The sequence below is a fragment of the Falco rusticolus genome, chromosome 8 (assembly GCF_015220075.1).
Source record: "Falco rusticolus isolate bFalRus1 chromosome 8, bFalRus1.pri, whole genome shotgun sequence".
In the NCBI taxonomy this organism is placed as follows: Eukaryota; Metazoa; Chordata; class Aves; order Falconiformes; family Falconidae; genus Falco; species Falco rusticolus.
The window spans coordinates 39,789,213-39,858,418 of NC_051194.1; the positions used below are offsets into that span (position 1 = coordinate 39,789,213).

At 53.6% G+C, this 69,206-nt stretch overlaps 3 protein-coding genes across 5 annotated transcripts in view; all 3 read right to left on the minus strand.

Moving 5' to 3' along the window:
* Positions 1-5,577: 5,577 nt before the first annotated feature.
* On the minus strand, positions 5,578-39,355 carry CFAP65 (cilia and flagella associated protein 65). 3 transcript variants are annotated; one of them, XM_037398685.1, is made up of 32 exons: positions 38,640-39,355; positions 38,173-38,327; positions 37,376-37,478; positions 35,817-35,983; positions 34,164-34,363; positions 33,358-33,503; positions 32,034-32,256; positions 31,422-31,687; positions 30,038-30,238; positions 29,249-29,611; positions 28,093-28,230; positions 26,925-27,170; positions 26,285-26,509; positions 25,473-25,625; positions 24,377-24,542; positions 23,675-23,803; positions 22,566-22,785; positions 21,620-21,748; positions 21,123-21,299; positions 20,377-20,443; positions 16,057-16,167; positions 15,088-15,276; positions 14,194-14,352; positions 12,728-12,871; positions 12,138-12,254; positions 11,388-11,525; positions 10,825-10,881; positions 8,979-9,193; positions 8,455-8,601; positions 7,637-7,915; positions 6,823-6,960; positions 5,578-6,160 (listed from the first exon to the last, which is right to left on the minus strand). In XM_037398685.1, the coding sequence occupies exons 1-32, from the start codon at positions 38,712-38,714 to the stop codon at positions 6,124-6,126; spliced, it is 5,280 nt and encodes a 1,759-aa protein (XP_037254582.1). In that variant the 5' UTR covers positions 38,715-39,355; the 3' UTR covers positions 5,578-6,123. The 3 variants fall into 3 exon arrangements, 2 of the variants coding, with proteins under 2 accessions (XP_037254582.1, XP_037254583.1); XR_005105971.1 differs by lacking the exon at positions 5,578-6,160 and having other exon boundaries at positions 6,848-6,960; positions 7,637-7,839; XM_037398686.1 differs by lacking the exons at positions 5,578-6,160; positions 6,823-6,960; positions 7,637-7,915; positions 8,455-8,601; positions 8,979-9,193 and adding an exon at positions 9,204-9,587.
* Positions 39,356-42,685: 3,330 nt separating this feature from the next.
* LOC119151934 (motor neuron and pancreas homeobox protein 1-like) lies at positions 42,686-51,740 on the minus strand. Its single transcript, XM_037396288.1, has 3 exons — positions 51,305-51,740; positions 43,543-43,703; positions 42,686-43,003 (listed from the first exon to the last, which is right to left on the minus strand). Exons 1-3 carry the CDS (start codon positions 51,738-51,740, stop codon positions 42,686-42,688), a joined length of 915 nt encoding a protein of 304 aa, XP_037252185.1.
* Positions 51,741-63,194: 11,454 nt separating this feature from the next.
* IHH (Indian hedgehog signaling molecule) overlaps positions 63,195-69,206 on the minus strand; it is a 12,255-nt gene continuing 6,243 nt past the window's right edge. The window contains exons 2-3 of the mRNA XM_037398374.1: positions 68,446-68,707; positions 63,195-65,386 (exon numbers count right to left, since the gene is read on the minus strand). Coding sequence (XP_037254271.1) covers positions 64,725-65,386; positions 68,446-68,707 — 924 coding nt within the window. The 3' untranslated portion in view covers positions 63,195-64,724. The remainder of the gene's footprint in view (positions 65,387-68,445; positions 68,708-69,206) is intronic.

Here is a 69,206-nt window from a genome sequence, read left to right on the forward strand (position 1 = left end):
GAACAGCCAGGACAGTGTCCTCCAAGCCCATGCCCTTCCCTCCCAGGAGTTCAGGGGTGCTACTGGACTCCTAGTGCTTGTCCCACAGGAGTCCCCAGAGCGTTATCCAAGCCCAGCACCCTGCTCCCCGCCAGGCTGGCAGGACCCTGGCCCAGGTGTGCTGGGCTACAGCAGCTCACCTGGCTCCGGTGACACGCTGGCAGCTGGCAGGTGAGCAGCTTCACCTTCCCCCGCTGGCTCACGAGCAGAAAATGAGGGTGACGCTGGCTGGATGGGGCTTTTATAGCCCTGATAAAAATAGCGCTGGCTGGCCGGTGATCGGGGGGCCGGAGAGATGTGACTGAGCAGAGACAGGCGAGAGGGCTGGGCTGGCGGCGGCGAGCCTTCTCCCCAGCACACCTGTCACAGCTCTGTGTTTGCTCAGAGCAAATATTGACCCAGGGAAGGCAGGCTGGGCAAGGGAGGCGATTAGCCCACCTAGATTAGAGGCAGAGCAGGTCTCTATGCAAACTCTCCAGGGCTGCCTTTGATAATGGGAGCCTGATGGGCTGATAGGAGCCAGGAGCCTGGGTGCTGGGGTGTGGAGAGGGGGGGTAGTGGTGGTGGTGGTGGTGGTGGTGTAGGAGGAGACATTCATTAACCTGCACTGGAACAACACCAGCTGTCACTTTTCCACCCACCTGCCTGGCTCACTTTGCAGCTGGGGGTGAGGGGAGAGCAGGGGGCCAGGGGAGGCAGGTGTGGGGGTATCCTGCCTGGGTAGCTCAGGGGTGGGGGCTGCTTGCTTGCAATGCTTTGGGCTGCTGAAAGGTGAGGGAGCGGTAAGGTCCCAGGGCAGGAAAGCAAAGCTTATGCCTACCCCAAGCAGCCTGATGCTGAGTGCCAGTGATGGCAAGGACTCCCTTACCCTCACGCCAATGCCCTTGCTCATGCTGAACCCGCCCTGGGTACACCAAGGCAATGCACACTTTGTTTAGAGGAGCCCACCAACCTCTGAGCCAGGCAGCAAAACAGAGCTCGACAAAACCACCACTGCTTGCTCTTTTTGGGACCATTCCCAGCATGGCCACATGGGCCAGAAGCCAGCTGTCCTAACGCAGCCGCAAGAACAGGATGTGTTTCACTTCATGTGCACGCACCTCCCGTGGGGTCACTGCATCCCAGAGTCCCAGCACTCTCCTGCATCCTGTCTGTGTCGCTACCCAGCAGGGTAACTGGTGCAGATACCTCCATGGTCGCTCTGGGGGCAGCCTGCAGAGCCCATGGGGGCCAGGAGAAATTAAGACAGGCTCCCACAGCACGGAGCCGCAGTACTCAGCCCTGACAGTCCTCAGCTGATCTCAGCTGGAGCCAGCAGGAGCTGGGCTATCTCTCCGGGTTACTCTGGCACCCACAGCTCCCTGGATAACAGAGCATGAAGTGCAGCTGCGGTGCCAGGAGAAGCTCCTTTGTGCAAGTGCACTGGCCTGTTCGTTTGTGTAGATGGGTGTGTTTGTGGGTGGGAAAGCGGGTAACGCTGCCTTAACTCCCACAGCAGATACCTGCAGGTGTCATGGTCCTGGGAATGCTCTAGAAACCACCGCCATCACTCTCTCCAGAGCTGGAGTGTACTTACAGGTTGCAGTAAATGGATTCCCAAATGTAAGTAGATAGCGGCAGATTCTTATCAGTCATTGCCACCCAAGTCTTCTTCCTTGGAGATTTGGCCCTCTCAGGGTCAGGACTTCGAAAGGCAGGTTCCATCTCTCCTGCCTGCTGCTGCCTCTGCAGGCTGGGGTCCCCCAAGCCTGGCACAGGGAGGAGCTGGAGTGATGCCAACCTGCTGTCTTTGGCCATTCTGATCCTCTTTTCCAGTAGTTCTGCCAGCAAAGGAAAGGCAGAACCACTGTTGCCCTGGGTTGTGGTGCTAAGAAGCAATGTGATATTCCTCCTCTATTTGATGCTATACAAGCCATTTCACTTGGGCTTGCACACTTCTTTCCTGATGTGGGAAATGCACCGGGCAGGACTCTCACCTCTCCCAGCTGGGATGAGAGGGGCAGCAACTCCTGGTGTAAGCTGCCTGGCTGCCCCTCCTTCTGGAGAAGCCAGAAAAACCCCAAACACCACAATGGGGCCACTGTAGTTCCAGCAGACGTCTCCAGGCCTATGTGCTGTGTCAAAATCCTTTCTCTTCTGCAAGGGCAGGGCTGCACCATGCACACAATGACAGCAAAGACTGCCCTTGTAGGGCTGTCCTACAGAAAACGGGAGAAAAGCAGGTCTCAAGCTTGCAGAGTACCCTGAACCAGGCAACTATCCCAGGGAACATCTTCCACCTGCCCCGGCATCTCCAGAGCAGCTACCGGCATGTGCTCTTCCCTGGCATGCAGGCAGGGCTGGGACTAAGCCCCAGTTCACGCACTGGGCAAGGCTGGCCCCAGCACAGGCAGGCGCAGCCCTTCGCAGCAGCCAAGGGGTTGTGCTGCCTTGCTGTCCCATGAGGACTGACTAGCTCACATCAGAGCACCTCTCACAGCCACCATCGTGCCCTGGCCTGACCCCGAGCACGGACTAAAAAGTCCCCATTCCCAAATACCACGGTAGCACAGCTGAGCCAGCACAGCCTGCTATTTCAGACATGGGAGGCCAAGGGTGAAGGGTCTTTGCCCAGCTCTGCCAAGGGTTTTGGGAGGATCACCGTCATGTTTTTGCTCTCCAGACTTTGCCCTGCCTGTGCAGACACTGCAGGCTGGTCAGGGCAGGACCTTTCCAGGTTCCCATCGAATACTCAGTACAGGGGGGAGGAGAGGGAGAAGGGACTGATTCCAACCAGGGGCTGTGCACACCTGCAGCAGGGGTCCCAAGGGACTGTCCCCTAACGCTGCCATCTTCCCATCATGAACACAGAGCCACACCAAGTGGGTCTTTGCTGGGGATCCAGGCTCCCCAGCTGCAATGGGACTGCAGAGCCGTGCAGGCTGCCTGTTAGGGAAGACCAAGAGCAGCTTTGTTCCCTTTCCTTTATCTCCCAGACAATGGCGCGATTCAGCAGGTGTTAAATGTTTTAATGGGATTCAGGATGGCTTCTGTTGCCCTCCTGCCCCAAGGCCATTACACCCCTCCCTAGGTGCCAGGACTATCAGCCCAAGAAGAAAAGGCCTGTTCCGTGTTGCACCAACTGCCTGATGACGGAGCACTCCGGATAACCAGCACTAGGAGGAGGGGAAGCCCCCTGAGCTTGCCAGGCTCACACCAGCCATCCTCACGCTGGCCGTCTACCTGCTGGCAGCCTGACCTGGCCACCAACCCCAGCCCCATCGAAACATCACCCCGCCAACACCAGTGGGAAGGAGCAGGACCTGGATCAACAATATCTCCATTTGGGAGATGTGCTTTAGAAACGTGGCTGGGGATAAATCCAGCCCTGGAAGTCTGTACAGCAGGATGAGACCTCCTCCTGCCTGCGACCCAGCCGCGGTTAGCAGGCAGGGCTCCTCCTCCCCCTTCTGCGAGCGGGGCTGTGGGTCAGGCTCTGCTACAGCTCCATGGTTCGTTGCCTTCACCCTTGGCAGAGGGTAGCAACAAAGCCTCTTGCTGAGCCTCTCCACCAGCGCCGCACATCTGTGCCCACCCTCCACCTCACCGCTGCACCCAAGACCCGAGCGTGGGCAGGAGCAGCAGGGAAGCACTGAAGCCCCCGGGTGAGGGCATTGCTGTAGGCTCCCCGCTCTGCAGAGCTTGCCCTGAGCGGTGCCTGGGGGTGCTGCTGTCTCCCACTCCCTTTGCCAAAGGGACAGGGTTGTGGCTCAGCCACTCTAGCGTTTTCCAAAACCAGGGCCAAGGTCTAGTTCCCAGCTTGAAAAGAGGAAGCTGGAATTTCCCCAGCCTGGGAAAGGGGCTGTCCCTGGTGTATTTTTAACTTAGGATGAGGATAAAAGAAGACAAGAGTGTGACAGCTGCTAATGGCTTTGCTTAGTGCACTCTGGGGTGGTTCTGGTTGACAGGCAACAGAGAAGACCTAGAACAGAGGTGACACACCACCATCTCACATCCCCTGCAAGGAGCTGAGGGAAGAAAGACTTATTTCCCAAAGGTTTAGGTAGCTCTCAAACCTCTTGTTCCCTAACTCACCTGTTGCTGAAGACACTATCTCAGGTCTCTCGTAGTCCTACTAGAGAGACGCTAATCAGAGAAGTGGATTTACCTCTTGAGAGCATTTCAACAGGCAAGTACAGTGTGAGTTCCATTTTCTTCAGGTCCAGGCTGTGTTCAGCACAGGAGAGTGGGGAGCATAGGAGCTTTAATGACAAAAAAATCATCCCCTACACGTATCTGCACTCATGCTCCATCCATTCATTCTTGGGTGTTACACCAGCCTAACACACAGCATTTCCCATGTCGATCCATCTGTCCCACAAGGCAGAGGAGTTAACGCTGATGCAGTCTGGAAAGCGTCAGATCATACAGCAGATCTGAGGATGTACAAACTCGCTGACCTGTCTCCACTGCTCCTGGCTGCCCTTGGGCTCCAGCAGGCAGCTGGATTCAGCCTGCTTTGGGACAGTGGCAAGGCTCCTGCCCCTGCCTGTTACCCATTTGGGAAGCCTGTCACAGGACTACAGAACATCTGTAGTGAGCAAATCCTAGCGAGGAGCCTGGGCCAGGCAGAGTCATCCCAACTGGACCGGACAGCCTGGCCCCACAGCTGCCTTGAGCTGGGGAAGATGGAGGTGGTACCCATTGCCTGTTCAGCACCAGCCAAAGCCCAGAGGAAGACAGAAAAGCTGCCATGACATAGGAGACCTGGCACTCGGAGTGCTGGGGATAGAGGAGCGGGTCTGCGCTTATCATGAGAAGGATCCAGGACCCACGTGAAGGCCCCAGGCACCCAGGCTGAGCTCAGGAGCTGGCAGTGCCTTTGCTGTATCTCTGACAACAGGAACAGCTCAGCCCTGGGGCTTAGCAAGGGTTATGCACGCAGGGCTCCTGCACAGAGTGGAGAGCTGGAGTGGTGCTGGGTGAGCTGCAGCAGCCCCAGGCACAGCAGGCACCTGCCTCCTGCCAAGCAGGTCCAACACCCTCCGCAGCTCCTTGTGCATGGTCTTCTCTTGTGCTGCAAGGGGCAAAGGTGCAGCTGTGGTCTTGGCTGTGCACTGGCACTGGGAACAGAGGGCAGGAGGGTTTGGAGGGGGACAGCAGCTGCATCCCCACCAGAGCAGGGTGGCTGGTGAGCACCACGTCTCGACCCTGTAGGATGGCAGCAGAAGGGAGATGCTGCAAACCCAGCCCCCCAGCCCCGCTGCCTGGCACGGCCAGCCTGCAGCCCCTGCCAGGGAGCAGGCAGCCGGTGCCCAGCCCCAGCCCCGGCTCTGCGCTGGCACCCAGGATTTCTTACAACTAACACTGCCACCTCCCGGCTGTGACAAACCCCGCTCCTTCACAGTGACACCCTCCTGCAGCCTGCCGGACCCCTATGCCAGGCCAAGGCTCAAAGCATCCCCTTGCCCAGGTGACAGCCTTGCAGTTTGAAATAGGAAGAGCTTGTCCAGGATGCTCCCAAATCCAGATGCATAGATCACGTACGTCACACACCAGTGCCTGTGTGCCCAGAGGCCAAGCTGCTTTTATTGGGCTGCCAAGTGTGCTAGACGGCGCTCCAGCTGCTCGCTAGGTCTGGGTCACTGTATGTGGGACCTGCGGCAGCCACTGGAGCAAGGAGAGGAGGTGGATTCAGTACCTGTGTCCTACCGCTGTCGGCAGGGGCTCACCACCTCAGTGCCCAGCTGTCAGTCCTTCCTCAGCTACATTTCAAAGCGGATTCCACTCCTCTCCCAGCCAGTACAGACTGGGGGCAGGGGGAACAGCCACAGAGGTTGGCCATGTGCTCTCTGTAGCATAGGGAGGCTCTTCTTGGATGATGTGGCCAGCCACAAAGAGGAGAGATCTCATGAAATCTGCTGTGGAGTTGGCAGAGGATTCAAACTGGAGCTGAGGATATGATCAGGACATACCTCCTCAGAGGCAGCCAGCATGCTGGTCATGGTGTGGAGGATCAGAGCTGCTCTGGACATCACAGGGATGGGATGAAGAGTGGAGACAGTTGATGTGTTTGAAGAGGTCAAGCAGCACAGTGCACAGCAGTTACGCTCTTGAGGGTGGGGGTGCTGGATTGATGATTCTGAAGAAGAAGAGATTGCTTTTGGCATGGGGAGAGTGCTGCCTGCTTCCAGCTCCCCACAGGCAACCATCCCTCCCTGAGGAATCGCAGGAAACAGCCATCACCTATCTAGACAAGACTCCTGCAGCTCTGGTTCAAACAACTCTTCCCCATCCTCCCTCAGTCCCACCTCCCTGCACATCTCCCCAGGCTGAGGCAAATCCTCATGCTTTGCCCTCAGCCCCAAACCTATGCCCCCACCAATGGCTACTGCCTCAACCTAACTAGATCCCACATCATTTTGGACTGTGAAAGCTTTGCCCCCTGCTGCTGTCAGAGGCTGTGCTGCCTGCTCCTTGACCCTTTTCCCCCAGGAGACCCTCTTTGTGCTGGGCTCTCCAGTGCCTCGGATCAGCCTCTTCTTCCAGCTGTTCACTCGTAGGGCCCTGCCCCAGAGCTGTGTGATGGTCTTGGGTGTTGTTACCACCTCTGCTCTGTGATTCGGGACAAACCAAGAAGGGGCCGAGGCTTTGCGACTGGATTCCCCCTTTTGCACAAGCAGCCTTGGCATTGATAGGCAGGGATCCAGCTAATCCACGTGGTCTAGAAAATGGGCTGTACTTCAGCCGGACATACTAAGGACAGGTCCTGTCCCTGGCCACAACACAGATAGGCTCTGCTACCTTCGGGAAGGGCTGGGGGGTAGAGCAATGACCCTGGGCCGGGCTGTCAGCACCACCTCCCCACGGCTGGCTTCGATCAGGATATTCTGCAGTGTGTTTTCCAGCACCAACTCCACAAGGGTCTCAAAGGCCGCCTGCCTGGAGGGGCAAAAGTACAGGCAGAGAACAGCTATCAGCAAGCAGATAAGGCAGGCTGCTTGCTGTGACTCCCCCAGGACACATCAGGCACAGCAATGGAGCACACACTTTTTCCTACACACTGAGGCCAATGAACCAAAAGACTTGAGCAATGGGGTGCTGACCCTTCTCCCAGAACTGCCACCAGCTTGTATCAGGCCCTGACCTCTGACAGAGCTGAGTGACTCTGGTTTTACTGGTTTCTCTTTCCAAGCTGTGCTGTAGCTAGTATTTGTGTACATGCTTGTGGCCTGCAGAAGTGTGCAAGGGAGCAGCCACAGCACATGCAAGGTGATGAAATAACTTCAGTGAAAATAAAAGGTAAGGTAAACACACATCACACTCCAATGTCTAATACAGCCAGGACTGTCCAAGCACAAAGCAGACTTCACTCACTAGCCGCATCCTGGCACTGCCCATGGCTCAACTTCAAGACACAGCAAACCTGCACTCTTCACAAATCACGCTCGGGAGCGGGTGGCTAGGTGGGCTAGCATTGATTTCCACTCGGAGCACACAGAACACCCCAGCAGAAATGCCACAGGGCTGAAGGACAGATGGGTTTCTGGCCAGGCAGTGTGCTACCATGGCTCTCCTGCCTGTACAGCTCTTGCCTTTTGCGTGAGCATTTCCTCACCGGCTCAGCATCTCCTTCTGCTCTCTCAGCTGGTGAAAAATCTCCCAGGACTCCAGCAAATCTTTGTTGGGAGAGGTTTCCTGCCTCATTTCTTTCCTCTCTCCATCCTTCTCAGGGCAAAGATCTTGTGAAGCAGAGACGCTGGAAGGGACCGTGGAGCATTGTCTCCTGTCTTGGCGCTCTGCTGATTCTGCACACCGGAACTGGGAGAAATATGGAATGGGTTCATTGAGGATTCTTCTCACTGCATCATGGAACTGGGTGTCTTCCAAGAGGCCTCTGGGAGGAGGAAAATAAGGGATGAGTCCCAGCAAATCAGATATCTGTATGATTGCAGAGGATCATTACCAGACAGTACAAATCAGAGGAAAACCCCAACTGATATCAATGTTTAGTCTGTCCCTTCTTGATTTCTGGGCCTAAGAGAGGCAGCAAGATGGCTTAAACTAAGGAAAATACCTTTGCCTCCCCAGCACTAGTTCTTTACATTTCTGCAGCTGGCAGACAAAATAGATGAATCCCAATGCAGCCTGTTCCCAAGATCATGGCAGGCAGTGTCCTGGTTCCTGGGCAGTGACACTCTTTAGTATGCAGAGATGGGACCAGCCCCTAGCTGAGGAGCAAGACCCTGCCTTTGGCTGTCACACCAGGACTCCTGAGCTTCTAGTCCCCAGGGCAGCCTCCGGAAGGCTGGATCCCCCATTCTGGTGCAGCAGGAGTGCACAAACTTCTTGGAATTAGCAGAAGGCTGGCCATGCTGCACACACTCCCCTAGAGGACAGGGGCTCCAAACTGGGTAAGGGTAAAGGGGCACGCACCTGATCACACCTGTAAGCATGTCACTCACTGTCTGCCACTCCTGTTTGGAAGCAGCAGCCAGGGACAGCCATGTGGCCTCCATGTCCATCTTGTCTCTGTCCCTACTCCCATCCACCTTGCTCTCCAAGGGCTGGTCGCTGAAGGGGCTGGGAAAGAAGGAGTTGTTCCATCAGTGGCAGCACTACTCAACCAAACTACCAAAGACCTGCATCATCCTGGCTGAGCAGCAGCACTGCAAGCAAGCAGGGAGCAAGGCAGGGGACCAGAGGAAGGAGAGTGGGAAGTGCTGCATTTCTGACAGCAGCAGGGACACTGTCATAAGAGAGGAGCACTGAGTTCTGGCAGTATCTCCCTTTTGAGAGAAACAGGTCACGTCAGCTAATGCTGGGGAAAGCAAGGCACTTCTGGCCTACTACTGAGGCACTGGAGAGGAGCAGAGCAGAGCTCCAAGTTCAGTGTGTATCGCAGCACGGGCAGCCCTGGCTCAGATGAAGATGCCAATCCAAAAAGACGGATCTCTTACCGGGACAAGAAGTATTTAGGGGACTCTGAGGTAAAGTTACTGAAGAAGTCCTCAGTAGAGTAGGACCTAGCTGTCACACCAAGGTGTAAGAGGATGGGCTTGGGAGGTTCTGGTTTGACCCACACCCGGCTGGCTTCTTTTTCCAACAGCAGCCTCCTCTGACAATGTCCAGCTGGCAGATTTGGCGTAGGGTGGTTTTTAATAGGGGGTAATGTCTGTTGGAGAGAAAGAAATGGCAGGTACTTAGTTGCTCCTTTGGCTGCAGGTAGGCTGGTGTAGGTGTGAGCACAGGCATGAGAACTGGAAAGCCCAGCAGCCAGAGCCTCCAGGTCCTGGAGTGAGGACCACATCAGAATGATCTTGGCACTGCAGTACTGCTGTCAGGCACAAGCAACCATGCTGGAAATCAGGTCTGCTCCCTCCTCACTGCCTAGTGTGCCAGCCCCAAGTGTCAGCAGGGCTTCAGGGTCTCCCCAAGACATTCAGGGCTGATGTACTCCAGTCCATCCCTGTAGAACTCCAGGAGATCATCTCTGCTCTTTCGAGCACACCAGGAGTGCTGTGGAAGAAGTTATGTGCAGGAATGCATGTGGAAATTGTCTTCCAAGCCTGGAAGGAAACCAGAAACTGAGTCCAACCACACTACATGGGCATGTTTGGGGCTGCAGTACCAGCAGCCAGTTTGGGGGACACTTCTTAGGGCAGGAGTAGTTCAGAAGCCTGGCCCAGAAGGAGACCACCCAGCTCTGGAGAAGCCCTCAGACATCACAGGACCTCAATGACCTCTGAAACAGAGTTGTCCAGCCTCTGGGAATGAGGCCAGAGGCCTTCACCGTTCCTGAGACAGACACAGCAGGTGACTGCAGTCTCCGAATTATCACTAGGAGCTAAAACCCTAGAGGACTAAACAAAACTGTTTTTACTTTTCCCCAGCCTCCTTATGTTCATCCCTTGACCTTCATTACTGATAACACCTAACAGCACAGGGCAGACAGTCCAAGCTGATACCTTCGCCCAGGACAGCACAGGGCACTCTGTGGGGTCTCACGAGCACTGCTACAGCCTTACTATGGTGGCAGTCCTAAGGTAAAAAGCTGTGTCTCCTAGCTGAGTCGCAGCTTCCCTTAACCCTTCCACATCTTACGTTAGCTGGTCCTCCACAAGCCCTGTCATTCCCGCAGCACATCCTGCTGATGGCTGTAGATGCAGAGTGGCTCTGCCTTTGGGCCCAGGCTGTTCTGCAGAGCATTTGCTGGGACCTTGTCTCATATCTTGCCACTACTGCTGGAAAAGCTGTCCTTTCCAGCAGTGCACAGAGTTGCGCAAGCTTGAGGGGAAACAGAGATGAACCAGGCAAACTGAGCTTTAAAATTTTCTGCATATTTAAATCAAGGCAGTTCCTACCTGCAGCTTCTCCAGAGGCACAGAACACAGCTCTTTTAGCAGTGAGGACAAAGTCTGTACCATGTCACACCAAGGTCCTACTGCTTTCTGTTGTGGCACACATTCCTTCATGGCCCCAGCATGAAATCAGTCCAGGTACCGACTGCCCTGCCTGTGCCCATCTTTTCTGCTTATTCAAAACCTTTCCCTCTTTCTCCAGTCATGGCTGCACATTTGGTTCCAATTTCACTTCCCTTTCACCTCAGCTGGAAAGTTACTGCCCACAGGACACAGCCAGACAGTCTGATTCTTCTGGCTCCTCCAAACAGTCTGCCTCCCAAAGCCTTGAAGCTACAAATCTGGCTGTGCTCTCTGTGCAGGCTCCCACGCTGTGATATCCAGCATCTGCCTCTTCTCTAAAGCAGTCAGTTTGATTCTACTACGGGTGAGAGGCCTGACTTACCTTGTATTTCCTGATCACAGCTGAGGATTCAGGAAGATTTTCAGAATCTGATGACCTCTGAAAAGAAAAAGAGAGAAAGAAAGAAAGAAAAAAAAAGAGAAGGAAGAGAAACTGCTATATAGGAGAGGTATGGAGCAGAACAAGACTCCAAGATTCTAGGACTTTGTTTTATTTTGTCCCAGCTAAGAGTCAATGATATCCTCCCATTCTTCACTTGGGCTACATTCTCACTGGTAGTTACAGATTTCTCTCCAGTGTTTACTCATGGTTAAAAATCCAACCGTCAGCTTCCAGAGCCACTGGCTTTGTTTTTCCTAAGACTTCTCACGCACTTCTAAATTTCAAATGATCATTAGCAATTTCAGAGTTTGTAAGGTGATTCTTGGCTAGAAACCAAGATCTCATTTTCCACTATCCACAGACCAACCATGAGATCTTGAGTAGATCAGAGCCTCATATCCTTTTGCCAACTTGCCTAGATTTTCTTAAAGAATGTTTCTTGTTGACACTGGTTGCTGTTTCTGAACTGAGCTAAGTTGGTGTGAAGTTCTGGAAGCACTTACCCCTGCATGTGACTTTGGCTTCTTCTTAGTTCCAAGGTCCTTCTCTGTGATGGTGAATTCCACAGCCTGCCGTTCTTTCTCCTTTTCCCACTCCTGCAGGTCCCTCTCATACTGAACCAGGGACTCCTGGATGTATACCTATGAAGCAAACCATGACTGGAGAGAGCAGAGCTACAAAGGAGCTGCACATAACACAGTTTCTGGCTAGAGTCCACACCTGTCACTAATTCCTCCCTCCCAGAAGGTCCCAGCCAGAAGCCCACTCCCTTTCTGTGTATCCCAGTGGCAGGCAGGGGAGAGGACAGTGCTATTATGAGACTACTTGGCAAGAGAAGACACAGTCTCTTGCCAAAGGACACCTGGAAAATGGCCAGAGGGGCACTACTGCAAGTCTATGCCCCCACTAATACTGCAGAAGCAAGACTTGCTTTTTACATATATTTAAGTCTCTGACATCCACTGAAAGCCACGCCCATTCAAACTGTGATTTCTAATAGCTGAGATCAACTCAAAGCCATGTGTTGCACAATTGCACCTCATCCAGTGAGCCACAGAGAGAGAGACACTTAAAACATCAGGAGAGATGAAGCTTAGTATCTTTAAGAATGAGAAGTGCTGGCCAGCATCATGGAACAAAGAAGGATTTCTTCAACAGGAAGCAGCAGGCAGCTGACTTCTGGGGCTAGTCATTTGGGAACTGCAGTGACATGCCCAAGTGGTGGTGATACACAGGTACTTCTTGGGTCTCACCTCACACACCAGATCTGTGCTGCAGAAGGAAGCACTCCATGAAGGTTGCAGCGTGATGAAGCAGGGGATGCTCTCTCCAGGCTGCACAACCCCTGACTCTGGAGCAATCTGCAACACCTGGGGGGGAAAACCCCCCAAAAAAACAAAAAGCCAAGCCATAGAGGAGCTGTTTCGCTGTCCTAGGACCTTCCTATGTACCTTCTTTTTGCAGTAAACACAGGACTGTAGGATTCTCCCCCCTCCTCTTCTCAAAGGTATGTGGCATGAGAGAGAAGAAGCTGATACATTCAAAGAACAACTGTGGACTTTGCTGGTAGACAGGGTCCTGATGTTCATTATTGCATCCTGTAGTTCCAGGATGTGATAATGTATCCTCACTGAAGTCTTCACATTCCCCTTCTGTATTTCTGTCTCCCCACCCCATCCTAATCCTTGCCTTCACTTTTCTCTGCCCTTTCCAGTCTCTAGCTAGTACAAAAGCCAATTCCCTAGGATCGTTTCTGAGTGTCTGGTTAAAAAGGAGTTGTAAGGTCTTTTCGTGGCACAACAGAGATGGGCAAGAAGGCTGTAGAGGAAAGAGAAGGACTCACCCTTTTGTCTTTACAAGTGTTTATTCGCCAGGCAAACACAACAGCCTTGCTTTCAGAGATATTGTTGAGAAAGACAAGTCTACTGGCTTTGGTGGAGTTGGGGATATTTCCAAAGCAAATCATGTGGTGTGACAAGGTGGCTGCCTGCAGGAAGAAAGGTGAAACCAGGAGGAACAGCAGGGAAGGAAGACAGGATGTCGTCGCTGGGGAAGGACAGTCACACAGCTATCTTTAATTGATTCAGCAATTCATAGATAATATTTGCAGTTACCTTTATCATAAGAACTTGAAGGAGTGTTACATTTCTCTCATTTTTGCTCTGTTTACAATGACTCTTTACAGCAAGAGGACAACCCTGTTCCAGTGGGATTGAGTGAGCAGTGAATAGAACATAATGCTGGTGCTGAGCAGGAGAGGATCTCAGGAGCACGGAGGACCAATAGCACTCAGATTCTCCCTGCAGTACTTGCAATTCAGGCCTTTTCCTACTTCAGCTGGCAAACATGTGAGCAGTTGCTTGTGCAAAATCCTCATCAATCTGAATGCAAGTTAGGGAAACTGCTCCCTACTGCACCTTGCTACTAGTATGCTACTAGTCTGTCCATTCTCCAGGCACAGTGCAAATTCTAATTAATTACACTGATCATCAGAGATGCTAATGACTTTTGGTTACAGACAACAGAGCCTTGTGGAATGGTATCTTTGTTGGCAGCCTGAGACAGGTTTTTAATCATCTTTGCTGTGTCCAGGAATGCAATTGCCCTGCTGGAAGCTAAAGAGCATATGTAGCTGTGGCTGGGCTCCAAGCTATGCATGCTAATGTCACACAGGATGAATCTTTTACCTGCCTGGAGTATGCCTTTGCTGATGTTGTTTAATGCTGATTCAGTACACTGGGATCTGTGGGTGGGTTTAACAACAGATTGTCCAGGCTGGCAGGCCAGCTCTAGCCAGGCCAAACAAGTTCCTGCTGAGCCAGCGACAGGTCAAACAAGTACGTGTCTTGGGATGTCCCTGATTTAGTGACCATCCTGCAGTCTGTGTTCAGGTTATGAATCGTCTGCATTTGGCTGTGAAATGGTGGCAGCCGAGCCGTGACAGGGTCAGAAGGATACTGCTCTTTTTGTGAATGAGTTACCAAAGAAAAAGGTGGTGTAGCTGCAAATGAGAAAGGTAGCTATGATGGGGGCAACTTGTAATAGAAAATTCAGAATGTGAACAAACCCTAAAGCCTTTTTGGTTCTAATAGCAGTGGAACCAGCAAGCTGGAAGGCATCTCTCAGAACAACAGCTTTTATAAGTTAAGCTCTAGATGACCTCCTGGAAGGGAAATATCTTGCTCTATCTCATGGCAAAAGAACTCTCCTGCAACACAGGCTACTGCTAGATAAGGCCACTTGCATATTTCAGTCTCTCACACATTTCTAGACTGATCACATTCCTCATATCAGCCTACTTGGACTTACCTGCCCAGGCACAGTTAGCTTGGTAGAACCTGGAAAGATTGAAGGACACAAGACTTCTCTGGATGTGGCAGTCTCTTGTGTGGTATTCGGATCATAGCCTACTCCCTGAAAGGTGATCAGAGCTGATTCACCCCCCAGGATGTGGATGGGAACATCAACCTGCCTTGGACAAGATAAGAGTTATAAGTCCAGAGTCATACTTGGAAGAGATGTGCAATAAGCCAGTATGCTTGCTAATGAACTGGTCTAAATATGTATGCCACATGCATGGATGAAGAGAAATCCAGTCTCTTTTGCTCTTTCAGGCCTTGACCTTCCCTGCTAACCAGGAAAGCTGGTTAAGTAGTTAATCAGCCAGTTACTGTATGAGATGGGCACGGACTCCCTCATGGAGGAAAAGCTGGAGTTTAAAATTTATTTATTTTTTTAACATGCATCCACCACAGAGTGGGGTAATGAGTAGAGCTCCAGCTCTACAGAGGTCTTTGGGAAGGCTGTTTCCAGAGATCTGCAGCAGCATACACTGCAATGATGAAAGACACTGACTTCAGTCTCATTGGTGGGAGTTATTGGAGGCAAACAATGAATGACAAATCTGATCAGATACTGTTGATATCCCCAGTCACTGCTTGATCTTTGAAAAAATGTATACTGGGATGACTCTGGTTGTGGAAGAATTCTGTTCTTTGGGAATAAGAAACTTATGAAATAATTTATCTGCTCCATTTCCTGACCAGACCAGCCATTCCTTTGCTCTCGCTACTCTTGGCTTCTTGGAGGAATGGAATTCAGCTGTAGCATGACAAGGACCAACCATCATTAAGAGGTTTAAAGAATTTTAGGCACGTAACAACAGAAAGAAACTGTTTCTGGCAGTCATGAGGAGGGTCTTACCAAGTATGTTCTAGCTTCCAGTGGTGAGAAGATCCACTCAGTGTGGCCTGTTGTGCCCGGGGGGATTTCTCCTCTAGGAGTTAGGCAGACAAACACAGGATGCTGAAAATTCTTCTCCTGGATTCTCACGTTGTCCAGCTGAACCTCAAACATCACAGGCGTGGAGCCACCATTGTAGAGTTCATAAATCTGAAGTGAGTCAGAGAGCAGTGCTTATTATACCATACACAAGTTAAACTAGTTAACACTTCCCCAGAGGACTCTGATAAGCATTAATAATTAATTAGTCCGCTTGTCTCCTAAGAATGAGGAAACCTCATAGTTTCAAGATTTATCACTGAGGCTCTGATAGGAGACTGCTGAAGGTTTATCACCACACTTGTACATTGATAACAACAGCGCCTCTCAAAGTGGTGCCCTGCAAATTCAGTCTAAGAGAAAATTAATACAAATTAGTTGAAGGGATCACTGTAAAGCGGATTACTTGAAATGCAAAAGCACTCATATTAAAGTGTTCTTAATTCAATTCAGACTTATTCATTTCCCAAATAAATTAGGCAGAGCAGAATCAAAGCTGCCTTTTTGCTGAATAAGTGTTTAAGGAAGTTTAATTAATTTACTAAAAAACTAATTAGGATTTATTTCCAGAATTCCTGGAGCAGCTAGACAAGTTTTCACTCAAAGTCAATGCAAGAGAGTAAGGGAACAGCCCAAAGAACACTTCATAAGCATTCTGGCTAGAGTGAAAGCCAAATCTTGTCAAACTGGAGGCAGCAAAAGGTACTTTCCCTGCTGCCATCCCAGAAGCCATTTCCAGGCTTTGCCTAGTACTAGCCTCAAAGTTCTGCTGTGATGCTTTCCTGTGGAGCTATTTCTTGGGAAACGCCTCAGACAATGCCTGTCCTTGAGACACAGTAACACTAGCTCCTTCCCTCCACTTCCTGCTGGGTTTGGTCCCGGGATACCCACCTGTATGGGTGGGTGGGAGGTCCCAATGGCAATGGGTGCGAAGCGGTGCTTAGTGGATGCAAAATGAATGTACCGCTGGTCCTGTTCCACCGTCACACCACTGAAGTTCAGCTACGGTAGAATGAAATACAGTCACTTTCTCGCAGGGCCTTGGTTCCATCCCTAAAAACTGCACAAAGACTTTGCAAACTGAAGGACTTTGCAAGCTGAGGGCAACACAGTTACAGATTTAAGTTGATAATACCAGGACAATGAGTCCTAAGAAAAAAACCAGGAGATGGGGAGCCTACTTAACTGTTGGCTCTTCTCTGAAAGGTTTGCATCTTGTTCCAGAGAGAAGGTACTTTTCTCTCTGCTATGTCACAACAACAGCCCCAGTGCTTCTCTTTGCAAGTATATGGTAGAAATTCTACATGAATGAATGTGTCTGGACTGTACATAGGACAGTGTAGCTGTGACAGCCAAATCCTTTGGAAAGACAGGATTTTAGGTAAGTAATAGCCTTCTGTTGGGAAGGACCACTCTGTCCTCCAGAGTGAGGACATCCTGCTCCGAGAATATGTCTAACAGTCCAAAAGCTGCAAAAAGATCCCAGCTGAATTTTAAGTGATCAAGTAATAATCAACAGTATCCTGTTAGCAAAGCAGCTGCCAGGCACTTCAAGCAAAGCAGAGAGATTTATAGAGCCATTTCATGGAAAGGAAGAGACAGAGGATTCTGCATTTTGAGAAATCTGCAATTAGGCTGGAGATGAGTCATGATGCACAGTTTCCTGCAAGATCACCCCAAAGCACCCCTGAGCTGTCTCCTTTGAGGCAGAGGCTGCAAAGTGGTCACAGAGCTAGTAATGCCTCTGCATGGGCCAAAGGGAGCTAAGTTGCTGCAATTCACAATTAACTAAGCCTAAAGCATGGCTGTTCTTCAAGTGCATACGCAGAAGATGGAGAGGATGTTTGTGAAGGCAGGTGGATGCCTTCACAAACATCTGCAGGAGATACTGTATCCACTGCTTAACAAAGAGCAGAGAATGCCAATTCCTCCAAAACAAACCGTACCGGTTCAGGTCTGTGGATAACTGGCTAGCTGAAAAGGGTCACATAGACATAGTCCAGCTGGCTGGACAAAAATGCACATCGCTCTCAGCTTATCTGAAGTAAAGCAAAATACACTGTCTTTGGCTGTCCTTGTTACACAGTAACAGGAAGATTTTGGTGGGAAAAGAATGTTGCAGGTGGGAACAGAAAACTACAGAAGAGAAACTAGGGGCGGGCTTGGTATTTAGGCAACTAACCAATAATGAGCTTAACTTTTGTAATATGTATGAGCTAATTATAAGAAGGCATAAAAGGTGACTGTAAGAGACAATAAACGAAGTCTGCTGATCACTCATATTGAGTGACTGTGTCTTCCCTCCGTCGCAACACAGGTCCATAAAGTGAGGAGGGAGAGAGGACTAGAAATACAATGCTAACAAGGTCCCACACGGGATCTATCTTTTTAAAGCATTACATGAGCATTCAGCCTCTTGAGGGCCTCAATAAGTCAGATGAAGTGCAAATTGGAGGACAAAAACTGACACTTTCAAACTGCAAGAGAAAAAGGGACAGGAACCTTCCTGAGCTTTGGGAGTGAAACACCCATTTATATTACTTGAGTCAAAATGCTGACTTGGATTCCACAAGACAACTGCTAAGGAAAAACTGTAATCAGTTTCCATAGACACAGGATGTGACATTTAGAGGACTATCAGTTAAAGGTAGAGAAATGGAGAAAACTGAAGACCTGTGGCAATCAGTTCTCCTTCCAGAGTACATGGACTTAGTCTCACAGCAATGACTTAGAGCATGAGAGGACAGGGATGCCAAATTCCCCAGGGAAGAGAGCTGCCTGGAGAACACATGCTGCAAGTGACATCATCTCACAATACCTAATTAACAGCTATGAAGTGCAACCACTTCCAGTTTATGATCCTGTGTGCTTGGGGATTCTCCATGGGATCCAGCCCTTCTCTCCAGTGAGTTCTGGGAACCAGCCTATCTCACCCTGCAACACCTGCAGCTGGCTGGGCTTTTCCTACTAGAACTGCTGAAGGCTGCAGATTCTGCTTGGCCAAACGATCCCAGAGCTCTGAGAAGGTGGTCACAGCTGCACAGGCAGGCTGTGGTGATCAGTGGGAGGCCATTTCCTTACTGCACAAGGAATTGGGTAACACGAGTCCCACAGAAGTTTCATCCTGCAGCCAGAAGAAACTGCCAATGGGAAATCAGTTTGGATCCTTCAGAGCACCTATAAATCCAGTTACCGCAGAAGTGAACACTGGCCACTGAGTGGGGAAGGAGTAATGGAGAAGGAGCGGCTCCTGAAGATGAATCAGACAGGCTCTGTTGGGAAAGCAGGGGAGTGGGAGTTCAAAATCCATCCATATGGGTAGAACCATCACAGAGGTCAATTTGACACCCCCCCAAAAAAAAATCAGGCATTAGCTTGCAGCTGACTGACATCACCACCTAAAAGCCGGGAAATTTGGAATTTGGCAGAATGACCAAGCAATACCGCAGCCTGATGGTCTCTACCTCTCCTTATTGTTGTTTTCTCAGATTTCCAAAGCTTAACTTTGGGGGTGACATGACAGCATTTGCTTCCCTTAAGGTTAGCTATGTATTCTGCACATTCCAACAGATTCTCAGGTGAGGATCTGCTCAACCCTGGCATACGATCATGCTTAGGACAGTCTGCCACAGGGTCTGGCAGCTCTGTGCTCTTCATGCCATGACTGAAAGGAAAGAAGGCACACCGTGTTCAGCTCCTCAGCTGCCCTCTCTGCAGAAGGAGAAGCCTCTTCCACTCCTACTTTCTGATATTAGAAGTTCAGCACTGGCACAGTACATTCCTGCAAGTTGCGACTGCTGGATTGGCCTCTGCAGCTCCTATTGCCAGAGCTCCAATGCACCCAGGAATCTTTTATCATCTCCAGGGCCTCCCATGGTTTTTCAGCCCCTTCTGCAATAACAGTATGAGGTAGGGTAGTGGCCTCTGATAGCCGCCAAAGCCACTGGCTATGTGGCAAGGGAGGACATGTGCCCTATAGGCTTCTGGTGCTCCGAAATCTATTGCCTCACTGGCCAGCTGGTGAAATGCTCACAGCTGCTCTCAGGATTGTGCCAGGCAGGCAGAGCACAGGGAGCCTGTCCAAGGGCTTTGAGGGAAGGCACAGTTAAGCCACTGTTTGAACAGCTTGGTCAAAGGGTTGGATTTTCAGCTGACAACAGTCCTGAAAGAAAAGAAAAATAAAAGAGATGTGTGAACACAATGGTCTCATAGGAAACTTCAGAGACAGACAGGAAGGCTCAGCCGGGCATGAGCTGTGCCCGGCAGAGCACAAGGTGACTTTGACTCTAACTGACAGTTTGAAAGAGGGGGAGAGAGAGAATTTATTTCCAAGCCTGAGGAAATGCTCAGGGAAAACACACCACAGATCAGCTCTGGGATGCTTTAGCAAGCTGTGAAGCAGGAAGAATGAGTAGGAAGCTCCTCCATCATTGGCAGGAGAAATAAGCGGGTGGACAAAGGCATCAGGGCTGCAGTGGGAACAGCCAACCAGGAATGCAGGGAGTATCTTCTGGGCCCGAGGAAGCAGCTGCCTCCATACCTCCAGAGCTGGAGGACACTCTGCCACCCTGTGCTAGCATGTGTCTCTCCAGACTGCAGCCAGGTGGCACTTTCAGAGAAAAGCGTTCTGGAGGGTTTTGAAGAGCACAGAGCACCGATGAGATGGAGAGATTCAAGAAAGCTGCATATGAGAGAAGTAGGATGGGCTGCAGGTCTGAAGTCATGGATTACTGCACGGAAGAACTCATGGTGACACAGACAGAATGAGGGGAAGCAAGCACAGAAATCCTGGCCATGAGTTACGCTTGACTGTGGAAAGCATGCAGGGACTACAAAACCCAGGAGGGCTGTTTTGAACTTGGCTTGGAGGAGGAGGAAGGAATTCAGCACTACCACCACCAGTAAAATACAAAGGTTAATAATAAATAAATAAATAATCAAATAAAGAATTCTTTTCCGGGGGAAACAAGCAGATGCTACATCCGAGGGCCATTTTACCAGTGCACTGCCACATCACACTGTCTTGGAACCATGACTTTGTCAGGATGATGGTTTTATGTCTCTCCTTGGCCCTGTGTTACTGCCTGGCCAGTGCACACTCCAGGGGAAGGCCACAGCCCCTGCACACCATCCGGCTTCTGGGGAAAACACCTTTTAATTCAGTTCCTACCTGCTGCTGCAAAGAGAAGCAAAAGACACCTGCTATCTTACCAGAATCTCATGGCCATAGGAAACCTTCAGCAGGACAGGGAGGTGATCAGTGCCGATGAAATCATGTCTAGCAGTGAAAGAGGAGAGAGAGGAAAACATTAGAAACCAACCTTGTGCCCAGGGTGATAGAATCAGGGTCACACAGTACATTAGAGACAATTCACTTCCCAGCTAAAGAGTCACTGTTGCGTAAGGGCCACTGAAAGAAGGAGGGGAACAGTTGTGTTTGGGTGGGAACAAGTGATGCAATGTTGATTTTAGTCATATACCAATTTAGGGACCCAAGTTTCTAGGCCAATGCCATTTGAAATGCCAGTACGTCTCAGATCAGGTCTGCTGTGAAAGGGGAGGTGTTCAGTGCTCTTCATACCCTCCCACAGGCACAGAAGCAGCTCTAGCTGATGACAAAAAAAAAGAATATCACTGTACAATCAAAACGGCAGGAAGTGCGGCATCTTGTTCATCTCGTCAGCTGCGAAGTCAAGGCAGCCCAGTGTCCTCAGCATGAAACATTAAATGCCTTTTGCACTATAGTGTTAAAGAACATTAATAATATTCCCCTGAGGAAGACAAGCTTTGCTGGGTCCAGAAACTGGACATGCTCAGTGACTTTTTACTTGCCCAATCTCTGCTGGGCAAGGGGCATGTTAAAGGAAAGGATCCAGCATGGAAACACAGGGGACTGATAAGCATGTGCTGTCCTGGCACGCAGCATGAGGCTCTGAAGCACAAGTAGTTGCCATCACCTGTGTGAAAGCTGGACAGATTCCTCCTGTCCTGGAAGAAGTTTCCCTGACTTTGGGGAAACACTGAAGAGCTGGTTATCCTGAATTCTCATCTGGTGCAGCTCATGGGAGCTAAACTCAGCATCCTCTGCCCAGCACTCCATGTCCATCTTCTGATCAGAAGGAAACAAGAAGGCCCTAGGGAACCAGTCAACTGGTCAGCAACAGGGACACACGACTTCCTCAAAGCCATGGTTAGCACATTCAGTCCAGCCAAGCCTAGCCCAGCTGGCAGACACATCATGTTTCATCAGGTCTGATCTGCAGAACTCTCTGCCATTCCTTGATTGCTTCCCCTCCCAGACCCACCAACAGATCTCAGTTACAACTCCACAACATAAGCTGCACCTAAAAAATCCACCCTATTGATTTGCAAATGTCTCACAGCTCCTGTAAGCACTTCCACACGCCCAGACAGACCCCAGAAAGAAGGCTGAGCTCCAGCGAGCACTGCTTACCACTCCACAGGCACCGCACCATTGTTTTCCAGCAGGAGCATCACAAGGGTAGGCTCTGAGCCTATTGGGGCAGCCCCAAAGTTGAAATCCAGCAGGAGAGGAGTGTACACTGGAGGGATCAAGCATGTGCTGGTCACAGGAGAGAAAGAGGAGATTAAATTGAGACATGAGGAAGAGTTGGCAGGGCATGACAGGGGAAAGGGTCATTCCACACCAGCTCTCTTCATTATAATTCTTCTCTGACCTTATGTTCTTGGCCCTTTTGGGAGAAAAGATACTGGAAATTAGGCAGGCCTTTTGATTTTCTCTCAAAAAAACTCTTTATATATGCTTAATGATGGTGAGTAGCATAAGATAGTCCTGCTTCGCTAAGGTCTCTTTTCAGCTCCCTAGTACAAGGAAGTCACTGACATACTGGAGCAGGTCCAGTGAAGGTCTACCAAGATGGTTGAGCGCTGGAGCACACTCCTTACAAAGACCGACTAAGAGACCTGGGTTTGCTCAGTCTTATGAAGCAAGGGCTCAAGGATGGTAACTGCACAAGCTGCAACACAAGATATTCCAATTAGACACTAGGGAAAAAGTTTTTTTCCCATGGAAGTGATCAAACACCAGAATCAGGTGCCCAGACAAACTATGGTTTCTTTGTCCTCAGAGATATTCAGCACTGAACTGAACAAGGCTCTGAGCAACCTGATCTAGTTGTCCCTGCTTTGAGCAAGGGGTTAGACCAGTGACTTTTAGAGGTCTATTACCATTAAATTATTCCATGTTTCTGTGGCTCCTTTCTAGGGAAGGTAAGCAGAGAAGCAGAGGTGAGCAACTGCCTGCAGCAGCTAGGATGGAATAACAGAGTGCCACACAGCGGTGCACTACGACACAAGCCAACAGCCACAGCATCTCTGTCTGGCTTGTTCAAAGGAACTGAGCCATGTCCTTATCTCACCTGTGCCTTGTGGGAACTCTGTAGGTGAGCTCACTGGGAGCTGGGTCTCGCTGCAAGTATTCATTCAGCGTGTCCAAGGAAAAAAGCTTCCAGAGGTGCAACTTGCTGATACCACTGGCACTCCCTGCTGAACAGGCATCTGCGATGCGGAAAGTTGGGTAGACGCCTTTTGCTACAATGCAGCAGAGGGGCTGCTGCTCCTCTTTGGTGCTTGCCAGATCTGTAGGTTGCGAGAGAAAGAAACAACAGAAAGTAGTCAGGCACCATTAAGGGGCAGCTGCCTGGGACAGCAAAACAGAGAGAGGCCCTACTCAGACAAAAGAAAGAACGAACAGGACTTAAACATTGTCTTTTCATTGGCAGCTTCTGAAAACCTCTGAACTACTGACTTCTAGTTGTACTTTGACTTCCACATTTAGAAATCACCAAAAGACTATGAATGTAACCCTTTCCAACAGCGTATTTACACAGTTTAGTTCTGTACTATGTGAAAAACCCTTTTTAAAATTTAACCCTACAGCCTAGTCATTTTATGAAGCGTCCCTCGTTTTCACATTGAAAAATCATAAATAGTTGTTTATATCTTGTCTTCTCCATGCCATTCATGTGACATTGTCATTCTCCACTTTCCAAGCTGGAAACTCCTTGTATAATTAGTCTTTCTTGTACAAATGCTGTTCCTCAACTCTGAACATCCCTGTTGCCCCCCTCCATGCCTTTTCTAGTTCAACTGCCTTCTTTCTCATAAGGGACCAATCCAGATCTGCAAAAAGGACCCTAGCTGCATAGGACTAGTCGCAGAAAGCTCTCAGAATCTGTTTCAGGACATGTTGTAAAAGGCCATGATCATGCAGAGGAGCAGGGAATCTTGTGACCACAGCAGCAGGAAACTTGGAGCTCTCCCTGTCTGTGTCCTATGGCTTAATCGTACCTAACCCCAAAAGGTGTAGCAAAAGGAGACAGCACATAGGATCTGGCTCTGGTGAATTGCTCACCTCTGGGATTTCTTCAGGCAGGACTCATACACTGGGAACTGTGCAGCTCAGCATGTTATGGCACAGTCAACTTGGTTGGGAGGGGATAATTTTCCCAAAATACCCATCTCTCACCTGTGGAGGTACAAATAACGTATTTGATTGACCAGGTGTAATGCAGCCGACGGGTCAGCCTGACTGTTATTCGGACAGAAGCTTTTGACCTTGCAGGGATTGTCCCTCTGGAGTGTTCCAGTGCCAGAGCTGTAGGAGAAAAGAGATAGTATGAGTTCTTGGCATCACTGATGTCACACTACAGGTGTTCAGCACACAGCTCCCTAAGCCTACCTGCACTCAAGCCACCGCCACCTCCCCCCATGCCTAATCATTAGGACCAGCTTCAGATGTTGAAGTTGGGATTCCCAGACTACAACTGTAGGCAGCTCACTGGGAGTACCCAGCTTGCCTTTGGCCAGACGAGAACAGGGAAATTCCTCAGAAGGTGTCCTCTAAAAAGGCAGCTAAAGATTGTACTCCACTATTCCTTCCAGGAAGCTCCTTTATTTAACTCACTTCTTTGCTAGGAAATCACATCTAATTTCAAGGTCCACACTAGCGTAACTTCAATTGTCAGGCTTTGGGTTATGCTTTTTACACCAAGATAGAAGAGTCACTTGTGGCAAATCCCTAAGCAAAGAAGCAGACATCTAAAGGCACTTAAGAGAATCAATGCAAGCTAGCCGGCAAGCAGCCCAGCCTCCAAGTTCATGCTAGACTGATTTTGCAGAAAAGAGGAGAAAGCCAAGGCCCCATCCCATGTTAATTCCCTTACAGTACCTAGTGGATCACTGTGGAGCTCTTTGGTGTCACAAGGCCCAGTGATCAGTTGTTCCACACTGAGGACGTACGTCAGAGAACAGATCCCATCATTTAGCAGTACAATGCTGCAGCTTTGCAGGTCACCAACCTGAACATTCCCAAGATCCAGGTGCTCTTTTTGTGCCTAGAATACAAACCCACCAGGCAAAGGTCACTGCTACACATCGAGCGTAGCAGCTGAGCATAGCCACCACTTCTCTGACCACAAGCTGATCCCTTGGCATGCACAGTGCTGTGCAAGGGGCTCCCTACTTTGTGTAGGACCTGGCATGCCCTGGGAGATATTGGAACAGGGCTGCAAGGGGCTCAATCCCTCCTCCAAATGCTTCCTCCTACTGTTATTTAGGCTGCTTGATGGGTAGGATGTAGCATATTCAGGTCTGTGAGGACATTAGATGGCCAGCTGCACTTGGGACAAGACTGAGATATGTCTGCTGATCCCTCCATGACTGCATTAAGAGTCCTCCTCTCCTCTGGCTAGTTGTTATAGTGACTAAATACCTCCAAGACATTACCACCCATCTGTCCAATGTGATTGACACGAGGCAATGACTTAAAAAGTACTATTTTATTTAGCTCTGGTTCCTTAAGAAACCTGCCTGAAAATGAAGGTGGCCGCACAGACCTGCAGATAGTAGGAGGAAAGCCAGGTGAGTTTGTGCTGGCTACACCACTTTAACAGTTAGGTGCACTACACTTAAAAATCAGACTGAAAGCTGAACAAATGGAGGAAGAAAGCAGACAGAATGAGAGGAGAGAGCTGGGAGTCCCAAGGAGCCAAATGCCTTGCTCAGTTTGTCTGGAACAGGGGATTTCAGAGTGATCCCAGAGGATTTGGGCAGGTCACATTTGAACTGGAAGGACATCTACATCACGCTGGTGCTATTAGGCTGCCAGAATCGGTTCTGTTATCTCCACTGAAAGCAACATCTGGGAATTTTGCTGTAAATCCTTATTGGTTGCCTCCAGTACAGATTGTGCAGAAAGTGGAAGCCCAAGACCCTCATCGCACCCTAGTACTCCTACTACTACCCAGTGAGCCCCAGTTCCTTACCCTGATGGTGCCCAGCACCCCCTCTCCAACAATCCGTAAGGCATAATGGACATTTTTGGGAGACACTGGGTCTGGGCTCTGCCTCCTCACAAACACCATAGCTCGCAGAAGATACTTGGTCTCCTTGTCAGGAGTAAAAGTCCATGCCTGAGCCTGAAATCACAAGAGGGAAGAAAAGTGCTCACAGGCGCTCCAGACCAGAGGCAAACCTATACACCGCAACAGCTGCGTTCAATGCACAGCCTCTTTTTCCATTACAGCTAACCTAGTCCTCTACAGACAACTCTGAAGATGCTCTCGCTTCAATCCTCCACCATCCCCGCTTGTGTCAAAGGTTCAAATTGGGAACACACATTCAGATATTCAAAGCCAGGCTGCGGAGATGTGCTAGTCCTCACCACTCTCAAAAAACACTCAGGGAATACAGTAGAAGTTTAGAACCTGAATTTACAAGTGGGAGAACAACATCATAAACCCTTTCATGCTTTCATTTGTCCTCTGTCTTTTAACATCTCCTGGTGCACAACAAAGTTGCTGCTATGTTAGTAGCCAATCCCATCCAGGGTATCATTATCTAGTGCCTGTTTAAGACCCATTTGGCCCTGTGGTCAAGCAGGATGTCATCATGTTTGGGCAAATCCACACTGTAGGATCGCAGATGCTGGCTAACAAGCCAAGCTAAGACACTGACTGGTATTCTCCAACTTTGACACTAACAACAAAATGATTGGCAACCCTCACATTTCTGCTCTAAACACTCCACAGCTGTATTGTAGAGAGGAAAATACAACTTTGGGAGAACCTGAACTTACCATGGCTTCACAGGGCTGGAGGATCCCTGCAGTGGGGCTGACAGACAGGATCTTGCTGTCAGACTGACGGATCTTCCATGTGAAAACCATAGGTAGCCTTGTGCCGTTTTTTATGGTATACATTCGTGTAGAGGAGGTTCCTATATAGACAGGCTTGAAGTATAGATTTCCATCACCTTCTAAGAGCAAAAGAAGGGACTCCCCACAACTCTGGAGAGCAATCTCCTGTGGAATTAAGGGAAAAGTAACAGACATTAGCTGCAAGTCTCAGCTGCCTCTAGAGGGATCTTGCCAAGACGTTTCTCCTTCCAAGGGAGAAGCAAGAACAAACTGTGTCTGAAGGAGGAGGGGAAGGACTTAAGGTTGTGCTGTCAAGGAGGGCTCTGAGCACAGTATAGCGCGTTCCATGAGATGGAAACCCCAGGATAAAAAGGGGTACAGGAAGTCTGGTACCACTTCTACCTGAAGTGTTGACCCTGCCTTAAATGTTAAAAATATTCTTTCATTCCTACTTCCAAATGGAAAAATCCAGACTAACCATTAGGAGATACAACAAGGATCACAGCACAAGTCACTGTGAAAAGAAAAGACTACAAGGGAACAAATTTTTGCTCACCACCTGCTACTTCCCTCTCCCTACCTTGGTGTATCCAGGATAAGAGTTCAGCTGCAACGGCAGGACATGCTGCTGCAAGACTGTGTTAACTGGGTGAGTGGAGAGAAAGAAAATTTGGTGGCCTCCTGGAACTACGCATCCTGAGCAGGGCTTGACCAAAACAGAGGGACAGGCAGCTTGGTTCACACTGAAGGTTACCAAAGAGGTGCCCGTGTTCAAGAGCAGCATACTGCAGTAGGTATCAGTGTTAGGAGCCACAGGAGGAAATCTCTGGTGGAGACAAGGAAGAAGGGTTGTTTGCATTGGATTTGGAAAACCAGCTTAAAGAAAAAGCTTGCCCTATGTTGAATTCCAGGTTCCTACAACCATTACCCTGAGTCTATGGAGAACTTTGTAACTGCTTCTTTTCAAGGAAAGAAAGAAAATCACTCAAGGGTATACAAGTCACGATCTTTTCCCTTCCCACAGTGTCCTTCATCTTTCATAGGCTCATGGGACCAGTGAAGATCCTTTCTATTACACAATGCTTTACGTTCAGCCAATAAGAAAGCTGCTTGCTGGGGCCTGCAGTCTCTCTCTGCATGGATAGTGACCTCCAGGATTAAGAATTCCAGCAGGCTGGAATTTGCTCCAGCTCATGCATACCAAATACAGCCTGTGTGTCTTGGACTAGTTGGGGAGATTTTCTAAGAGGTTCTCAAGACTATCCTTACTTCCCAGGGTCAGAGCTCACTTTACCTCACAGGAACAATACTTTCTCATGCTACGGAAACAGCAGGAAGAGTTAGGAAAACTTCCACTCTGCCTCACATCCACTTTTCTTCCAAAAGTGTGGATTCTGTATGCTATTCTCCATTTGCCTAAGTGTATGCAGAGTGTTTGAGGCTCCCAGGAGGGGACTAAGCACCCTTGTCAGTACTTATGTCCACTTAAACAGAAAGGAAGGAGATCCCAACAGTTTCCCTTTCAGAGCTAACAAGATGCTTGGTGCAATCTGACACACTGGAGGCTGGGAAGCTAATACAGGAGAAGAAAGAGCATCCTACTTCTGTACCAAAGCAGAGACTTCTGTACCACCACCAAAAACCACCTAAGCCACATCTCAGCATGGTGCAATGGGAGACAAAGTAAAGACTTCAGATGTAAACACTGGGTGCCTCCACAAAGATTCAAATGTTTATCAGTTACACACCTTGGGGACATCCAGGATGTAATGTGGGATAAAGTGCTCCCGTTCTGCTTCATATGTATGTGCTCTCAGCCTGACAGTCAGGCACCAGGAGGGACAGATGGTGGCATCCTCCTCAATGTTGCTGTAGTGTCTCAGCACCTGCAGGCACACAAGGGACAGGACAGAGAGCATGCAGTAAGAAAGTGGGGCATGGTGACTTCAAGTGCCTGTACCATAACAAGCAGCACTTTGTTTCAATGACATCCCTGGGGCTGAGGCATTTACTTTCTCGGGAAGAAGGGCTGACCAGTGATGGATAAGGAACACGAGTGCTGCTTTCCCAAATAGCTACATTTCAGACCCAAAAGATACTGAGTGACTTTCAAGCAGAAGGACCTAGCCAAACTGTTCTGCAAAAGTACAAGAGTTGCCTTAGCGAAGGAGGGTCTATAGACACTCTAGTGCAGTTTGAGATACTTGCAGATGCTGAAGTGGCACTTAACAGTAAGTCACTGAAAATAATCACCTATCCTTTACCTGAGCCTAAGAAACTCCTGACTCTATGGTTACTCCCAGATATCCTCCACACTGGCTTAAAGGGGAAAAAAATGCAAGAAGAATAATCAACAATGTAATGAAGATCTCTCTCACCTACCAGAATGTTTCTGGGTGCTAAAACTCCTGCAATTGCAGCCTTGTGTGACATAAATCCCACGTCACATGGGAGGAGAAGTTGCAGTCATATACAGTGCCCTCAGCAGCTTTACTTGTAGACGACCAGACACGAAAAACAAGTTATTGCCCATCACCCAGGCCACAACAACCCCGCTTGTGCAGGCTCCCATCTTCACTAATATCGCAGTACTTAATAATAACTCCTCCTTCACTAAGGTGTACATTACTTCACATTCACTGGGGGTAAGAACAAGTGTAACTGCCTTTATGCACGAGCTGTGGCTTGCTTTGCTGATTTATCTTTGCCAGGACGCAGATGAAGGACAAATTTTGAACCACCAGTGTATCAAAGCAGTGGCCCAAGGAGTTAATAAAGGTGCCAGTTAGCCAAATTCAAACAAAAAGGTTCCATTTTAATTTTAACTTCCTCAGACGCCTTTAGCTTGCAAAAAGTTGCTTGCTAGGCCCTCTCTGGAAACTGGGCTTCATAATTCCTACTAACCTTGTAGAAAGCAAAACCTTCCAGCTCTGCTGCATAGAGACTGTTGAGCTGAGTGGGCTGGAAAAGGACCCAGAAGACTGATGACTTCAAAGGCGGGATGTCACAGATTTCAGGGCTCACTTGGAAGGCACTGCCATGGCTTGGAGTCCAGGCAACTGTGATATTTCCTTTGGTGTGGTTGGTCACACGGAGAGGAAGTGGTTCTGCCTTGTGAAGTGGCACACAGCAACCAAAATCATACTCCCTGGGGCTGACACTAACGTGAGGGGGAAACAAGGCCTGGTCACTGCTTACACCATCGTAGAAATATTCAGTCATGGAGTTGGCTTCAAAATATTCCTTGGGAGGCTTGTCCTGAGGGATCTATGGGATGGAAACATCTCAGTATGAGCAGGGGAAGTGTGCCTGTGGGAGACACCAGGCACTACAGTCCTGATTGCCTTCATGAGCAAGAGGGTGCACAAGGTGCACTTCAGTAACAGTTCCCAGGACAGTTCAAAGTCTAGGCTTCAAGGAAGCTCCTGTTTGTAAGCCAGTCCTGAATCTGAAACTACACAAAGCAAAAGACGACCCCATGCTTGACAGAAAGTAGCTTAGTGGCTGAGCTTGGGTAAGACTCAGCTGACAAAGATAATATTGGGGTGTGGTGGGAACATTAACAGAAGAGATACTAAAGAGATCAGTCTGGCACCTGCAAGTCCCAGATCTATCTGGCCTGTGTAAGAGAGGCCCAACATCTACAGAGAACAACACGGGAGTATCTTAGATGAAAGGGAGGGCATCTCATACCTCAGGGGGCAGCATGAGGGCCCCCTTTTCATCCATCTGCAGCTTCCCATCCCTCAGCATCACACTCAGGATATCAGGGGGGTAGAAGGTCAGTCCCCTCACCATGTTGGTTCGGTACCAGGAGAGGTGTCTTGCCTGAAGGATGGCTGGCTTAGCTGTGTCTGAATGGCAGGTACCAAAAAAGTCCACATACACGGGTTCCTGGGAAAACACCAGAAGGAGTAATAAGAAATAATCTTTCCTTCTGTGATTGCTTTGAGAGTTACAACATCCTAGTATCTCACTTCCAAAACCATGTCTGGGAAAGGTTTAGCATCTGCAGTTCTAGACTGCCATTTAGTTTATGTCTTGCTGTGGCCCAAGAATGTTCTTGAAACTGGAATAAAAATTGAAGGCACTCAGTGCACAGCTGTGCAGCTAAATTTAACTTAGAGACCTAAATGGAAAGGAGCCACTGAGGATGCACCCCACCCTACCCACAGGCATTACTGACTGTTGACATCAGCCCTCTACTGCTCATAGGAACCTGCACCATGGGGATTCTGCTCCACAGGAGCCTGGGTCCTGCACTTGGATTGCAACCCCATGCAATGCTACAAGCTTGGGGAAGAGTGTTTGGACAGCTGCCTGGCAAAAAAGGACCTGGGGGTGTTGGTCGACAGCTGTCTGAATATGAGCCAGCAGTGGGCGCAGGTGGCCCAGGAGGCCAACAGCATCCTGACTTGTTTCAGAAACATGTGGCCAGCAGGACAAGGGAAGTGATTGTCTCCTGTACCTGGCACCAGTGAGGCCACAGCTCAAATATTGTGTTGGGGTTTGAGCCCCTTGCTACAGGAAAAACAGTGAAGTGAAGCTGGTGAAGGATCTAGAGAGCAAGTCTTACAAGGAGCGGCTGAGAGAACTGGAGTTGTTTAGCCTGAAGTGGGAGAAGGCTCAGGAGGGACCTTATTGCTCTCTACAGCTACCTGAAAGGAGGTTGTAGCAAGGTGGGTGTCAGTTTCTTCTCTCAAGTAATAATCAACAGGATGAGAGATATTAGTTATTGGATATTAGGAAAAATTCCTTCATTGAAAGGGTGGTCAACGTTAGAACAGGCTGCCCAGGGAAGGGGTTGAGTCACCATCCCTGGAAGTATTGAAAAGATGTGTAGTTGTGGCACTTCGGGAAATGGTTTAGTGGTGGACTTGGCAGTGCTAAGTTAATGGTTGGACTCAATGATCTCAAAGGTTCTTTCCAATGTAAATGATTCTATGATAAGTAACAACGGCAATGCAGTGGGAAGAGATTTCCAAGGGCTACTAAGAGAGAGGCCAGCCCTGGTGGGTTACACTGGAAGATCCCTCTGACCTATTACAGTGATAAACCCACCCTTTGCCTTTCATACCTGATGGTGGACAAGGCACACCACTCTGCGGTGATAGCTGATGGGGTGAGTAGGTCGAAAGGTCACCTTCAGTGCTAGTGTTGTTGTGCCCTCCAAGACTCCACAGGGGCGATCCAAGGAGAAGACACTCCCTCTGCCATCAATATCAAACTGGTAATAGGCTGGGACATTTGAGGTGTTGCTGATTTTCAACATCTGCACCAAACTTTGCCCAAGATTGATCCAGTCGAAGTCCACAGAATGTTGATGCAGGGACACCAAAGGACCTAGCACAACAACATGCAAAACAAGATCCTGGACCTGTCATAGCTGTTTCTGTCGACACATCATAAGCCACTGCTGCACTTAACTGATCTTCCCAAACTGGAATCACCTCATCAGCAAGCCCACCAGTCCTAGCAAACTGCTGGACAGTCACTTCCAACAGTCTCACATCTGCCTCAAGCAAGTATAAGCCTTGAACGGTGCACCAGGGACAGCCTGGGTCCCCACAGAAGGTAAGTCTATGACTGATGACTGTGGCAACCCCTAGTCCTTCCTCAAGCACTAGCCCTTCCCCTGCAGTGATAAGAAGAAGATGGGGAGAAATTGGGAAGGCTTTCACTCTGGTACCTTTACATGAGCCAACCACCTTCAGCACAGTCTGCAGGAGGCATCCAGCAGATAGGATAGTGAAATAGTCAGTATTGTGCTCTCCTGCTGTCTGAGGCTGAAATCGTATGCACAAGACCAGCTTCCCTCTGGCAGGGACAACACCATGGGACACATCACAGGAGAAAACATGATCTTGAAGCAGAGGATCTTTTGCTCTTTCTATCCTAAATGGTGCATCAACCTGCAAGCAGAAAAGGAATAGGTTAACAAGGAGCCAACAGGAGCCAGGATGGCTCTGAATGCAGGACACTAATTGGTGAAGAACTGCAGTTTTCAGCTGAGTTGACCACCACCACAAACACCAAGACTACTGCAGCCCAGCACAGAAATGCTGTGCAACCTTCTGCAGCCCTGTCCTGCTGGAGCGCTGCTGGCAGCAAGTTCCCACAATATGCTCAGAAGCCAGTGGGCTGCAGCAAAATGTCCTGGTGACCTCTGGGGTTGGAATGCCCCTCCTGGTAGCAGGGAGGCTGGCTCAAGGTGTCCCAAAGGGCCAACATAGCCTAAGTGACTGCTGTGACCAGGGGGACAGGCAGGCAGATAACTTATTTCCCTCCATCCACAGTTCCACCTTGTCTGGGGATCTTTTTCAAAAAACAAGACTGGCGCCCCAAAGCCTCCCTCAAGTCCCTAAAAAAAGGTCCTGATCCTTGCCGGGGGATGCCGAGCACCATTGCAGTGTGAGTAACAGTACAATAAATTAGTAGGTCTTTGCCACTCCCAAGTTGCAGAGCCTGTGGAGGAGTCAGCACTGCTGTCACCCATGTCAGCAGTCTCTGAATACATTCATCTTTTAACAGGCTGGGAGGGGCTGAGCTGGCACAGAGAACAAGGTGCTCAAATGCAGCCTGCCTGACACTGAGAGAAGTCACCAGGCTGAAGTCCACTGAGGAAAGCAGAAGATCCATCAGCTGCCTGGGACACACTCATGCCAAGTTGAGATTGCCACAGCTGCCCCGCAGAACTGATGGGCTTGTACAGGGTGAGCAGAAGAGCTGCAGGATATGAAGGACAACACTGGCTTCCTGATCTGGACCAAGCACAGTAGGAAGCAGGAGGGAACTTCCACCCTGTGCTGCAAATGGATGAGTTGCTAGCACTGTAGCTGGAAGGCAAGGGTCAATGGCCTGGTTGGTAGGAGAAGGCTCATCACATTCCCTGTTTTATTCACATTCCCTCTTGGCTTATTTTCACAGCATCAAGGGAGATACTCATGACCACATATGCCAGGGAAACATGCCAGCATGCCAGCTTCTCACAAGTACTCTCCCTCTCCACATACCACAGACACGTTGAAGATTTCTACACACTTCTCCACAGTTGTCCCCACTGGCACTGATCCAAAGCACAGCACATCTTGAAACTTTCCAGGCTGCACACCTTCATATTCTTCCCCTGTCACACTCACCCGCAGGTAGGGGTATTTGGCTGTTAAAGGGAATAATATACTGGGTCAAGAAAGAGAGGTGGAATGTCCATCCTTGGTATATTCAACACACAACGGGACAAGCCTCTAAAGAACCTCAGCTGGCCCTGCTTTGAACCATATAAGCTCCCCTCCAGCCCTAATTTACTAAATTCAGAGTCACATCTTCTGTCAGTGGCCATACAACAAGGCACTTCAGGCAAGGACTTGCTAATGAAACCCTTGCTTATTCTAGCTTGCATCCAGAAAGCTTTAGAAATTTCCTTCTGGCTCTCTGTCTAGCACGGACAGACAGGAGAGACTGAGTGCAGACAATATCAGGAGTTTCTGGAGGTTTTTGCATTGTGCCAATGAACTTCTCTCATTTCTTCCCCTTGGTCAGCTTAAGCAGGCTCCAGAAATGCTGGTTTGGCCAAAGGACGCCACTGGATTGGATATATTGGACCCTGTGTCTCTTCAGATCACACTTCCAAAATGGCAAAAGTACATTAGAGATTTTCACAGGCCACTTTCAAACTATGGGCTTCACTTGCTCATCAGTGGGTTGAGCCCACTGTGGCACAGCCTCAGAGCACAGCGCTTTCATGTATCCCTGTGGAATGCTATTCCACAGTTAGGGATGATACACACTTCTTTGAGTGTTAAATGCAAGAAAGGCTCACCCAGGGCTTTTAGCTGGATAGTCCTCTTTCGTTTCTCTTCACCTCCAAACCAGCATGTTGCTGCCACATCATACACCACAGCCGCCTTGGGCTGGAAGACCACTTTGACCATGCACTCAGCACCTGGGTTCAGCATGCCACGGTCAGGAACCATGTGGAAAGGGCTTGGTGTCTCCCAGGCAAACGCAGTAACAAGATCACTAGGAAATGGAGATATGTTTTTAAGTAGATGAATGGATCCTTGGCTGCCTGTGCAATCACACATAGGATGGACCTTTCCCAATGGGTTTTTCAGTTAGGATGTGAAGCAAACAATGTTGAATGGCAGAATCCCAAATGCATCTGGCCAAATATGTGATGCTGGGAAGAAATTTGTCTCTAGGCTCTGCAAACACTCCACACTAATGAAATTTAGTTGTTACATCTAAGAACTTTATTAATGGCCATAAAATGTCTCAGCTTCATCATGTGATAGCAAACAAATCAGCTCCAGAATGGAGTATTTGCTTTTCCTGTATCTAAATTTGCTGCTACTTAATTCCAAATGAACGTTTGTTCCTTTTATATGCCCAGGTGAGAAGAGAGAACTGAGCTGTTTTCCTAATGCTTCATTCAGCTCTCCAGAACTCCCTTTGCTTGTTTGATTTGTGCAAAGAACATGACATACCTTTTATAGCTTTTTATATTTTATTGATTCCAAGCTGTGTGTTACTTACCATCCATATCCTCCACTACCCTGGACCTCTTAGTCAGCACAAATGATTTCTTTAAGGGGAGAATAAATCACCTGAATTGGTTTCTGACTGATACCTTGCTCTGCTGAAAGTATACGTGCCCTCTGTCCTTTCCACCCTCCTCCTACATGAGCTGACTGCTTTGGGAAGCACAGGCCATTTTCCAGCTAGTAAAGGTTATTTTGCTCTCACCATGAATAGTTAGAAGTAAACCTCCTCCTTGCCTGCGAATTTCATCACTGCACTCCTTTCTACAATACTACCTGAAGTACTGCCCTTCCCTCATTACAATAACAGTCTGTGGTAACTGGGAGCATCTTCGCTCCTAAATGACAAGTCCAAGACACAAAATACTGCCACTGCTTTGGGCAGCTCCATGAACCTAAAAGCAGGCACTGGAGAGACTCTCTGACTTCTGTATTGCCTGCCTTCAGATCAAAAAGTTCAGCTCGAGCACCAGCAACTCCACTGCCACCCCATGGTATTCCTGTGCGAGGGAAGACATGTCGCAACATAGAAAGACTAAAATTTTTCCAGCAAGTAGCTCATCACTCCTTGCTCATGCTGGGCAGGCTGCCTTTGATTTACTAGAAGCCTAGACCTCTCCTGTGAATGTGGGATGTTCTCAGTGGGACAGCACGCTGGTCCCCATCTAGTTTCTGCACAAGAACGGTTCTCAGTGTATGCTGGAAACAGACAGATGTGAGGTGCCAGGATGTGCCCACAGTGAGATCTGACCCACACTACCATTTCTGCTGCCTTTTCAGCCATGACCTCAGAGGAGGCAGAGGTCTGCTGCCTGTTAAGGCAGCCAGTAGATCCAATAACTGGAATGAGCTGCATTCATTGGAGAGTCCAAGAAGGTAGCAAAATACCTGACAAAACAGAAAGACAGTTTGCCCAGCCATGTCCCACTCACCCAACATTGCGCACAGGGAATGTTGTCTCTGTAACGTTGTGGACAGCACAGACAGGCAGCTGGACAGCAGCTGGGAAGAACAGACAGGGGCGTGGAAGCGTAGCACGCAAGGTGACAGAGAACTCACCCTCAGCCTTTTTAAAGCAGATGCTGTCTTCATATTCCCTCTGCACAGAAAAGCAAGGGGAGACAGCAGTTAGGCTGCATCTTGCAGGTACTGCAGTTCTACCCATGGACATCCATCACCTTCACCACAGTAAGAATATTGGGAAAAAAAAACAGGGGAGGCCTCTGTGCAGGACAGAAAGCATATGAAGCACTTTGAAAAGGCAGTCAATGAGGGAAGTACTCAGGCATACTCCTCACTCTGACAGGGAACACACAAACACCCTCAGAGCGAGCAATTGAAGACCACATTTGTTTCACCTCATTTGTTTCAATGCAGATGGATTTCTTTCAGTGTTTCCAAGATCCCAATTCAGCTAAACTGAAGCATGTACAGCCTTTCCTGGGGCTCCATGAGCACAGAAATATCAGTCTTAAGTGCTTGTCAGCTAGAGACCTAAGCAGATAACGCACAACTTAACAAAGCAGTGTTGACAGCACTGTGTATAAATAGCCCCAGGACTTCTGCTAACCAGCTAAGATAGAAGGAATTGCAAGATACGTCTTCCATGCTCCCCAATCATCACCTCTCCTGAGTACCATTTATACAGGTAAGGAGAGACCTTGGGCACTGCAACACGCAGTCCTTGCTCTCTCTAAGAAAGCAAGCCTCCTGCTCTAGCGATTGATGTGGTGCAGACAAACGGTTCTCTGAAAATGGAACAAGGCCAGCAGCTTATTTCATAAAGGGAACAGTGAACAGTCATCAGAAAATCATGATACTAAGAGTGCAGGGTACTGGGAATCCACCCAGTGATCACACTCTATGGCTAGCACTGAGATTCACATGGAAGACATACAGCTGTGGACAAGAGCTAGAGATCAACACTCAGAACCAAGACACACACAAGCTGAAAAATCAAGAAAAGGGTCTGGGTAAAAAGGGGCTGTTAAAGCTTGAAGCAACCCACCCCATCCAAAAAAAGGGAGGCTCTTGGCATAATTACAGAAAAATCAGTAGCCCTTTAATATACAGGCTTTTGGGTCTCCTGTAAGAAAGCAGAGAGCGCAAGTCCCTCGACTCAAGGTTCTGCATTAAAACCACCCAGCTGAGGTTCCCTGGGATCAAACGAGGTATGGATAGTTCAAGCACTTTATCTTACTGATTTCATGGCCAGAAGCAGCACATGAAAAACTGGGAATACTCTTTGTGAGGATCGCTCTCCTAACTGCTGGCAAATTCTGAAGAGAGGCCAGGGGTTAGGCCTCCCTCAGGTGACGAATATGCGGGGAGAGCAGGAAGGTCATGCTGCCCAGTATTTCTATGCTAGAACCTTTCCTAAAGACCGATACATTCAGGTGAATGAAGACAAATCAGAAAGGACAAGAGAGTCAGAGGCCCACTGCCCCTCTGGAAGCCAGCCTGAGCACTGAGAGAGATGTTGCCACTTTACCTTTTCAGTCGGCCGGAAAACGATGGGCAGAGTTAAAGACATACCAGGGCTCAGGGTAATCGGCTGTGGAAAAACAGTGAAGAAGAATCGCGTGGAAGGACATCTAGATAATGAAATCAAAACAAGAGATTTTGTCTGAGTGCATACAGCTGTTAAGTCAGACAGCAGAACAGAGAATAAAGAATCAAAACCTCCAGACCCCACAACTAGAAGGGCTTTACACACCTGACCCCAAGGGTATCTTTGTAGCAAATCAGCAGAAACAGGGGCAGAACCCAGGTGTCCTGAAAACCCATTCCCAGTTCTAAATACCTACCCCTTCCTTGAACAATATTTTACATTCCCAGGCCATGCAGCATGGGCAAAACACATATTTGAGTTTCAGAGCAGGGAGGGTCATGGGGAGTGCTGGAGTGGCTCAACATCCAGTGGGACTCCCGGGACCAATGGTTTTAGGACACACTAGTGACTGGCTGGCATACATCCACAATTAAAATCTCACTAGACTGGAAATGCCTCACAGACAGAAGTATCAGCAAAACAGAATTAAAAAAAAAAAAAAAAAAAAAGGCATTTCATTTAAAATATTCCTGCCAGGATCAAGGGCTGTGCTTCTGAATTAGCAGGTTTCTGTCCTGCTACGTAAGTGTTCATATGCTGTCTATAGCACAATGACCAAGGAGAGAGGGGACAGACGAACCCAAGAAAAGGTGCTAATGTGACTGATACAGCAGAGATAGGATCATAATGCAGCGAAAGCATGAGGAGTACGAAGGAGAAACAAACTCCCCACGCACCTGTAGCTCAGCTTCTGGGTTTTCTCATGAATGTTTTTCAAGATCAGGTGTTTGATCGTCTCTTTTCCAAGCTCCCAGCCATGCCACCTGAGTGTTTCGGCCACCTCGATGCCCCAGAATACGCCTTTCTTCTTCTTTGCCTTTCTTGCAGAAAGCTTAAGGAGTTGCAACAGAGACATTAGCAGTTTGGGAGGGAGGAGAAATCACGCAACAGCTGTTTCTCTAGCTAGAGGTTTGACTCCAGCAAAGGACAGGAGGAGCCACCCTGCGGCAAAGCTCTAAGAGTCACCAAAAGCCCTGTTGCAGGAGTCCAGAGGGGACGCCTCCTGGCCACAGCCCAAACAACAGATACTAAAGGATGTCATGAACGAGGGGAGCAAAGGCTAAAGGGTTTTTTTGTTTTCCTTCTCTCCCTGCCTTGCCAGTAATCTACCCACGATAACTGCACGCTTCGCTCCTCCACTCACCTTCCTGATGCAGCCACAGCGCAGCTTCCGAAAAGAGTCAGAGTTTTGGGGCTCGCCATGCACCTGAGCGAGCATCTGCAAAACAAGAGGGAAAAGTCCTCACGCACGCTGCTCCTGCACCTAGGCAGCCTTTGCTGCCAGGACCTGGGCTCCCCAGAAGCCCAACGGCCCCTCCTCAGGCTCAGGGCGGCACACCTCCCCGCAGGGGCTGCGGTGTCCCCGTTCGTGACCCCATCTTGCCAGCGGAGTCCAGCCCTCCCCACAGCCCCTGCTGTCCCCAGACTGCTGCAGCCCCACACCGCAGCTCCTTGGCACAGGCCGTGACCCCCACCTCCCTCACAGCTCAGCCCCGTGTGGCAGAGCTCTCCTTGGGCCTCTACTGCAAAGCCCTGCCCTGCCCCAGCCCCCTATAGACCCACAGAGCCCAGTATAGCAAGGCCCTGCTCTATAGCCTCGCCCGGCCCCTCAAACCCTATACAGACGACTGTGGCACGGCCCTGTTCCCTACAGCAAGAGCCTGCCCAGCTCCCTAGGGCTCGGCCCAGTCCTTCGCAACCCGGCCTGGGCCCTGAGCCCCGGGCCCCCGCCGCCAGCCCGGCTCCCTATAGCACAGCCCGGCCCCGGGAGCCCGGGCCACCTCGGGTGCCGCCGGCCCCGGCCTCTCAGCGCCACCAGGCGCCGGCCCGTGTTGCCATGGGGACCGGACACCGCCGCGTCCCCCCGAGCAACGACGGCGGCCGCCTCGGGTCAATCCGCGCGGGGCGCTGCCGGGGCGGCCGCCAGGGGGCAGCAGAGGGACGCGCAGAACCGGGGAGGGAGGGTACGGGCGGGAGGGGGCAGCCACGGGGCGGAAGCGCAGGGGCAGCTGGAGGGGTGCAGGGGGGGGCAGCAAGGAGTGCAGGGGCAGATGGGGGCCGGGGGGAGAAGGGGGAGCTGAGGAGCAGGGAGATAGAGAGGGGCGGGGGGCAGACGGGGGGGTGCAGGAGAGAGCTCAGGGTGGAGGGGTGATGGGGGGGTGCGAGGAGGGAGGCAGGCGCAAGGCTGGGTCAGCGAAGGGGGTGCCCGGGGGGATGGGTGGGTGAGGGGGCTGGGGGGCTGAGGTGGAGATGCCGGGGCGAGGGGCGCAGCAGGCTGGAGAGGGCTGGCGTAGGGATGCGGTGGCACCTTAACGCGGCCAGGTCACTCTGGGGTCCTTGCAGCACCGGTGACACAAATAACAACGTGACCATTGCCAAAAGCAATTATGGAGCCGAGACTGGCAGAGGGGAGCCCTGGCTGCAGGAGCCTATCAGGTATCCTGGGCATCATTCCCATGGGGCACCACCACCGCCATAGGACTCTCCTGCATCTTCCCAGTGCCTTGGATGGCTCTACAGGAGGGGAGGACCCCGTGTCCCCAGTGGGGAGGGCCAGAGAGCCCCTCTAGGGTACACAGGCAGCAGCATGGCCAAGTCCCACAGCCTGGGGAGGGTGCCAGGGCAGAGGCAGGAAGCGGATGCAGCTTTAATGGCATTTGTTGGTGTTTACAACATGAGTCATCTGGCTAAGCAGCCATAAATCAGCACCCCAACTCCTCCAGCATCAATTCTGTCCCCTCCTCTGTCCCCCCAGCACTGGATGAGTGGCTGGCTCCTGCAGGAACAACCTCATAAATAACAGCAACAAAACAAACCCTCCTGCAGCCACGGTGGACCCATGTGCACCAGCCGCAAGATGAACGCCTCCCATCCATCACTTTAATGGTTGTACTCTGGAAATTAAACCTGTCACAGTCCATCAAGGTGAACGTTTTAAGTCTGTGACATCCCTTCAGCTCCCTTCCTCCTTCCTGGTACTTTGTTGTTGTTGTTGCTTCCATTCTCTCTTTTTCCTCTCTGCCCCTCCCCATTCCTGTCCCCCCAACCTCACCCCCACCCCAGTGTGCCCAGCTCCAGCCTGTGGTGCTCTCTGTGCTCCCCCACTGCCAGAAGACCAGGTTGTACATCAGGTGGTAGATGTCTTTGGCACTGAGACTCCTGCAGCCATGGGCTGGCATCTGCCAGCATCTCCGTGCCCAGTCCTGCATACCTGCTGGGGGGGTGCACAGCTTCCCTGGGGCAGTGGGTCTCTCCTGCCCTGCTGTCCCTGCAGGGTAATGGCAGGTAGCTGGGTATCATCCTTTCCTATTTCTCTTTCCCTTTCTCCTTTCCTTCCCTGTCTTTTTTTCCCCCTTCTCCCCATTCATTCCTCTCCTGCTCCATGTTACACCAACCATCACAGGCTCCTGGCACCTGACCCCTACCCTGGCTCACATCTCCCTTGGAGCAAAAGCTGCACCCTCCCCACGACCAGAGCTCCCGTCTGGGCAGTGCCAGGGTCTGGACACCTCCTACGTGAGTAGTGGGGTCCTGCTGTGCCCTGGGATGTGTTGCCTGGAGACAGTGGACCTGGGCACCGAGAATGCCATGCATCCAGGAGAAAGCTGCTGAGCTGCCAGCAGCCACTGTGGGTCACTGTCACTCCACACGGGACCATCGTTTGTCCGTTCACCCATCCGTCAGTCCGTCCATCCATCCATCCTCCCTCCCATCAGCTGCTTCCCCTGCCTATCCCTCTGTCCCAAAAGGGTCGCATCTGCTCCCCTGCCCGGGGTGCTGCCCACCAGCCCCACTGCAGCCCCAGCTGCAGCCAGGTGTTACCCAGACCTAGTCCCACTGCAGCCCCAGCTGCAGCCAGATGTTACCCAGCCCTGCGAGGTGTGACAGACCCTTACCTGTCCTGTCCATCACTGACCAGCTGCTGGAGGTGACCCGGGGCTCCCCAGGGGCTGCTGCCCCTCAGCAGCTCCCAGCCCCACCGCAGGTCCTGGGAGCAGACAGCCCTCCCTGCCACATCCAGGCAGGAACAGTGAGAAGAGAGGAGGGGACAGCAAGATGTGAGGCAGGAGGGAAACACCACAGGCTGCCTGGGAATGAGATATTCCAGCCCACCCTGCCCTGCCCCTGCAGCCCTATGTGCACTGTGGTGGTGAAGCTGCCCCCGAAGGCGGGGGGGGGGTGGGGAGGTTGGACATTGCCAGGTTGGTCCCTCTGCCTTCATGGCCATCTCAGCATCCCCAAGGGGAGGCCCAAAAAGTGTGCAGGAGGCATGGGAGGTCTATAGTGTCTGCCTAGTGCTTCTAGGGAGGTGGCAGAGTTTCTGTTGTCATCCCGCTACCAGGGGTTGATTTGAGCGCAGCCAGAGTGACCAGGGTCCGAAGAAGATCATGAAATGAGCCCATAAAGTGGCTGAGCGGGATTCAGACATTGGCACAGGAAAAGGGGGATTCACCACAGCACTGAACCCTCACAAACAGCCTGAGCATCTCTCTCAACCTAGGAGGCCTCTGTCCCCGCCTTACTTTGGGGCAATGCCACACTGATGCAACCAGGCTAATTGCAGCATGGAAACCAGCACTGCTGCATTAGCTGATGAACCAGCTCGGCTTCACAGGAGAGGTTAATTTTGTCCTGCAAAGCACAGATCCCACCAGGGATGCTGCAGGTGCAGGAGGAGGCATGGCAGGCTGGCAACATCCTGGGCATCCTCATTCCCAGCCCTTCATGCAACCAAGGGGAAGGGCAGCTGGCACCACGCAGGGATACACTGCTCCAGGCACTGTCATACCCAACAAGGAAGGGGCAGTGCACAGTCGAAGGAGGGTTTGGGGGTCTCTCCCTTCCAGCCATGCTGGTGGGCTGCCAGCTGTGCAAGTCTGCTGTCCCCACCCAGTTCCCCAGGTACCCTGGTAAGACAGTGCAGTGGCAGGAGTGGGGCAGAACCTTCTGTCCCCTAAGGAAGAGCACAGGCATCCAGATAACAGCTTTATAGGGGAGGGATGTGGGGACTCCCTCAGATACACACAGAGGAATAATTATGAGTTAAATAGGATCCAAACACACATAAGTTAAAGGGAGGCAGGTGCCCTGCAGCCCCCCAGCTCTGCCCAGGCACAGTCTGTGTCTGCCAGCAGGGAGATCCCTGCCACTGCAGCCCAGCCCCTCTCCCCAGCTGGCTCCGTCTGCCTTTCACAACACAGAGCTGATCTTCCTCTCCATGGCACCCATCTCCTCCTCCTCCTCTTCCTCTTCCTCCTCGCCTCCTGAGCAAGAGGAGTCTGGGCCGTAGCCCAGCTTGGCGGTGCTGCAGTGCAGAAAGCCGGAGCCAGGGCTGTGCCCCAACAACTCGTGGCTTTTGGCAGCTTGTCCCTGGGGCTCGCCTGGCAGCAGCTTCTCACAGGCTTTGCTGAGCCCTCGTTGCTTCTCAGCCTCTGCCTGTGCCCCCTGTTCCTTGGCTTTGCGGCTCCGCTTCCACTTCATGCGGCGGTTCTGGAACCAGATCTTCACCTGCCAAAGGAGAGACCCCAGGGGAGAGCATGTCCCCCTGCCCCATCCTGTCCCCACTCACCCCCTCACCTTCCCTGCATGGAGGGCATCCCCCAAAACCTCTTTGTTGCAGGGCATCCCGTGGTGCTGCGGGTCTCTGGAAGGAGGCTGAGGTTGTCGTGGGGAGAGGAGTCCATAGCGGGCTGCTTTCCCCTGCCCAGCTTCTGCAGGATGCCCAAGGACATGCACAGGGAGGTTTTAATTTTAGCCCCACAGAAAGCCCCCTCCCACAGTGTACCAAGGGATGGGAAAGCTCTGAAACCCAAGCTGGGGGTGCCAGGTGAAGAGGAGCAGTATTTCTGGGTGCCCTTCACAAGAGAAGGGCCTGGAGCCCACCAGGCAGGTCTCTGCAGAAGACGCTCCAGAAGGGCTGCTGGTGGGGACAGAGGTGTGTGGCGCTGATGGCAGCCAAGTGAGGGGCATCAGCATTGCCCATGACCTTGACTTCCCTCCCTGGAAGCTGTCTGGTGCTATGCTCCTTCCCTCCAGGACCAAGGTACCTGTGTCTCGGTGAGCATCAGTGACGTGGCCACCTCAAAACGCTTGGGTCTGGACAGGTACTTGTTGAGCTTGAACTGGTTCTCCAGCTCCAGGAGCTGCTGGCTGGTGAAGGCTGTGCGGGGCCGACGACACTTCCCCATCAAGCCCGACTGTGGGGCAGCTGTGGAGCAGACAGTGGGCAGGGGTCAGGGGATAGCAGGGGTGTAGGGGGACACCCCCTCAGCAAGTCCGGGATGAGGAGGAAGGCAAGTGTCTCTTCCATCATCTCCCGCCCCAATAATGGCTTTATTGCCTGGCTGATAGGAACCAGTGAGATATGTTATCAGGCCTCGGTGTGCAACTGGGATCAGTCCTGTGACTGAAATTAATCCTCCTTTTTTATTGCTGGGCCATGCAGGTGGCTGCCCAACTGCCAGGGGTTGTGGCGGCAGGGCTGCCCAAGAGCCCCGCTATCTTGCCTGCAGCCCTTGAAGGCAGCACGGCGCTGAATCAGGAGGCAGCAGGAACAAAGGGACCTTTGAGAGTGCAGTGTGGGTTGGCTGCTGCGCTGTGTTTGATCCCTGCTTATCTCCTCTCTGCTGGCTTTATTGTCCTGATGAGTTCAGCTTTTACTGCTTCTCCTAGCACTGCAGCAGCAATCAAACCCAGAGGTTTGCAGCTGGGAGTAAAGTGCCAGAGCGGCACCAGAGGGGGCATTAACAGGAAAGGTCCTTGGCACATCCCCACCACTGCATCTCAGGGGGGTCTAGATGGAGCATCGTGGCCCCAGAGAGGTGCCCTGCTTGGCAAGGGTTGCTCTGGCTGGCCCGCTTTCCAGGACATGGGGCACCATCCATGTTATCTCCCTGAGATTCCAGCTTTGATCCCGACCTGCCCATCTCCCAAGGTGTCCACCAAGCCCTTCACAAACACAGCTGTGACACATGAGGCAAGAATTTATGGAGCAGGAATTAACTGATCGCAATCCAGGTTTGATCCCAAGTACCTGGATGCTGGGTGGGATGAGTCAAACAGGCAGAGCCCAGGCTGGCTGGGGCTCTGCAAACTCCTCATGGGAGTGGAGATGGACATGACCCTGCCTGGGCCTGCAGCCTCACATTGCCAGGAGAGACAGCCCATGGGACCCACCTTGCAGCCACTGGCCGGTTAAACTAGGGACTGAATAGAGGCACGCTGTGCCGACAGCTCTGACACACATACATGGTGTGTTACTTTGCACACAAAACATATTCAAGGCTAAAACCAAATGAGAGGCTCAAAGGATTTCTGGGACAAATACAAATGTCAGATTAAAGATGTCTCAGCTCCGCAGAGTTTGGCTGCTGTCTGGGCTCTGGCTGGCCGTGGGTGCTCTGGCTGTACAAATCCTCAGTAGAGACATGGGACCAAACAGACCTGAGAGGCTCTACTCCGCTAAGGAAAGGAGGTACCACAGGGACCAGCATCTGCAGGGACAGGGCAGCCCATGCTAACACTCCTTGAAGCTTCTTGGCGGGGAAGGCCAGAGATGCATCAGAAAGAACCGGTGGGGAAATTCATTCAGCCAGTGTTGGTGGGGAGCACAACACAAAGCAGCCCCAGACAGCATCTGGCAGCCTGAGGGCTCTGGCACCTGGCAAGCCCCCTTTGCTGCCAGAGACCGGGGGTGCACTGGGGCACCCAGTGCCTCAGTCCTGCCCTGAAGCAGGGGCTGCATTGCCCAGGCTGGCTATACCAGGTCGAGGAAGGGTCCCTCTGCACAGGTCCTCTTTCTGGGCATGGTCTGTAAAGGATGCTTCAGGTAAAGAAAAGGGAAGAGGGTATGCCCACATCCCAGCATTCAGTGATCCAGGACTTCTGTGCTGTCTGAAGCTGGAGGCTGTTTTGCCAGAGGTGAAGTAATACCATATTCCCAGGCTGAATTCCCCACCCCAAAGCAGAGAGCCGAGGACTTGGCTTCTAGGGCACTGCATCCTGGCTCTGTGGAGCACAGACCACTCTGAAAGGCTCCTCTGTGCCTACTCCTATAAGGTCAGATGTGGCCAGCCTAAAAACAGATGTGGGAAGAGTGGTGGCACAGAAGTGAGTCTCAGCCCCAAAAGCAGCGGGAGTTTGGTCTGTCCAGCTTCAGAGGATACTGGAAGGCAGCTTGCTTTAACACACACCACCATGCCCCCCGGCAAGGGGTTCACTGTTCCCTGGGTAAGATGCTGAGGACTGCTTGGTCTAGCAGGGAAAAGAAGAATAGAATGTTTGCCCAAAAGCCAAATAAATCCAAATGGGATATATGCCAGATGACTACCAATGCAAGGGACCAACCGCTGGAGCATGATCCCTCTGTCAGCCCCAGCTTCTTCATCTCGGTGTCTCCAATTCGGGCTCAGTGCGGTGGTGTCCATTACAAACCTTGTACAGACCCTTACTTCCCTGGGAGCCCACCCTGCCTCCTGCCCCAGTGCTGACAAAAAAACCCCAACTCTCAAACCCCTCTGTGGTGGTGTTATACAGTTCAAGCCACCACCAGTCCAAAGCCCAGCCTACACAGGCACAGCTGGCCACCTAACCTGTGACGTCCTCTGACAATATGCCCTTCAGCAGCTACTATTACCCATCACCACCATTCCCCACTGTGACTTGTTCAAGATTTGGCTGCAGACAAAACGGGGTGAGCCCAAACTGACATAGCTTTAAGGTCCACCTGACATTCAGCCACCCAAAGCAGCAGGTCAGCATGGACCTGAGCAACCAAAATCTCTGGTCTCAGAGCTGCTGTTAGCTTCCTGGAAGGGCCCTGGCTTCTTTGCATGGGGAGAATATGGAGGAAAAGGATCTGCTGTTTCTCACTGAGGAAGGAGCAAAGGGAGGAGGAGGAAGTGGAGCCTGAGGATATGAAGAGGGTTTAATTTTCCCATGCAAAGAAATGATGTCTTATGGGTACTGGCAGCTCCAGCCTGTCCTGCCAGTGTGCTTAGTGGAGTCCTGCCCCCACTTGTCCTGTGGCAATCTGTCACATGGGCATGGAGAGCATTGTCCCAGGGGATGCATAGCAAGCATCCCCCCAGGGATCACCTCCCCCAGCCTGTACCAGCTGAGCTATGAACCCATCCTCATCACAACTGGCATCCCATAGATGGGGTGCCTTCCCTTTGGGAAGGCTCTCCCCATTATCCAGCTCCTACCAGAAGACCAGCGACTGCCTCAGCATCACACCTTTGCTTGCCAAAGGATTTCCTATCTTCCCAGCCATCTCCTCTAGTGCTACATCTAGGATCAGAATTTGTCTCAATGTCCCTTCAGCCTGGCAGGGCTTGGACCCCCTGATGGGTACCCAGCATTTGGCTGCAACATCAGTAAATTAATTGCTTGGCCTGGAGCCGGGAATGTCCTCTGAGTCTGAGGTCAGGAGCTCTACAAGGCAGCTGCCTCCTGGATAATTAGATAAAGCTTATAAAAAATTGTTGGTTTATTTGATACATTTCCGTCTACTTGATAACAAAGGTAATCCTAGGTTGATATTAACCCACTTGGTTTTAATTTGGTTTGTTTAGCTATAGTTCACTTAACTTTGTGGGCTGGCAAATAAAGGAGAGGAAATTAGCACCCTGACTGCTTTGGAGGTGTTTCTGCAGATGTCAGGGATGGGAGGGAGAGATGTGGTCTCACCAGCATCAGGGCCATCACCAGAGGCTTCTCCTGGTCTGCTGGCAGCCCTAACCATTGTCCGTGGGCAGCCTGTGTAAGGGCACTTGCTACTTCTGTTAGCTCCTTACTTGCTCCACCTTTGACCCCTGACTGCTGCTTGCCAGCTGTTTTCCAGCCCATGCTTCCTGCTGACAACGGACCAGTGTGCACCTGGTGAGCCTTGGAAAGTGGTGATTTTTTAAACAGTTTGATATGACCTGTCTTGCCTGCTCTCCTAGCCCAGCACAGCCCATCAGCCAGGTCTCTGCTGCTGTGGGCAAGATCTGGCCAGAGCTCCAAGCCATCAAGGTGGTAAGTAGATGATGCAGAGAAGCAGCATCCCAGGAAAGCCATCTGAACACCAGGTCCCCTGCAGGGAATCCTTTGCTCTTCCTGAGAGTCTGCAGCTGTATGTCACCACTCCACCCCCTGCTCCTACAGCTCTCTGCCAAGGCAGGTCCACCACCACTGCATTTCCATGCTGATACCTGGGGCAAACAAATCACAGCTCCCAGAAATACTAATAGGCACGGCACCCTGGTGCAAAACGCTCCTCCTGTGCAGTTCAGGAGTGCTCAAAGCCCTAGGACAAGGACCCAGGCTGGAGACAGGCAGCTGCAGCAAGGGCATGCCTGCTCCTATGCTCAGGCCTCCCCACCCAGCCCTCTCACTCCGCATTGCAGCAGAGGCAGCCAGGCACTGCCTGTGACTCTGCAGAGGCAGATAGTGAGGAAGGCATGGTACCCACTTGCACTGCAGCAGGAGCACTTTTCTGAGCAATCCCAGCACCCAAGACCAGGCCAGGTTCCTAAGGGTACCCACAGTCTCAGACCATCTCCCCAGCACCCTACCTCCCTCATATACAGGTGAGAGCAGGGCGAGTGTGTGCAATGCATCCCCGCAGAGCTTGTGGCTTCATTTCAGGGGCTGTCCCACTCCTTCTCCTACCCTGACCGTTCCCAGGAGACCAAACTAGACCATACCTGCAAAACACCTCTATGCATGCAGCTGAAGAAGGAATTTATTCCAGGATTTAGTCCTGGAATCCCCTATAAATAAATCACAAAGGTGATCTCCCTCTGGGATGCCCCAGAACATGTCCTAGGAGGCTTTCAGATTCATCTCTTCCAGTTATCTATGTCGGCTGCTACCCAGATAGCTAAACATGACCAGCACCAGTAGCATGGACACTTGTGCTCAGTCACTGTGGAAACCTCAGCCAGGCAGGTCCATCTGTCTGTCTAGGCTAGGTGTTGGGACAGGGCACCCAGCCCACCACCACCCTCAGAGGAATGAGGATGGGCTATGCAGGCAGCATGTCCTAAGCAAGTGCCCCTTCCTGTCCCTGCATACCCATGCCACTGTCCCTGTCCCCACACCATGGCCAGCACACTGGGGCAATATGAGCCCAGACACAGCCCTAACATGCAGCTGGAGCCAGTGCTAGTGACTACAAGGACAAGGCACACTGCAAAGGGACCTGCTTTCAGAGCCTGCAACGAGCCCACAAGAGGAAAGGCTGAGGACACACTTGAGAACCCAAATGTTCCCAGTGGACTGAAACAAGGATCTGAAGATGCGTGAAGAGCAGGGTCTGACGATGCAGTCTACATGGCATTGGGAATAACACCAAGCAAGGACCAGGGGAGCAGGATCCTCGGGAGAACAAGTGTGGAGAGAAGAATAGACCCCAAGCTAAGCATAAGCCCCTCAGGTCAGAAGTGATGTCTGTGGGGAAGTACGGGCAGGTAGAACAGCTGCAAATGCACAAAGCTTCATCCTTCTGCCTCAGGGAGGCATCAGCTCACACTCTGCACCCAGCTTGGCCCCTGTGCTTTGAGACAGGGGGACATTTGGAAGAAAACCCTGAAAGCAGTCAGGATGGAAACTGGCTTGGAGGAGATGGAAGCAGTTGGGCTGTGTAGTGGGGGGAGGAGAAAGCTGAAAGGGACCTACAGAACCTTACCTTGCCATGTGCAGACCAGGCAAGCAAAGAGAATGGATAGTGATTTGCTGTGTTTGGTGTGATAAATCTTGGGAGCAAACCGGAGCACAAAAAGCTTCACAGCAGGAGAATTGCTGAAATATTAAATGGGACAGTCTGTGGAAAAAAGAATCCCCCCCTGCAAAAGGCTCCCCAGAATTGGGAGCAGACACATTTAGGCAAGGATATGGATTGAAGGTGGTCACTGGTTTAAAAATCAGCAGATCTGGCAGCTTTTGCTGCATCCCTGTTAAACCTACATGTACCTTTCTTTGGCTCTACCCTGCTTTGGGCTCTCCAGGGTTCCCGTGCATCCTAGCACAGCCCAAAAGCTCTTTGCACAAGCTGTTCTCGCACCCATGATTTGGCCTTTGTGTCCTTTCAGCAGGGTTTTGGACACAACCAGCTCTGGAGTGCATCTTGCACTTGAGAGGTATGGAGCTGATGCACAAATGCAAATTTGATGCACAAATATCTCTACATTATTCCAGCCAGAAGCTGTGCTCAAGGCCACAGGGACAGATGCAGTGGTGTGATCCCACCCTGGTGAAACACAATCCTGCGTGAAACTGTTGGGATGCCGAGATACACTGACAGACTCAGACCCTGTGAGGACAATGTGGCCTCTGCAGAGGAGTAGGAAGGTGCTTCACCACCCAACAAATAGAAATATTTACACACACACACCCGCTCTTAACAACATGCTGGAAGAGTGCACACAGCCCATAGCACTGGAGGCTTATTCTACACCTTTAGGTGCCACCACCACTTCACGGCTGGACCTACCCTACAGTCCAGGGAGAGCCAGGGAAAGGGAGACAGCCCAGTGAAGGGAACAGACTCTTTCCCTTCAACCTGCCCAGGTATAATTTGAGGAAGGAACAATGAATGGGATGTTTCATGTTAATTCTCCATTTTTGTACTATTATTCATGCAGCCAGTTTATTAATTAACTGACTTAGGCAGCTTTTTTCTTTTTAGCGGGCTCCCAGATTATTAAGACCCTAAACTCAGCTAATCAGTCTGGATACTCTGCTGGTGGTTTATTCAAACCACTCCGAGTTTATTGCCCACTGGCCTCATCTTTGCAGTGACCAGACCTCCGCTCACCCCACGCACAGGGCAGGGGCCGGGTCACACTGCCAGGGGTGCCAGTGCCCGGCGGGGCAAGAGCCCGAGGTCGGTCCATGCGCCGTCCACGCCCTGCAGGACCCTCCCCACCCGTGGCCCATCGCTGCAGTGCAGGAGCCGGTGCCTGCCCGCAGCCCTGCCCGTGCCCGCCGTGCCAGGGGCTGTGCACGGAGCCGGCGCCCGCTTTGCGTGCCCGAAGGGACCGGCGCTGAGCGGGAGCCGAGCGCGCTGCCGGGCTGACCGATCTCTGCATCTCCCGTCGGCACCGGGCTCAGCGGCCCCTCGCCCCCACGAGCCGAGCGCGGCGGCGGGCGGTGCCGGGAGCCCCGGCCCTTCCCCGGCCCAGGGGCCGGGTCCCGCCGCGCACCTTTCGGTGTCGAGCCGCAGGGATCCGGACGGTTCGTTCCCAAGTACACCGGGCGGGAGTTATTCGTTTCCCAGTGTGGGTTCCCGCCGCCGCTTCTTTATTTTCGTTTCCTTCCCGCCGCGGCCGAGCTCAACGAGCCCGCGACGGCCGTGCGGGACCGGCAGCTGGGGCCGGCGCGCCTGGCCCGGCCCTGGAGCAGCTCTGCTCCGGCGGCACCGGGGCGGGCAGTGCCCCTCGGGGCCGTCCCGAAGCACCGGGCCGGCGTAGGGCGAGACTTTGCCCTTCGGATCGGGTTGCCGGGGCCCCGCAACCCTCGAAGGTCTCCGAAGCGCGGGTCTTGCTTCCCCCCGTCAATGGGACCCCTGCACATGCCCTGGCTGGGGAGCGGGTCTGGGCGCAGCAAAAGCCCCGCGTTGGGGTCAGCTCCGAGGGCTCACCGCCCCCGCGGGGCTCCCGACCAGGACCGCCGGGGAGCTGCGAAGAGGCGGCCTCGGAAACCCTCAGCCCTCCGTCCCCGAGGGCACCTGCACCCCGCTGTGCCGGCGGGGGCCTCCGGGGTTTGGAAGGGGCAAGAGCCGCGTCCCGCCCGACAGGAGGGTGGGTCCCCGGGGTCACTCACCGTGGAAGTCGGAGAGCCTCGGCACCAGCATCCCGGCTCGGATCCAGTGCTCCAGCGGGAAAGAGCCGGCCACGGCCGCCTTCAGATGCTCTGCGCCGGGCGGCGGCAAGTGTGGGATGCCGGTGTAGGCGAAAGCGGGGTGCTGGCCCCCCAGGGCTGGGAGCGGGTACACGGCGGGCGGGTAGAGGGCCGGCAGGGCGCCGAGCCCGGGGCCGGGGAGGTGCAACAAGCCGGGCTTGGGGACGAAGCCGGCCGGGGCGAGGGGCGCAGCAGCCGCGGGCGCCCGCGGCGAGGGCGTGTCGGAGCGCCCGGCGGGGCCGGGGCTCGCCGCGGGGCTCCCGGGGCTCAGCCCCGGCGGGGAGCCGCTCCGTGCCGGCTCTTCAGCCAGGAGCGCCTCGATGCGGAAGTTTTGGGACTTCTCCATGGGCTTGTGCATGACCCAGCCCCTTGCAGAGCCGCCGGGCCCCCCAGCACCCCGCCGCTCCCCTGCCAGGGCACAGCCCGGCCGGGCAGCCCCGGGCCAGCACTGGCGGGCATCCACCGGCGGGGCCCCGCCGCACCGCGCTCCGCGGGGCTGCCCTCGGGGGCAGCCCTCCTCTCCGCTCCTCCTCCCGGGCACTCGCTCGCCCGCCGGCACAGGGGGGGTTTTAACCCCCCCTCCATCTGCCCCAGCTCCCCATTGGCTCCGCGCCGGCCCCCCGCCCCGTCGGTCCGGCCTGCCTCCCCGCGGGCCCCAGCCGGGCTCCCCGTCGGTCAGCCTCCCTCCTCCGGCTTCCTCATCCCCGCGCCGCAGCCGCGGGGACGTGCCGGGGCCTGACCCGGACCGCTCTGCCTCTTCCCAAGCCTGGCAACCCAGCTCAGTTCCGGTCCACAGCCAGAGGGTCCCCAGCCTGCAGGACCCACCGCCCAGGGCGCTGAGCCCATCGTCCTGACCCTGAGCCAGTCTTACTTTCCTTAGAGCCGCTCAGCGGGGCAGTGGGTCCGTGGCTGCAGGGGAGCCGTCTGTGGGCTGCAGGAGCCCTGGAGAGACTAAACAGACCTGGGCACATGCAGGCGAAGCATTGCTGGGCTCCAGTGCAGCCCTGGCTCTGTGGAGCCCCCAGGCACTTAGGGGGCAGAGTGCCTGGCTGGCAGGGCAGGAGAGGTGCTAGCTCAGCAGCAGGCTCGTCGGGATCACTGGCAACACCCAGCTGTGCCACTTCCCTTGGCACCACTCTGGGCCAGGGAGATCAGTGGACCTCAGCTGGACACACACATCTGCCTCCCTGGGAGGGAAGAGGGCAGGGATTAGCCCCATGGACGGCCCAGAGCTGGATTTGCTCAGAAAGGGATTTGCTGTAGATGTCACCCTGCAGTAACACATCCTACTTGGACAGAGGGTGCTGGGGGTGGAACACTGCCCCCTTCCACCCGCAGCACCCCTGTGCCTGCTGCTATACCATCTTCCCACCATCAGGGAGTCTGTAGCCACCCACCCCCACCCTCCCAAAGCCGCATCCACCCCTCCACTTTCCCACCATTCGAGTAGCCAGCCCTGCCAAGCGGCAGGCATGGGCAGGACAAGATTTGGGGAGGAATGGAGCAGCCCTCACTCCCAAGCGCAGGCAAAAAACACAGTAAGTATTCAAGGAATAGAGGGCACAACGAAGACAGGACAACTCTTCTGCTGCGGGTCAACAGCCTGCAGTGGTGACAGCAGCAAGGGGAGGAGCCACTGCTTCCTTATCTGAGTCCCCAGGACTGGCTCCAAGGGTTGCAATGGCTTGTTAGCTTTGCACAGGGAACATGCCTTGAGACCTGGGGCAGAGACTGAGGCTGCTGCACTGGGGCACAACAGAGAAGTCACCACCACAGTGACCACCATGGGGTGGCAGACAAGTAGATAGCCAGCCCAGGAGAGCCTGTGTAACCCCTGCCAAGCCTCAAGAACATTTGAGGCTGTAGCCGCAGTACCTTGGGCAGTGGGAGCAGGGCTTGAGTGGGGCTTGCTTGAGGGTCTGGGTCACAGCCTTACTGTCCTCACGAAAGTTCCCTGCACTACCCAAGAAGGCTCTCCAAAGACAAGCAGCTCCTCCAAGGATCAGCAGCCCAGGCTGGTGCCCAATTCACAAATCCCAAGGTGATGTGAGTACGAGCAGCCAAACCACAGCCTTTGAATTGCACAAGCAAGAAATCTTTGCAGACACCAGCCATAAAACCTAGGAAAATCACAGAGAGGGTTCCCTCCTCCACATGAGTCAAAGCCAGACACTGGGACCCTTGCAAGAGGGTAGTCCAGGGCTGGAGCAGCTGGCACACAGCCCACACCATGCAGGGCAGAAAGCTGGAGCCCAGGGCTGCACACAGGAGAGCTGTGCTGGGCAGTGGCTGGCAGAAGGGGAGGGATGCAGGCAGTGATAGATGCCAGGGTGCTGATGAGTTCACAGTCTTCAGGGTCATTAATCAGATCAGAGCTGGATTAAGGTGTCTGAAGTCTGATTAGCTTCATTTCCCACCTCAGGAAGGAGGGAACCCTCTTCCCCATCCATCATGACTTCTGGTGACAGCTCACCTGGTTGCTAACTAGATCGGAGAACTGTAATAAGTGAATGTGACTGTGGCCTGGCCCCTCACCTCCGCCCAGCATCTTTCCTCCATAGAGGATCTAAGGCAACCCTGACAGCCACAGGTAGCAGACTCCTGGATATCAACCAGAGAGACAGTTTGTTCCCGATAGCCTGGGGGTACATGGCACTATGGACAGGAGCTGCCCCAGGAAACTACCCCAGTTCAGGAGGAGGTGCAGTTTAGGGTGTGAATGTTCCCAGCCAGCACCACACTGCTTCCAGTTGCCCCACAGCTTACCCTGTGCTATTACCCCAGGGCCTCCTTTGCTCACCCAGTGATAGCACAGCCCTCCCAAGGTGACAGACTCTGTGAAACAGGCCAGCAAACACTACCTTGCTGCTGTGGAAGACCTTGAACCCATCCAGAACAGATCTCCTAAGCCCCATAGAGACCTAGATGGACCATTTCAAATCCCTGAACCAGCCAAGGTGCTACTCCCATCTCCACAGCCCTTGCTGTCTCAAACCCACCCCATCAGCATCTCCATTTGTCCCCTGCCTGATGCACCTCACGTTGACTGTGCCCTAAAAGTTCCTCCACACCTAATCACTTAGTCTACTCTTGGCCAGCAAGTGCGGACCAGGGAGAGGTCCATGCTGCCCAGGAAGCAGTGAGGTTCCTCAGCTCCCTCACTTCTCCAGGAGGGCCCTGATCACAACATCCCTCACTGGGCAATGGGCAGCACCAGAAGCATTCACACAGCCCAGAGCTTCCTGAGACTCTGTCATTTGCCCAGGCATTTGGGGGCGATTTTCTGGGTGTGCCTCAGCTGGATGTTCAGAGCCCAGTCTTTCTTCAGCCACCTGAAAGCAGCAGTCACAGCAGTACCTATGCAGGTGTACCTAAGCCCTGAAAAGCCTTTTATTGCTGATGTGAAGGTGCCTAGCTAGACAACTGGAGCCCTCTTTGCTGTGTCCATAGCCTCAAATGGATTGTCTCCATGCAACTTCCATCCACGTGAGGTCAAGCAGCAAGAGTAAAACTAGAAGAGCAAACACCCACATGGCCACCAAAGACACCCAGCTCTGGTGCACACAAGTTTTTGGCATCAGTAGAGACCCACAACACTCCCTACAGCAGTTCACAGACTTCCCCAAACTGTCACCAGCAGCGCCTGAGCTCTCAGAAACGAGCCAGGGGAGTCACAGGTAGTGTTTGGGAGCACAGTTCAGTTTTACAGCTCCTCCACTTCCTCAGTGTCACCTTGGGAAGCAATGTAACATCCCCTGAGCAAACCCAATTGCCCCAAGATCAAAGTGAAGGGTGCCGAGGAAAATCCATACCCTGATAAAAAAATTACCGACTGGGACCAGACTTTCATTTTCCCAGGATCAAGTCCTTATCCCAAGCATCAGATGAACACATGACCCATGCTGGGGCTGTGTCTTGATTGCCACCTAACCTGTCATTTTTGCTATTCCTAAATGCACAATTTAGCACCAGGTCCTTCTGGTGGGTTTGGGTCACCTCCTGCCTTCAGTCAATAGATGGTACCATTGAAACAGGGACTGGTACAGGAACAGATGTGCTTAGATCGTCCCAGAGAGGTGGCAGGCACCCTCATTTCTGCCCAGGCTATACAGCTTTTAAGCCTTGAAAAAGCTCCCTATCCCCAAGATGGCTGCACCCGCTTTGCTAAGCATTAACTTCTCCCCAGGTCACAGTTATCAGAGCTTTCCGTCTTTAGAAATTACTTGCCTATAAGAGACCTACAGTGCAACAACCTCATTTAAAGTATCTCTCAGGAAGCAGTCGATCTTGCTGCTCTGGCCCTGGTGCCTCAGGTCACCTTGCAGCACTCTGAAGGCCCAAGCCAGCTAGTGAAGAAATATAGCCCAGAAACATCACCAATGCTTCAGACACAGGCTGTGAGACTGCTCTCAGCTGTTTTCCCAGCTGTTTCCCCATGACAGGGGCTGTAGAAGTGTCCCACCCTGATCTGTGCTCTGCAGCCTCCAGCCCAGAGCAGGCTGAGCCCCTGGTGAGAAGCACTAGGTGTAAAATTTTCTGGTCTGCTCCTGTTTGGGGGGAGCCCCAGGTTTTGTAGGAGCCCTAACTACTACCTGCAGCAGGATGCTGCCCTTTCCCTGCCCCTTACAGCAGGGCCACCCGCTATCTCTGGAGTCTGGGAAGCCACAGGAGGCTGGTGGGGAAGGTAAATAAACTGCCAGCCCTGTGGTGATTTGTAGCTAAATGAACAGTTGAAGTCACCTGTGAGTGGCCCAGGGGCCGTTAACCAACCAGATAATGGGTCTTAATCAGCCTCACAGTGGTAGGAGCTGACTTTAGTCTGTGTCAGACCTGGCTGTGCCAGGTCTGAGGTCTTAGGCTGCTTAGTGGCCATCCCTTCTGCAGAAACACTAGCAAAGGCATCCACACTGTGGGGACAGATTGGTTGTCTACAGAGCCCTACAGAAATGCACACAGGGCCCCTCATATGTTTTTAGGGGTCTCCCCTACTGTGGTGATGGCAGGAGACAAGTGCCAGGTAAGACCCTAAAGCCACCTCCCTGTCTGCTTCCAGGGGTGCTGTGCTCAGTCACTACTGCTGTGCCCTCCCTGCATCCCCTCCTGTGTGGGTCTGCCTGCTCCTGCTCACCCCAGGGACTTCCAAGTCAGGCACAGGCTCCTGAGCAATTCTCCATCCTGGCATATCAGCAGGCAGGGATCTATCCTCGAAGGCAGAAATCCCCATGCCACTATCCCCCTGCCACTGTGTGGCCTTGGTGGGGGACACTGGTCCCCCTGCCCACCTTACCCAGCCTTCGCGCCTCTCTCCACACTGAGCTCCATGTACCTGCCCTGAGCGAAAGGGTTAACAGGCAAAGCAAATATGGCTCAGTCTGTCCTAGACAGGCCTCCTGCAGGGATTTTGGAGCAGCTGTTTATTTAGCCAAGCAATTCCTCAAATAAGCAGTCCCATTTCTGATGGGACATGGCAAGGCTGAGCAGAAAAACATGTTAACAGCTCCCATCCTGGAGCAGCGGGATGGCAAACTGGCACAGGAAGGCTTGCAGGGCAGGGAGGGTGCCTATCTCCAGCAGAAACATCCAGAGTGGCTCTGAAGTGCCACACCTGTCCTAGCGTACTGCCGCTGTGAATGGCTGGGGCACCAGCACCCTGCAGGATCAGACCGTATGGCTGCATGGGACAGGCAGGGGATGCCCTAGGGTTCCCCTCTATCAGCTGTTGGTTCAGCTTTCTGGGACGCAGCTATACCCTGCAGAGGTGGGGACAGATGGCTTGTCCCATTGGAAATGCATGCCTTAGAGACAGGGGCACACAGTCAGCTCGGATCTGTTTCTAGCAAGAACCCAGGGTCTGACTGCTACATTTCCAGTCCCATTAGCCCCTGACCCCTTTCCCCTTAGAGCCTGATACACCATGAGGCCAGAGCCAGAACTGTCCAGCCTGTTGCCCCCAAAATGAGCTCTGGTAGCATCTGGGCTCACTCTCAACCTCTGCCTTCACCCAGACATTGGCTTCTTGGGGGGAGAGGCTAAACAGCCAGCATCTCACATTAGCCCGGTATTGTCCAGAGAAGTGACTGAACACACAGCATCCTTCCTGCTGCTTCCCTATGCTCCTGCTCCCACAGCCCTTGCCCAGCACGTTGTGCCCAGTGTCACACATCCCTGGCACAGCCAGGCTCTCCTTCCACCTGGTTTGCCATCCCTCTGCTCCCCCACCCATCACTGGGCACACTGGGGGATCTCCCAGCCCTGCCTTTTCTTGTCATCTCCAGGATCTTCTGTTTTTTGCTTCACTGGGTCTTGTCCCAAGGCCAGAGCTGCTCCCTGGGAGGGAAGAGAGCCAGGGCTCAGCTCCAGGGGAGGGGGCAGCGCAGGGATGGCTGCAGAGTGACACCCCCCCAGCAGCACAGCCTCACCTCTTCCCTGTTAATAGCCTTTCCATGGAGTCAGCTCCTAACCTGCTCCCAGGGTGACAGGATAAATCAGCTGCTCCTCCCGGGACCTTGGGCTCTAATTAATGTCAGCTCATTAACAAGATAACGGCCATTTATTACCTTGTCTCCCTGGCTGCTGATTAACCCTTTCCCAAGGTGGGGGCAGGAGGTGGCAATGCCGTGGGACAGGGGTGGCAGGAGTGTGTGATGTCTGTGCAGTGAGACCTAGGGACACCTCAATAAGGGGGCTACAGATGGAGGGACAGGCAAGCAGGACTGCAGAAGGGCCTGACTGAGGGACAGATGGGACAAGGGGGAGGTCAGGACACTTGGGCTTTCTTCCTAGTAGGAAGGATTAAAGCCTTGAAGGAGCTGCCAAGACTCATGGGCTCCCCCTGGGTTGTCACTGTGACCTCCAGTGCATCCCTGTGCCTCAGTGTCCCCAAGAGTTCCTATCCCAGCTCATGGGGGAGGGTATGGCCAAGACCTAGAGCTCAGCACAAAACCTCTGTGCAACACTGGCCCTCAGTCTCTATTTTGAGGAGCTGCCCCACAGCCGGTGGGAACCCACCAGCATGTCTTTGCCTCTAGAGGAAAAAGCAGCCCCAGCTCCATCTCCCAGAGCACTGCATACACCACAGAGTGGTGGGGCAGGATGATCTGCCCTGGGGCAAGAGGGAGCCTTTGACTTGACCTTGACCTGGGCCTGGGTATGGAGGGCAGGAGCAAGGAGGCTGGGGCGGGCACGATGCCCCCGCTCAGCTGCCCAGCGCCAGGCTGCAGGGGCTAATGCTCTCTGTACATCAATCATGCTGCTCGGCGGCTCCCTATTAGTGGGAGCAGCGGCTGGTTAATCAGGCTGAGGGCTTCGGCTCGTTAAGCTGACACCTCGGTTGTGAGAGTGAGACATGGGGGCATGCAAGGTGCCACTTATTTATTTTCTTCTTTCCCAGGGAATATATTAAACAAATTAAATTCCTGGAGTGTTAGGTCAGCACAGCCAGCTCTGTGCCTGTCCCAGCTCTACCTAGCTCAGCTGTGGGGAGGGGACTGTGCTTCCTAGCCTGCAGCAAGCCCCTGGCACCACTGCAGGGCCCCAACCCCTCCCTCCATGCCTCCCCAGCCCCTTGCGATAAGACACAGCACCCCTATTTCCCTCCCTGGGCTGTGCTGCCACCATGGTTGCTTGGTGGTGCTGAGTGTGGTTGGGAGAGCAGGAGAGCTTGTGAGAAAATGCAGACCATGATTTCATATAGAAAGTCCCCTGGGAACCTGCCTGCTGTCCCTAAACGGGCTTCCCTGGCCCCACTGTGCAGGGAGCTGTGGGGCAGCCTTGAATGCTTTCAGGGCAGCTTGTAATGCTCCGTGCTCCAGGGAGAGCCAGGGACTGGTTTCAGCCATAGCACCAAGATTTTTTCTTTGCACTCTGGTGTTAAGGACATCTGGGCTAGTGGCAGGTTGGCACTACAGGGTCCCTCTGTGAGCAGGAGTGCTGGGAGGAAACTTGCTGCAAAATAGTTCCTGGAGTTTATTTATTGACTGGTTGCAACTCTTCCCTCCATCACCACCTTCTCCCTCCACATTCTTCCAGCAAAGTTAGTGGCAGCCTGCCCCTCTCCGCTGTCCTACCCCACCCCACCCCATCCTGTCAGCCCCATCCCTTCACAGAGACCGGCCCCTTCCACTCAGCCTCAAGTCCTTCAAGCATCTCTTCTTTTCAGCAAGGGACCCACCTTTTGCTGGTGGAAGGGTGACTCCCTGGAGGTTAGTGAAGAATTAGAAATAATTTAATTTACCTCCCTGTTCAGGCACTTTGATGAGCTGAAAGGCCCCTTGTCAGGCAGCGAATCCATCTTCCTCCAGCCTTACATCAAATTTCATTCACTAATTAGAAACTCCTGCCCCGGAGCGTGCTGCCCCCACCCTGGCCGTCCCTTCTCCCCACCAGCACCATTATGAAAATAAATCGTTCCATTAGCTGCATTGTTGTGGCTGTGAGGCCCAGTGCTGGGAGTTATTAGAGCAGGAGGGAGGGCGTTGGATTGACGAATGATTTATTAAGGAAAAAGATCCTGATTAGATTCTTACTTGTCCCCTGTGCCTGGGTGCATACTCACACAGCCCCTGTCCCAACACCTGGGGCACCCCAGAGCCACTCGTGGAAGTCAGCACTGGATGGCTGCAGGGTTTCCTATGTGTCCGTATCCTGCTAGCTGACCTCGTGGCGCTGGAAGCCCCCCATCTCATACTGGGATAGTGTATGAGGTAATGGCTGATGCCTGCTGCCAGACCCCCGGCGTGGTCCCCAACCACCTCTGCCTTCCCCTTCTTTGTACGGGGGGTGGGGAACCACCAGCATCACCTCCAGCTCTGTCTGCCCTGCAGTGGGGACCCACAGCAGGTGCTGGGTGGGTCCTGCTGACCAAGGCGGGGATACAGGAAGGGAAAGGTGGGCATACAGAGACACATGGGTGCTCCGGGCATTGCCTGGAATATAAAGTATCCAGGCTAGAAAGGCAGTAATTTGGGGGACCAGGTGGCGATACCGAGAACCAGAAGGTGTCCAAACCTGACTGGTGAGATGGTGGGCATGTGTGTGTCCAGGGGATAAAGGTATGTGTAGGAAGTGGATGTGTGTGTGTGTCTGTCTGTGTCTGTACAGGCACAGAGGGCTGTGGTGTGACCCCCAGAGGCTGCTGCCTGCTAAAAGCACCTCCATCTCTGCCCGGGGGCAAGCTGCCAAGTGCAGGCAGAGAGGCTTTGTGGAGGGGCAGTCCCTGTAATGGAGGGGGTGCTCCCAATGCTGTCCCCACACACATGCGGCAGTTGAGAGAGGGACGGGAGGTGGGGGCTTAGGGCAGAGGGGGAGATGCTGGAGGCGTTGGGGGCGTGGGATGAGCTTCACAGCCCACACCACACACCCTCCTGGGGCTCCTGTGGACTTGGGGCCAGAGCACTGCCCCCCCCCCCCCCCCCCCCCGACAACAGCTCTGCAGAGAGCAGGGTCCTGCCCCTGCCCCTGGAGCAGCATCACTCCAAAAAGCCATTAAGCTAATGCGAGTGAGAGTGAGAGGCTTGTATGGGCTCCTTCTGTGGGCACACGCTGGCTGGCAATGTGTGGTGCTGAGCTGGGCTGGGCAGCCTCTCCCGGGCTTTTTTGGGGGGGCAGCTATGGGTTGGTCTGCTCCCACTGGGAGGAGGATCCCCGTAACCTGCTGCATCAATGCTCACAAGCCCAGATATTTTGGGGTGAAGCCCCCATCACCATCACAGCCCAGGCACTGGGGATCTGATTGGACCCAGAGCTCCCAGACAAGCCACCTCCTTGCCCGAAGATATTCCCCCCTCTGTGGGGAAGGTTTTGTCTTAGAGTCCTGCAGGTTCCCCACCCTGCTGTCATCTCCAGCCCATGCTACTCAAGGGTGCAGCTCCCCACAAACATGAGATGCTTTCAGGGTGCTCCATTCCCGCTCTCCGACGCCCCTCGCCTTGCCAGGACCAGAGCACCCAGCATGCCAGCCTGGGGACAGGAGCGGGCTTGGCTGGCGCTGCCACGGCAGAAGGCCACAGGATGAGGGACAGACGGGAGAGGCGGGGACGGGAACAGAGTTCCCCCTTGTTAACAGCGCTGGACCCTGTAGCCTTTTCAAGGCTCTGAATAGGGGGTGGTACGTCTCCTCCCCTGAATTTGGGGCCGGGGGGTATTAGCGCTGGTTTAACATCTCCAGACAGGGCTGGAGGGATGAGGGGGGGCGGCACACTACCCCAGATGGGAGCATGTGGGGGGTTTCTCCTGCCACCACATGCCCTTCCTCTCCCTCCCGCCCACCATTCACATGGTAATGAGGACAAATTGATGGAGAGACCATCCATTGTGGTACCCTCCAGCGTGTCCCTTCTGCCGGCCACCCACCAACATCCCCATCCATCACCACCCAGCCGGGACCCTGGTGAGACCTCCCCACCCGGGACTGGCACCCTGGGAGATGGGGCTGCTTCAGGTGCCCACAAGCAGTGGGGCAGCCCCCAGGCTGACCTGGCTCTCCTGGGGCAGAGTGACAAAAGAGGGAGGGACGTTCAGTGAAGGAAGAGCCCCCCATAAGTCCTGTCTGTCAGCTGGACATTATTTTGTCCTCACCATCCTCGTCATGGGGCTTTATGGAGCCAGGGGAAAGTTAATGAGGCTTCAGAAAGACCCCAGAATCTTATTTATGGGTGTCCACCCTTCCCCTCACTGCCCTGGGCAGGATCCCCCCATTTTCCCTGCTTCCACCCCAAAGCAGCCCCCTAATAGCCTGCAGCATCCTCCTAATGGGGCGAAGAACTGTTCCCCCATTCTCACCGATACCCTAAAAACCTGGGCCTGGAGATGGGCTTCCCACAGCACCATGGGGCACCCCAAAGGGCACATCCTCCCCACACGCATCCCCTGCCTTTGGCTCCCCCTGCCGTGCCAGCGACGGCAGCCTGATTGAAATTTCACTCCATAAAGCGCCTCTCGAAAGCCTGACCCCGTGGCCCCCCCAGGGACCAATTTGTCCTTCTCTGTAATAAGAACCTAATTAAATTAGCTCAGCCGCCTCGCAGAGCCCTTAAATTAGCCACGGTGAGGAGGGCTCTTGCTGACAGCTTGCTGCCGAATTGCTCTGCACTCACCATGCTGTGGGGTCCAGGGAAAGCCCTGGTGGGACCCCACTGCCAGCCCCCCGCCCCAGGAGACCAGGGCAGGACAGCCTGCAGATGGGGCAGGGAGTTCACAGAGAGGCGCGTGGGTGGGATGGGTATGGGGATGTTGTGTGGGGTGCTGGCTGGTGGTCTTGCCTTCTGCTGGCTTGGGTATGGGGTGGAGGGGGGACAGGGCTGGCAAGGGGTGAGGGGACACAGCCAGCAGTGACTAGTGCTAACGGCATTGGAAACCCAGTGTACAGGGTAAGGGGAACACCTTCTCCAGAAGCGCTGGGTTAGTGGGTGTTGTGGTGATGGAGATGGTGGGCAAGGATGTCCCAGCACAACCAGGTGCTGGGGTGATGGAGACTGCGACGGAGAGTTGTCCCTGGCAGTCCCATGGTGACTGTCCCTCCTACATCCTGCCCTGCTTGCCCTAGTTTCAAGGCAGCCCCAATGACAGCTTGGTCCCTTATAGGCTGGGTCACTCCCACAGCCTCCAGCTGCCCACTTCCCCCAAGTATGGGGCAGTGGGTAGGGAGAGCTTGCCCCTTACACGTGGGGGGCACCAGGATGGCCAAATCTTGCCAGAGAAAGATTCCTAGACAAATGCAAGATGCCCTCTAGGCCTGCCTGCCCTGTTTATGATGGGCAGTAAGTGTTTCCAATCCCTGCCTGCCCTCCCCACACCAGAGGTCAGAGCTCCCACCTAGGAGACGATGGATTTATTGGGCTGTGTCTCCAACCAGGAAAAGTACATCCAGTGAAGACAAAAATATACCTGCCATTGGCTGTGCTCACACTCTCACTTCGCCCTGGACAACAATCACCATAAAAACTGTGCTTTAAAATAATCTTTAAATAATTTCTGCTTTTGTTTAAAAAAAAAATATCACCCCCCCCAAAACAGCTTTCCCCCCACCCACTCCCGTCTTACCCTGTACGTGCCCACGCTGCCTCCCATCTATGGTACATACAAAGAGCAGATAAATAAATAAAGATGCGTGATGCTGCAGGAGGGACATGGGTCACACTCCCCCCACAATGCCCTCACCTCTGCTAACATGGAGCCAGGGGAGGCTGAGGGTCTAGCTAGGATTCTGGGGGGGACGACTGTGGCTGCAGCTCTGATGGGACTCCCCCCAGGTCCCGGGAGCAGATGAGCAGCAATGAGTTACCCTGAGGGTTTGCGGTGCTGGGGGGGTCTGGGAGGTCAGGCCAGGGAGGGTCTGGAGCTTGGGGAACGTTTTAGCTTTGGGGTGGGAAAGGCATGTCTTTGGGCTGAGCCAGCTCAGGGCAGGACGTTGGGAAGGCAAGGGAGGGAACACTTTCTACCCAGCAGCTTTCCTTCCCCTGGCTCTGGCAGGCTGGAGCTGCAGCCCTGGCTCTCCCCACCCTTGCTCCCACCAGTGTATGCCCATGCTTGGCTGGCACTCACATCCTCCTGCCTGCATGCCCGCCTCCATAGCCCCCCATGCCATCACAGTGTCCCCATGGGCGTGCCTGGCCAGGTGGCTATGGTGCTGGCTTTGGACAGAGCTTGGGGTCCCGCTCCCCAGTCTCTTGCTCCAGCAGCACTCATGTCATCAAGCCAGGGGTCTCGTGCCAGAGCCATGTAAGCCCCTCCAGCCCTGCCACTGCTTGGGCACCCCAAGCATACAGGGGCTGGTTTTGGGTGCCTCCTGCACCCACAGTCAGGGCTAAGGGCAAGGCACAGTCCCAGTACCTGGGTCACCCTCCTCCCAGTTGCCACGTCCTTGGGATGGTAATGGCATTGCCTACCCTTCCACCCAGGCTGCCCAGCAAAGGGTCCTGCTTGGGTGCAGGCAGACTGGGAGCCCCGCGGGAGCAGCCTGCAGCTAGGGGCTCCCTTCCCGCTCCCCTTTATCTATCAGACCTCTGTCATTAGCTGATTCTGCACACGCACACGCACATTACACACACACACACAAATAGCAGCATGTGGATCCAGCCGGGGGCACCCCCATGTCCATGGGGGAACCCTTCGTGCCTCCTCCCTGCCCCCAGGAACAGAGGGTGAGGAGGGGGCGGTGGGCATGGAGGAGGCACACCGGGGAACCCCAGTGCCCCCCAACCAGGAGGTGGCTGTGCCTCGAGCAGGCAGGGCTGGAGGCAGGTCCCCATGGGCACCCAGGTTTGGGAGGGGGTGCTGGCCCCTGGTGAGCCGCCCCGCAGCCACCACCTCCACCAGCAGCACTGGCTGCAGCTGGGGTGCACCCTCAGCTCTCCATCTGGGGTACCCCCAGTGGGTGGAAGCTGTCAGGGGGCAGAAGCAGTCTGCCCAAGCGGTAAAGCAGCCCCGAGTACCAGTGCACACCGTCCCCCTGCACCCCTGGCCACCCCACTAGGCTATGGTAGAGCCGGAGTGGCCAGAAGGCCAGCTGCGCCAGATGTTGCTCCTGCACTAGGGCAAAGCACGAGGCCACCACGCCATCCACCACCAGCGTCCCATGGCGTGTCAGCGGGGCATAGGCTCCCACGTCCCTCCGGTCCCACACCTCTACCACCTCAGCAGGCTGCAAGCCGCCCCCCACCACTGCCACTAGCACAAAATGTCCAGGGTGCACACGGCTGGCAAAGGTGGGACGGAAGTGGGTGGCAGGCGCCGAGGCATTCTCGGCCACAAAGAGCAGGTGGGTGGGTGTCAGGACCAGGCGTCGGGGTGGCTCCCGCGTCTCGATGACATGGAAGGAGGTGAGGGTATGGGGGTCCTTGTCCAGGAAAGCCAGGAAGTCGCTGTATGTGGGCCTGCCGGTCCCGTCCATTGCCAGCACCCGCTGGCCTGGGCGCAGTGCCCACAGTGGAGTCTGGGCACCATCCTCTAGCGTCGCCAGTGCCCGCCCAGGGAAGCAGCCCCCCGTCTTCGCAGCGGCTGAGTGCTCTGCATGGGGAGAGAGAGGACAGGAGGGTTACCCATCTGCCAGACCCCCAGTATCACCCTTCCACAATGCAGAGACCCTCCCAGGCTGTCCACCCAGGGGTAACCCATTCCTGGCATCACCAATGTGCATGTACTCTACACACTCCCAGCCACCAATCCAGCCTGCTTTGGTGCCTGCTCCCCCAGCCACTGTCTCACTGGGGGTGGCAGCTGGGGGCTCGAGCCTTGCACAGCAGGACCTACTCCCCACTCTGGTGCCACAGTGCTGGGACTGCTCTGCAGAGCCAGGTCCCGAAATCTGCCTGGCAGGAGGAGCGGGGCACAGCCACAGCCTCAAATGTGCAAGGCAGTGCCAGGGGGCACCCAAAGCTCCAAAGAGAGGAGGCAGAGCCTTGAGCTGGTGCAAGGCTGAGGAGCAGAGTGCCTGGTCGCACTCTGCATGCTCCCAGAATCCCTTTTCTCTGCAGTGGTGGGCTTGGGTACTCCTGGGGAGGATGCTACAAGGAACGGCGCAGGGTGTAGCACCCTCCCCCAGCATCACAGCACGCCTCCACTCCATGCTGCAGCCCTGCTCCTTTCTCTCGCCTGCTCGTCCCTGGACTGATAATGCCAGCCAACCCCCTCTCTGAGCTGCAGGGAGATTTCACAGCTTGTGGCCATCATCAGGCAAAGGCCACCAGCTTCCTGGGCAGGGCTTCACTAGTGTTTGTCACAGGGTAAAGCACCCAAACTCTCTGGGGCTTTTCCCTTGGGATGGTGGCACAGTGCTCTTACTCCTCCCCAGATGAAAAGATGCAGCAAGTCACCAAGTGTATCCAGGGGCCCATCCTGGCACTTAGTAGGTGAACCCTGGCTTCCCAAGCAATGATGTTCAGCTTCCACAGCAGCCCTGGTCCCCCAAGCCCCAGCAACACCCATCTCCGTGTCTATATGATGCCCTCCCACCATCTGCCAAGGACACCTCATGTATGGTCCTGCTCCTGGCCCTGCATGCTCCCAGCCTCGAGCTCCCAGCCGTTCTCTGGGCCCTCATCTAATTCCTGAGTGTCCCCACCCAGATGGCACTGCCCCCCATCACTCCCCCACTTTGGTTAGAGCCAAACCCCAGCCCCCAGGCCCATGAAGAGAGGCATCCATCTCTCGGACAGAATCCTTTTATTGCTCAGATGAGGTGCAGTGCCCGCCCCATGCCTGCCCCAGAGGCAGGTCCCAAATCCTGCACCCCGTATCCCCAGGCAGGTGGCAGAGCTGTGGGGAGGGGCTGGCAGAAGGACAAGAGGGCACCTGGCAGAAGTGGGGGGCACAGGCACTGGGCAAGGAGGGGTGCGCGGGTGCCAGGGGGGAACCCGAGGAGACGCAACACATACAACAGGCCATGTGGCCATCTATACAAAAATAAAAGCCATTTACTAAGAGGCAGGGGCAGCCCGGCTGCCCTCTGTACATAGCTCTGTGGGGGTCTGGATATGTGCCACACAGCCTCCACCATGCACCCTTGGGCTCCCCATGGCCTTGGGGATAAATACAGAGGACTCAGAGCCCCAGGGAGTTGCTGTGGAGCAAGGGGGCTGTGGCTGGTCTCCAGAAGCCCTCCAGGGCCTCAGGGCCCCAGTCTGCTTCCTGGGCCACCGCATCCCTCTTCAGTTGGTCCAGGGAAGCATCCCAGGATTCAAGAGCCTCCATCCTTCTCCAGGGGCACTGCCCCACTCCTCTGGCCAGCCCCAAGAGGTTCTGGGGTTATGGTCCTTGCTTCAGAGCCTGGCCCCACTCCTCTGGCCACCCCCTCAGGGTGCCCTGGGACATGGGAGCCCTGGTCCTTCGCCCATGCTTTGTCTCTCTTCTTCTGGGGCGCGTTGCTCCCTCTCTGCGGCGCAGTCGCCCCACCTCCATCACCGGCTGGCGTTGCGCCCGTCCTGGCATCGGCACGGGGAGCGGGTCAGCGCGGGGGGGCAGGCTGGCGTCGAGGGGTGTCAGGCCGCTGGCCGCGGGCTAGGGCGGTAGGACAGGCAGAGTGTGGTGGGAGCCGAGCCCGGGGACAAAAGACGCGTGACAGCACCAGCCCCGGCACCGCCACGGCACGGCGTGTGACCCATGGGTGCGAGGGCATGGGCGGGCAGCGCAGCCTCTCCCTGTGCGTGTGTGCGCGTGTGCAAGGGCTCTGTGTGCCCGCACCGCTCTCCGCACGGTGCCGGTGTGTGTGTGTATAGCCGCTGAGGCCGCCGCTGTGCCCACGCAAGCCCACGCACCAGCAGAGCCCTCCCTCCCTGCCGCCACACGGGTCCGCAGGCGGCGGCAGCAGCGCGGCCCCTTGGGCGTGCGGCCGCGGCGGGAGCGCGGCGGGGCCGGTGCGGTGCGCGGGGCGCTGCTGCCCTCTGCCGCCCGGCTGCGCGGGGCCCGGCGCTGCGGCAGCCCAGGCAGGGCGGCTGCTCCCCGGGCCGGGGGCGACCCTTGCACCCCACGCAGTCCCGGCCCCGAGCAGGGCCTGAACGCGGCCCCCCCACCCCCGCACTGCACCGCGAACACCCCGGCGACGATAGCAACCCTCATTCCAGTCCGGCTGCCGCTGCCCCCAGCACCCCCCAGCTCTGCTCCCCTCCGCGCAGAGCTGATCCCAGGGCACCCTGGCGCGTGTCCCTGCCCCCAGCCCCTGCCAGCCAGGGCCCGACAGATGCAGGAGCTCAAGAGCAGCTGGCGGTGGAGGACACGGCTGGATGGGGCTGAGCATGAGCAGCTGGGCACTGAGGGAGAGCAAGGGCAGAGGCAGGGGAGACAGATGAGATGGGCAGACTGGGGGGACAGCCATGGGGAGAAGAGGATGTGGGGCAGGAAAAGGAGGGTAGAGAGGGTAGGTCTGGATGCAAGCCTGTGCAAGATAGATGGGGAATTTGCCCCATGGCACTGCTGGCCACAGGTTGCGTGACTCACTCCCCACCTGACTGCCCCAGATAGGGAAATCTTGCTGGGAGAGCCAGCACCCCCCAGGAGCACCCTACCCAGCCAGTCAGGCTCCCCAGGCATACTGCAACGGGGGCCCTGCTCACTGCTCCCACTGGCCTTACCTGACTTGACGGAGCAGTGGATGTGCGCTTTGGACTCATAGTAGACCCAATCGAAGCCAGCCTCCACGGCCAGGCGAGCCAGCATGCCGTACTTGTTGCGGTCCCGATCCGATGTCGTGATGTCCACGGCTCGGCCCTCGTAATGCAGTGACTCCTCTGAGTGGTGCCCATCCTCGTCCCAGCCCTCTGTCACCCTCAGCTTCACCCCTGGCCACTGATTCATAACGGAGATGGCCAGGGAATTCAAGCGGTCCTTGCAGCGCTGCAGGGCAGAGGAGCAGAGTCAGTAAAAGCCTTTTGGAGTTGGGGGTTAGCTGCCTGGTTGGCAGGTATCCCACCATGCTTCCATGAAGCCTCTCTGGGTCCTCAAACCCTCTGGGGGCTGGTCCAGCAGAGGAAGATCTGAGAACATGAAGTGCTTTGTCCTTCCCATGCCCCACAGATTCCCCACAGTGCCTGATACCCCACCATTTCTCACAGCATCTCCCAGCAGGGTACCCATCGCCTCCATCTCTCCCCCAGTTCCTGGCTCACTGGAGAGCCTGTTGGGCAGCACAGCCTGGGCTGGGGTGAAACACCCATTCTGCTCAAAGGACATCTGCCCTGTGCTAGCACTGCCCCAAGGGCTCCCAGCTCACAGAAGGAGGATTCACGAGCTGAGACCCTGCTGCCTCCTGGCTGGGAGGATTCCTCAGGGTGCCCAGCACTGTCCCCAAGCACAAATGAAACAACCTGCCCAGTCCTCGGCACAGCTCTGCTTG

Excerpts from the sequence above, each read along its gene's own strand:
- CFAP65 (XM_037398685.1), bottom strand. The coding sequence starts at position 38,714 with ATGCTCGCTCAGGTGCATGGCGAGCCCCAAAACTCTGACTCTTTTCGG. Across the intron at positions 27,171-28,092 it reads ACATCCTGGATGTCCCCAAG|AGATTTCCTCCTGTGGCTCC; the intron begins GTGTGTAACTGA and ends TGTCTCCACCAG. Across the intron at positions 7,916-8,454 it reads ATGCTTACAGGTGTGATCAG|AGGCCTCTTGGAAGACACCC; the intron begins GTGCGTGCCCCT and ends TCCTCCTCCCAG.
- LOC119151934 (XM_037396288.1), bottom strand. The coding sequence starts at position 51,740 with ATGCACAAGCCCATGGAGAAGTCCCAAAACTTCCGCATCGAGGCGCTC. Across the intron at positions 43,704-51,304 it reads GAGGCTCTCCGACTTCCACG|CTGCCCCACAGTCGGGCTTG; the intron begins GTGAGTGACCCC and ends TCTGCTCCACAG. Across the intron at positions 43,004-43,542 it reads TGATGCTCACCGAGACACAG|GTGAAGATCTGGTTCCAGAA; the intron begins GTACCTTGGTCC and ends CTCCTTTGGCAG.